A 71786-nucleotide genomic window follows, 5' to 3' on the forward strand; every position below is an offset into this window, starting at 1 on the left:
AAAGAAACACTGTGGAATATTGGAAGGGAATTTAAAGACATGTACTAAATAGACAAAATGAAGGGTCTACATTGATAAAACTTTTTAAGTGTTAAACATGAATCGATCTAGTCGATTAAAATTTGTTTAATTTTGCTTTTACTATACCTAATTATTTTTAAGAATTAAAAAAAAAACTTATCAAAAAAACCTTAATAAAGTTTCATGGTTGGTCAAAGCTTTTTGGAAGAGGATTGAAACTTATTCATCTTATTAAAATTGTGAATAAGATTATTGTTGTAGAAATTTTATAAAAAAAATAAAAATAAAAATAATTCCTTTTAGATATTAAACAAAAACATCTTTCTTTAATGGATTTTTTTTAAAGAAATACTTTTGAGTCAAAGTTATAAAGTATAAAAACAAACTCCTAAGTATATTCTCAATAAAGAGAAACATGGAAAAATAAGAACCAAAATTAAATGTGATTTGTACATTTTGTACATACATACGCCTGTGTCATTTTCATCTTTTAAAAATGCATGTGAAAAAAACATGTTAAAGAAAACTGTTTTTTCATGTTTGGTTTTCACTATAAAAAAAAATGAAAAAAAATTAAATATAATAAAAAATTATGAATTTTAAAATTATTTAATCTTGAAAAAAATAAGTGAAATAAATTTAAAAAAACATGTAAAAATTTTTATTAATTTTGAATCTATTTTTTATTTTTTTTTTATTTTTTTTATTTCCCTCGTATTTTCTCAATAAACAAACATAACCTACGTGAATCCTTACTATTTCTTTTTAACATGTTATCCTAGTGACTATGATAAATGATGTTAAGTGTTCACGTGAATTATCATTGCATTTTTCTCTCTACTTTATATATATATATATATATCTAAAAAAAACCTAACTTGTAGCAAAAAAAAAAGGAAAAAAATAAAATTAAATTTGGGTGCATTTTTTTTATCTTCATGAAGTGCAGTGGCCAAGTTGTTGAGACAGAACAATAAACAATAATTTTAAAAGAAAAATACACTTGTTATTGAAAAGTGTTAAAAGCTTAAGAGACGAGAATTGAAAAGGTTGAGGTGTAAAACATTGACTGAGATAGGACAGCTTTACTATTTCTAATTTGCTTATTTATCATTTAAACATATAAATGTCATGGTCATCAAATTGAAGTTATTATTTTCCATGCAATTCCCTTTTTTTTTCTTTTTTTTTCTTTTTTTCTTTTTTATATCCAAATTATGCTTTATTGTACACATTACAATAAATTTTGTTAAAAAATATATTATAAATAAATAAATAAATAAATTATTTTCACATACTTCTTTAAAACTCATTTCATTTGTTTTTTCTTATATAAAATAATACATAAATTTTTAATTAATTTGAATTATATTTAATTTTCCACAATCATTTTCCTCGATTCTAGTTTTCTTGTCTTTAATCCTTTTACCAAGGACCAAACATCCCATTAGGGTCTCTGTTTATCAATTAGTTCTGAACCACTTTATTGTTGAATGGTGGACTCAACCACATTTCATTCCAACTGTAAACACAAATTTCAGTTTTGGTACCAAAGATTTGGTAGGTGGATTAGTTTCTGTAATGACGATTAGAGAGTTCAAAAATGAAATTGCATAGGAGTGATGAACTAAACGAACCCAAATCGGACTATCTTCTCAACATGTTGTATGCTGGTAAATCTCTCACACTGAAGACATCTTCAAGCTCAAGCTCCCGCTCTAGTTGTGTTCTGGTAGACTTTAGAACATCCTGCGGAAAACAACCAAAATGGAGAATAAAGCATCTATTCGACGATGTTTTTTTGACAACTCTAAAAATGGTTCTCAATTGCTGGCAAGAATAAAATTCTGCTTGAAAACTCAATCATGAAAAATTGTTTTCTCAATTTATTCTAAAAATCATGTTTTCAAAACAAATTTTCAAAAAACTGTTTTCTGAATAAAGTCTGTCAAACCTATTTTCTGAGTTTAAAAAATATTTTTTGTTCCAAACACAGTTCTCAATTTCAAACAAGTCTCAAATCGTTTTCTGCAATTCCAAAAGCATTAAACTGTTAGAAATCAGGGGATAAAATATGGTTTGTTGGGATGACTTACATTAAATTCCATATACGAAGCGTGCTTTGCAAGCCACTGAGCATCCATCATTTGAAAGGCAACACAGAAGAGGTTGTCAAATGCCATTTCATCTTCGCCAAGTAGCTGTAAAAACCGGACTGCCGCCTGAGAAGTTGGCTTTCCTGCAAGAACGATGACAACAACTAGCATGGAGAAAATTCCAGTGTGTTTTTACACAAAGAAAATCAATAGCCCGGTATTTCTTTTAAAAGAGATCAATATGAATTTCAGCTATGATCAAGAGCGGGCTTCAGGAAGCAAGCATCCAAAATATGAAGTTGGATGTGGCACAACCACAGAAATGTTCAATATTTTGATCGCGTATTTTCGATCATTGACCATAAAAAGAGAGCAAGTAGCATGATAAAACATCAAATAACTTTCAAATTTAGAAATTAATGTTACCTGATTGAAGATCTAACATTTGTATCAACATAAAAGAAATATTGATGCCAGCTACAGCAAAGGGATACTCCCAATCGGCCCTGTTTCCATCAAGTTTGTGTAACAACCTCTGGAATGTATCCTGTTGAAGAAAAAGGAGAGAAAGTATGTCTCCACGTTCAATGGAATAAAAAATGTCATTTGTAGTAATATATACTTGCGTGGTCTTCCTTGTTGCTTGGGAAGTGTAATTAAATGTAGGCAAACATTCACAAGGAGCCCACCTAGGGGACAGGGTTAAGCACCCAATTTATGGAGGTAAGCACACAACATAAAAGAAAATAGGTGTTAAGGACTTGATATATGGAGCCAAGTACATATCAATCAATTTATTAAAGCCATACAGAGTGCAACAGTGAGAGAGAGGGAGGCAACGAGCGAGCATACAAAGTGTTAATGGGGGAAAGAGAAAGCGGACAGAGTGTAACGGGAAAGGGAGAGAGAGAGAGAGAGAGAGAGAGAGAGAGAGAGTACAAAGTGTTAACGAGGGAACGGGAGAGAACAGAATGTTAATAAGGGACTGGGAGAGAACAGAATGTTAATGAGGGAATGAGAGAGAACAGAGTGTTAACAGGAGGGAGAGACAGAGAGAGAGAGTACAGAGTGTCACAAGGAGAGAGAGGAAATATGAAATGCAAACAAGTTTTCAATTAGAAGTTGTCTTCCCCTTCTGGAATCCTTTGGATTGACATGATTGTTTTATGCCTGTTTTTCTCCAACATTACAAGATGGCACAAGGTTTTTATCAAGCTAGGAAAAGGCTGACCCCAAAGAAGCACCAATGTCTGTGGTCGACCCTAAATCCTTATCATAGTAAATAATTTATCAAGCTCAGGGCACCAGCCAGCATGGTTATGCTCAAACTTGAAATATCTCCTACCATTAGTAATGTATACACATTTGCAATGTAATTCTAAGAAGCGTTCCCCAGCAAATGTGGATGAAGAACAACAGTACCAACTTGGATACATTGAAACAAACTCATATATGAAGAAGAAAGAGAATTATAACAAAAACAGATGAGTTGATCCAGATTACCGTTAGAACAGTGACAACACTTAGACACAAGGAGAATGTTACACCAGAAATTGAGATAAATCTGTTATATGATGCCCTATGAGGGAAAGTCATTCTAAAAGCAAGGTTTTTATCAAGCTCAGAGCACCAGCCAGCATGATTATGCTCAAACAATTTTTCATCCTTAACTTATAACTTTTTCATCTTAATGAATATATTTTGTTTCTGATCAAAAAAATATTGTAGAGAAAATCATCAAGGCATTTTTCTGTTTCAGATCTCTCTTGATTTTATCTTAGTTTGTAATTCTCCATGCTTTTATGACTTCTGTTGTCATTCATATTCAACATTAGGAAGTTAAAACGGCATCTAAAGATTTGAGAAAGGATCCGCAACTGAAGTATGCACATTTTGAAAACCTGAAAGATGTAGATTTTTTTCCATGCAATTTTTGTAGGCAAGTAACCATAAAAAAAAATAAAAAAATAAAAAAAGATGCATCAAAGCAAGAGATGTAATTTGGAGGCAATCAAAATGCAAAAGTGTGTATAAAATACCTGAAAAGGTCTATGAATGCATCCTCTACTCCTAATTCAGAGGTGGTAATCAAGATAGAAAGGATAGCAAGATAAAACAAATGACAATGAGTGATGACTAGTGACTACAAGAAAGAGGCGAGAGAATAAGCATGCATGCATATAGAGACAGGAATATGTGATGCTGCAATATCATTTCATATGGCTGCTAATCCGAGTTTCAAAGTCATAGTTGAATCCATTGGTCAATACAGGGCAAGCATGAAGCCACCAATTCCATTACCTTCTTTATTCTTTAGGATCCTCATTGATTGTTGAAGTTCACTACACTATATAAATTGTTTAACTGACCAATAATTATTAACAGCAGAATAACGAAGTACATAAGTATCCCTAAATACCAAATATGCAGTGATTCATTGAAGTTCTTAGCTTAACTCTTTTGGGCATCTAGTTGTGAACAAAACTAGAGCATCCAAAAATTTGAAGCTATGATATGATATGTCATGACATGGATGAAAGCATTGAGTGGTTGTTTCAGAAGGATAAAAATTTGTGCATCTAGTATTTGCTATTATTTTTCTATTAGTAGGATTCTTGTGCGACAATGGTAGTTTGATAGACTTATGAAACAGCTTTGTGCTCCACATGATACTCACTCCTGCCATAACACCTAGGAATGATTCTTGGAATGTTAGTCATCTCAAAGTACGCTCCAAAAGTTTTATATCATGCAAAACATAAAAGGAACCAAATCTATGTGCATTTTTATGCAATTTTGAATTTTAAAGCTCTCACTGATCTACTTTTGTAACAGTGACTAATTTATATTCAACCAGTCCATACTTGATTTTTCCAAGATCATAGCCACACCTTCTGGAACATGGACTAGGGCATTGCAACTGCTCAAAGAAACCTTATTCTACCTACTCAACTACTAAACCACTCAGACTGTTCTCCAAATACTCATGACTTAAAATGAGGGGGAAAAAATTCAAGTGATGTCATTGAAGGAAAAGGAAAGAAAGAACATGAAACAAACCGGATACTTCTTGGCAAAAAAGATAAGATTCTCCAATGATATAAATCCGCCACCCCTAAAATGTGTGTGACCAAATTCACATTAATACACATGAACATGAGAGAAGTCTGTAAATACCAGATGTTTATGTATAGTCCTCTACCCACCTAAAATCTGTCGAAGGATCAGTACCTTGCCAACCCATCTCCTTCCAGAGCTCTGACTTAAGAGAGGGGAGCTCCCTACCAGGATAAGCTAAGCTCCAGAGTTCTCTAAGTGCATCCTGCAAATCAATTGATAAATTCATTGAACTTTAGAATAGGGAAAAAGAATCCTGTTTTCTCTAACTAGTGCTTCTTTTCCCTCTGAACATCTATTATGCATTTCATCAATGAACCCATTTCTAGTGAGTATCACATGCATACATATAGATGAACCATGATATGGATATCTGGAAGTTCACTGATTAAAGAAAATGATAAGATCTATAGTAGTGTCTCTAAAATAAGTGACAGGTCCATGATTCTGGAACGTCCAATTGATGATCTTCTATCTGAAAACCACTCTTAGATACACCTATAGGCATCATGTACTCAACATGTATCTTTCTGAAACCAACGTTGGAGTCTAAATGTATTCCTATCACACCTGAGATGATTTTCTGCACATGCCTGACAAGCAGCACATAAATAAAGATCGTTCAAAAAATTCAAAGAAACAGCAAATGTCAGCATCTGGATTTTGTATGTCATGGAAAGCTCAGCACGATTCCAAGAATGCATTTATACAACACAGAAAAGGGATACAAAAGAACATGATAAAGGTCTGTATAATGTCCATCTTTTATGAACAGGTAAATATATCTATCACATTTTATGGCAGCACATGTAATTTAACTGGAACAAATTTGTATATTCTCTCTTTACAATTATGCTTTCACTATGCATTTTTAACTCTATTTGTACCTTCTTTTTATCAATATATTCCTTTGTCGTTTCCTATAAAAAAAAAATGCATTTTTAACTGGAACAAATCTCAATTTTAAGAACTAAAAAAATATAAACAATAGGTAGCTGAACAATCAGAAGGATTGGAAACATATATCAGATGGCAACTACCTGATGCTCCACGCAAGAACCATCAAAAGGAACTTCCAGTCTTTGCTGCATATTTCTGAGTCTTTCCTCCTAGTAAAAACTCAATTTACAGCATCACAGATAAATTAGAGTGCTGATAACGAGTGACCCTCAATTTTACAAAAACATACAATAAGATAAACCTATTAAAGAGAGAAATGACAACTGTGCATATCAATTGTAAAGTGTAACAAACAAAATGCAAATGAATTTAATAATGTCTGGAAAACAATCCAAAGATTAGACCCAAATAATTTATTTCCTTCCAGTTGCATGGTTAATTCTTGATTATGCAGTTACTTTTATTTATCATAGAAAAGCAAGCAACAAAAGCAATTCCACTTTAAGTTACAGCCCAGTTGTGCCTGAACCAAAAATTTTTATATGTTAAACAAAGAGGAACAGGTCATGAAATTCATCAAAGGTAGAGAAACCCATGCACACAGGGATATACATGGACCACCCACAGAAAGGGAATAAATGAAAAAGAAAACGAAAACAAATAGGATAATGTCAAAAATAAATAAATAAATAAATTTAAATCAAAAAACAAATTTATCAATTGAACTCAGAAAGAGTGTCTCCTATTTAAACCCGTTCTCCTACACATTTATTTCTAATATATAAAATACTAAGCTACCAACTTTCCTAAAAGTTTAAACTATTAGAATATAAGCCTACAATGTCAACCAGGCTAAGCATTTCTCTAACTGCAGCCCAATACCCACACATGGAGACAAATTAGCACTTAAAGACTACAGATGATAGATGGGCACATAAACAATAGAAGAGACTTGAACTTAGGCCTCTAGTTAACCATAGTTCTAATATCATATTAAGCTACCAACTTGCCTAAAAACTTAATTGTTAGGATGCGGACCCCCAATGTATGCCAAACAAACATAAAAAAATTGAATAAAAAGATACACATATTTTGATTTATACCAAACCTAACTGTTGACAATATTGAAATTAACCCCTGCTGGCCCAGGATTCTTTTGTAAACCTCTTACCATTCTGAGTTTCTCACTAAATCATTCCTCTTACCATTCCAAGTTCCACACACTAAATCATTTTTCAGGTTGTCCACTCACTCGTATATATCCAAGAAAACCCATTAAAAAACCATCCTCCAATTATCTGAATTTGCACAAGATGAAGAATGCCCCCACCTCCTCCAGTTTTCTAAGTCCCGCATGATCAGGAAGCCACCAGCAAGGCAATAGATGGTAAGAATGCCCAATTATGAAAACCTAGCAACTTTCTAGAAAACCTAGCAGCTGGAGAAGAACTTGCATTGAGGAGAGAACTTTTGAAGTAAGGTTTGTCAGAGAGAATGGATGGCCATGGGTGGTACTCACAGACCATCCTTAAGGAGCTATTTTTTCTGTGGGTTTTGAGGAAGAAGAGATTGGTTGGTTCTTGAACCATTTGAAGAAGGCCTCAGAGATGGACAGATCACTTTTAACTGCAAATACAGAGGTAAGACTAGAGAGCACCTCTTGGAGGCAATGATAAGTCCTAATGATAGATGTTTGTCACTCACAAAGTTCATAACAAGATGGAAAACAACTCTCGTGGTGATTTCAGGACATAAAAGCAGTGGTTGGGAAATAGTAAGAGAAACCATAGTGTCTTTGATTTCTTTTCCCTATCAGACAATGGATTCCAGAGGAATTCAGATATAGAAAATGGCAAGGAAAATATAGCTTTTGGTATGCCCAAGCACAGTTTTTCCACTGTGATTCTGAGGAAGGACCGAGCAAAGGAGGTTTTGAACCAATGAAGAAATGGGCAAGGGCTATGGTTTGTGAGCTTTTAGTAGCAGTTATGAGTAGGATTATAGCAGGCAGAACTTTAGCAAAAGATTTGGGGATGAAAGGGGTAGTTTTCTTTACTCCTATCTCTGAGTCATGAGGAATTTTCTTTGTTGAGTCTACAGATAAAGCCAAATATCTGCATGAGAAAAGGTTCATTCCAGTGAATGAAAAGAAAAAGGTTAAAGTGTATAGACCGAATCCAAGTGTAAATGTTGCAATTTTGGGATCACTTCAAAGGGGGTAGATTGAGGTGAGAGCAGTGCCTTTCCATTTGTGGACTGAGAAGCATTTGCTACAGATGCTGATAGGTGGGGAAGGGTTATTGAGATTGACACACACACAACAAAATTTGTTTACCTCTCCAGATTCGCTTAAGGGTTGAGGTGAGGGAGAATGCAGTGATCCCTATGATATTGAGAGTTACAGATGGTGCTTGGATCATTACAGCAACAATAACAGTGGTCGGAGAAGACATCATCTTACAAGAAGCAAATCCTGAGTTGACTCAGAGCAGAAATGAACTCAACTCAGAGGACATGTGAGCCATAAGGGGCATAAGGGGTATCAGAGGGCTGGGATGGAGCCAGGTTATAGACCACATGACTGCGGTAGGAGAGCTTTAGATCTTATTCAATTTATGGGTGGAAGATCTCATGATGGTCTAAATCAGAGAGAGGTCTTGGCAAATACAACATGTGTCTTCGTCAAATTCTAGATCTAGCTTGTAACTTGGCTTGTTCCTTCTCTTGGCCCTGTGTTTAGCTAACGATGTTGTAGATCAATTAGTAGAACATGGAATCAAAAAGATGAATTCTTTTGCAGGGGATTTTTTACCCTTGAGTTACACATTGTTTCTATATTTTGTCCATGCTCTTGTTTCATCCTTGGTATGTATCTCTACCTTGATGTTCTTGGTGGTTATTTCCCTCTTCCTTTTTTAGCATCCCTTGTGTTTTTGGAAAGATTTCTTGTCTTTCACTTGAACTTAAAAATTCATCTCAAAGAATGTGTCTAATAAATTTTTTATTTTAAAAAAACGAGCACAATAATTTTTTTTTGATTGGAAACGACACAAAGATATATTAATAGAAAAAAGAAGTACAAGAAGAAGGATGAGAAATCCTCCCACCAAAGACAACTAAATTACAGGAAAATACACATAAAACAAACGAACTCCCTCTAAGGACCAATCCTTATGGAGTACACAACGCTATCCAATCTAGTTGAATCACATTAAGGGGAGTCCCCTTAAATGCCTTGGAACAGAAAGCCCAAAGGGAAGCAAGGAAAACAATAGAGTCCCAAAGGAACTCTGAATTCCTTGCTTTATCCTCGAAAATCCTTGCGTTTCTTTCCCACCACACAACCCGAATTAGAGCGATGCTCGCAGCTTGCCACAACACTATCCCTCTCTTAGAATTACCGAAGCCTTTAAATTTGATGGACATCATGTCATATATGCTCCTTGGTTAGGAGCACAATAATTGCTGATTAGAATAAATTAGTTAGGTCAACCAACATGATACACATTTGACCCAAATTGACCCATTTAATAATTGTGTCAATTAACCTAATTACAACTTTAAACTGCTTAACCCAAATTTGACTCATTTTAAATTTGGTTTTAAATAAATAAGTAAATTGAATCATAAACATGTTTGGTTGAGATATTTTTTTTTTATAGGCAAGATAAACGTTTGGTTGAGATATTAATCATATAGACTAAAGCAAGACCTAACTCAACTTCATTACTAAATAGAAAGACCTAATTATTAAATGGGTTAAATGGATTACACAACGTGTCACCTGTTTAATAATTAGATGGTATTTGAGTTTATGTTTTTTACCTGAATATCATTTGTATTGGGATTGGGTTAACCTATGTAGTTGAATGATTAGACTTTGACACAATACAAACACGACCCACCAACGCGAATTGTCAATCCTAGTTAAGAGGACAAGCCTATCTTGTAGCATAACCTAGGTTGGTCGAAGCAATAAAGGGAAAGCTGAGGACAATAGTGTCATTATGACTATGGCACCAATCCAAGACATAGGTCACATTGCATGCATGAGACTCATCAGAGGTAACACAGGGCACTAAAGTCCTTTTAATTTTCTCCCATTTTCTGTTTTTGCATTTACATTCCAATACTTTAAAAATCCATCCTAGAGAAAAACACACATAAACATGTTTTCATGATTTTCTACATTCACTCCATGTACCACCTCCTTCCTTCATTGAAAATTGAGGTTGGTAAGCATAAACCATATGGAAAAATGACCACTAGGGATCTCTTACCAAGTGCCACAATAGAGGTCCTTGTGATTAGGGACCTAACCAACTGAAACCACCATTTTTCATATGGCAGTAGCATTGGAACACCTAGCCACCATCTAAGCACGCCCATTTCCTTCACATAACACAAGCAATTGTGTCTTAAGAAAGCAAAGAAAACAAATAAATTTGTTTTGCACAATCATTGTAAACATATAAAATGAGAAGCATTTGACAAAATAAAAAAGATTCATTTATGCATATATATGTTACAAATAAATTAAAATTTCCTTTTGTCTAGAAGATACAATAAATCATGGCAAAGTGCAAATATAAATTTAGACAATAGAATATACCTGTAAAGGATTTAGTGAAGGTGGCAATATCTTCTTGCTTTGACCATTTTGTGTTGTAGAATCAAAGGGCAAAAGACGTTTAAGGAGCGTTCCAGAACCTATAACAACATTAGCTACAATGACCAATATGACATTTATCAGCCAACCAAAGATCTAAAAGGGTAGTGAGATTTTCCAACTACTGCTACTAAAAAATGCTCAAATACTAAAAAGACACATGAGGAGAGCCTCTGCCTGGATCAGGCCAAGTGCATTTAAGCATACCTAGGAATTTACCTGAGATGCATGCATGTCACTCCTTTTCTTTATTATTCTTATACTTTTTTAACATTGGGTGGACCAGTAGTGGTTGCCCTGATGTCATCTTACACCATTAGTAATACCTCATTTTACAGACCAAACACTACATAGGTCTTCACACACACTCTGTTCCTTCACACTCTCTTCTCTACCACTTTACCTCTATTGAAGGAAGCAGGTAGTCTCTCTGTTCTCTTTTCTCCCAAAAAAATGAATCTTAGCACCACACTATATCTCATTCTTATTGGTCACATTCTCTCTTCTAAATGTAAATAATCCAGTATTCATCAAGTACAAACCAAGTTTTGAAGCAACCATATTGGGACTACCAGAAGATCTAGTACCAATTAAAGGACCTAGCATTATATTCTTTAGTCTTACAAATATTAAACCACATAAATGAAGACCAAGATTTTGTGTTTCCTTGAGTATGCTATTAGGTGTTAGGCACTCATAGTTTCTTTTCTTTCGTCCCTTTCATAAGAAATGAGGGGACAGCCACCTTTTCCCTTCATAAAATCTTGTTCCCTATAAATTAAAAAAGATACACACCTAACCATTGTGCCCATTCTGCAATCAAATGGGAAAATAATATCGTCCAGTGTTGGTGCTCCTTCCTTCGTTCATCATCCCAGAGGTCTTTAAGCACAGGCCCCTAAGATGTAGCAAAATATCAATCAAATAAAACAAAGAAAAATATTAAAACAAAGCTTCTAACCATATCAACCAACAGTGTTTCAAACAACCAAAAAAAGGGCTCACCTCTGAATCTTTATCATCATATTCATAATTGCCTAGTAAAGGTTCATTTAAACCATCCAAACCCGATGTCTCTAAATGCTCATGTCTTTTTCCATCAACATCTCCATGATGGAGCCTTCTCCTCAATGTTTTTGATGTCATGGGGTAGGCTTGATAGATCAGCCTGTAAGATAAACAACTTATTCATAAGAATCCAAACAGCATCAAAAGCATCATCATGAGGTGTTAACAATATTTTATCTAAAACAAAGGACAAGTTGATAAATTTTTTTTTTTTTTGGATAAATAAGCACAAAATAGATTAAAAAGGCAAAAAGTCACAAACATACAAGGCGTATACACAGCAGCCTAAACCTAAAAACGCAAAAAACAAGCAACCTCACCAGCCCTTAAGTGGACGCTAGCCACTCCAAAAAGCCTAAGAGCGAAGAGGACTCCTCTCCAATATACACCCTAACCCAACTCTACAAATTACATACAAAAGAATTTTTGAGCTTCTGTATGGCTAAGAACCACCCCCACCTAAAAATTAATCTATTCCTTTCCTTCCAGACCGTCCAAAAAATACACAACGGAATGGAAATCCAGATCTTTTTCCTTTTTTTCCCCACAAAAGGGCCCCTCCAACTGCATAACATCTCTTTAACTGTCTCTGGGAACACCCACTGAATCCCGAACAAGGCAAGGACGATCTCCCAGAGGACCTTGACCACTATACAGTGTAAAAGAATATGATTTACAATTTCTTCTTCACAACCACACAAAAAACGGCAATTAGGGAGCTGCCACCCCCGTTTTTTAAGCCTATCCAGGGTGAGAATCTTCCCCCACGTGGCCTCCCAAGCAAAAAAAACAGCTTTAATCGGAACCTTATCCACCCAAATGCACTTTTTCAAGAAAGCGAAATCGTTTGGAGCAACCAGCAGATTATAAGCATCCTTAACCCCAAAAATACCACTTCCCCCACCTTTCCAAAAAACCGAATCCTCCTCTAAAGATATCCTGAAGTCCCTCAACATATTAAGCAAATCTCCTATCAAATCCAGCTCTCAATCATTAAAATCTCTAGAGAATCTGAGACTCCAACCTCCTTGACAAAAACTAGGGTCCCACACTTCATTAACCGTTGCATTCCTATGGACCGCCAAGACGAATAACTGAGGGAAGTTTTGGGACAGCGCTGCATTGCCACACCAATGATCAGTCCAGAACTTGACTTTAGTCCCTTTACCCACTTTAAACTCTATGTTATCCCAACACTAGTTTGCCTCCTTCAGAATCTCCTTCCAAACCCCCACTCCAAACGTCCCACGAGCCTCATTAGTCCTCCATCCAAAACCCTCTTGGCCATACTTCACCAAAATCACCTTCTTCCAAAGATTGTCCTTTTCAAAGGCAAATCTCCAAATCCATTTTCCCAGCAGGGCCTTGTTCAAAAGGACAATCTTCCTTATGCCTAGACCATTCTTCTCCTTTTGAGCACACACGACCTCCCATTTGATTAAGTGGACTTTCCTTCCAGGCTTCCCCCTCCCCAAAGAAAGTCTCTTTGTAATTTTTCAAGCCTTCTTGCAACAATCTTGGGCATTTGAAAGAGGGACAATTGGTAAATCGGCATGCTAGCTAGCGTGCTCTTAATGAGGGTGATTCTCTTGCCTTTGGATATATATTGTCTTTTCCACAAAGCTAATCTTCTCTTCATTCTCTCTTCCACCCCATCCTACATAGAAGGAGCCTTGTGATGAGCTCCTAAGGGCAACCCCAAGTAGACATTGGGCAGAGACCCCACCCTACACCCTAACTTCACTACCATTTCCTCAATCTCTTCCACCTTACCAACTGGAATTAATTCATTTTTGGCCAGGTTGATCCTTAAGTCGAACGCAGCCTCAAACCAAGCCAAAATCCAGCTTAAAAAGGTTAGATTCTCTTTCCTTGCTTCGCAGAATATGATTGTATCGTCAGCAAAGAGTAAGTGGGAGACATTTATCTCCATCCTTCCTCTCCCCTGAAATCTACAGCCTGAGATGAAACCCCCATCAGCAATCCTTCTTATAAGTGCACTTAGCACTTCCATTCCCAAGACAAAAAGGTAAGGAGAAAGAGGATCTCCTTGACGCAGCCCCTTGGTGCTCAAGAAGAAGCCTACTAGCACCCCATTGACCAGAACAAAGAATTTGGCAGTTGAAATGCACTGCCACATCCACTCCATCCACCGAGACCCAAAGTCCATCTTATTCAATACCTTCATAAGAAATTTCCAATTTATGCTGTCATAGGCTTTTTCAATGTCCAGTTTACATATCAGCCCTTTCTCTTTTCGTTTTTGCCAGGATTCAATCACCTTATTAGCTATAAGCGAAGCATCCAAAATCTGTCTGCCCCTCACAAACGTATTTTGATCCACAGGAACCACCCTTCCTAAAACCTTCTTCAGCCTATTTTCCAGCACCTTGGCCAAAAGCTTATACAGTCCCCCTAAAAGGCTGATGGGCCGGAAGTCTTCCAGGTCCTCAGCACCCCCTTTCTTTGGAATAAGGACCAGGAAAGTGGTATTAAGGCTTTTGGCAAAGGAGCTTTGATCATAAAACTCCTTAAACAACTCCAAAATCTCCTCCTTCACAAAGTCCCAACAAGCTTGCCAAAAAGCCACTATAAATCCATCCGGGCCTGGAGCTTTATCACCATTCATCTCCAACAGGGCAGAATGGATTTCTTCCTCAGAGAAAGGCAATTCCAAATTTTCAACTTCTTGGAAACTTAGACGATAAAGATGTAACCCCTCAATGTCAGCTCTCCAACCTAGCTCTTCTAAGAGCAACTGCTGAAAAGCATTGACAATCCCCTCCCTCACCTCCTGTTCCTCAGTCAACCATACCCCGTTAATCTTGATTCTGTCCAAGGAATTATTTCTTCAGTGGGCATTTGCCATCCGGTGAAAGAAGCCTGTGTTTCTATCCCCTTCCTTTAACCAAAGCTCCCTAGACAATTGTCTCCAATAGATTTCTTCCAGTAAAACCCACTTCTTATAGGTTTTCTTAGCTTCTTTTTTCAACTCTGTTTCCCCTTCTGATAGAATTCTCACACTTTCCACCCCATCCCAATACTCAACTTGTTGAAGAGCTGAATTTTTATTGACTTCCAACCTACCAAACACGCCCCTGTTCCAAACTTTGATTTTTTGCTTCATCTCCTTCAACTTAGTAGCCAGTCTGAAGCTGGCACTCCCTCTCACCACAGTCCCCTGCCACCAACCCCGAAGCAGGTCCTTAAAGCCATCAACTTTAAGCTACATATTCTCAAACCTAAACGGGGAGGGGCCCCTCCTTAACCCACCACCCTCCAGCAAAATGGGAAAGTGGTCTGAAGTGGGTTTAGGCAGCCTGCTTTGGAACACCCCACTGAATTGGTTAAGCCAATTTTGGGTCACTAGGAATCTATCCAGTCTAGCCCACGACTGATTATTCCTACCCCCATTCCAAGTAAGAAACCCCCCTTGCATAGGAAGGTCAAGTAGCTCTAGCTCATCAACAATCTGGGCAAACCTTCTCATTGCACCAATTAGCCTTCCCTACCTACTCCTTTCCCTTTGGGAGAGGATGACATTGAAGTCACCCCCTAGACACCAGGGATCATCCCAAATGCCTCTAATCACCCCTAACTCCTCCCACAAACATTCCCTTTCCTCTCTAGAGAAAGGCCCGTACACTCCTGTGAAAATCCAAATGAGCCCATCTTCTACATTCCTGAATCTACAGGAAATAGAGAATTGACCCACCTCCAATTCAAGCACATCCAGTGTCCTTTTATCCCAACAAATCAAGATCCCTCCTGCAGAGCCAGAAGCATCCAAGGCACCCCAGTCTAGAAACCTTCCAGTGCCCAAACTCCTCACCACACCCTCCGACATTGCCTGAATTTTTGTCTCCTGGAGGCAGAACAAATCCACCCTCTGACTTCTATTCAGGGCCTTAATCACCTTTCTTTCAGAACTATCATTAGCTCCACGAACATTCCAACTCAGAAGCTTTAACTTCATTGGACTTCCATGATTTGGCACCCTCTTCCTTGCATACCACATTTCTGCTTCCCCCCACCCCCTCGTAGTTAATGGAACACTCTAGTCTTTTTAATTCATTTTCGAATTTAGATTTCTCCAAAAGAGTTTTGCTGTGAATTCTTTCCCTTCTCTTTCTGATTTTAACCAAAAAATCCAGAATATCTTTCTCTACTCCCTCTGTCAGAAACCCCAGGAAATTGCTGAACCTAGCCGGATCACTTTCCTCCCAACTAACCTCCTCCCAGCCTCTTACTTCTTGTGGCTTAGTTTGAACTGAGTTCAACTCCGCTCTTCTTACTTCATTGCAGTCGTTATTTACCTCCAGCAACTCCCAGCGAGTGACGATCTTCCCCCTGGATGGTCTCACAAATGGCCCCAGAATAGTCGTAATACTCCCCCTCTAGAGTCCAACCGGGAAAAAAAGAGAAGGAAGAAGAGAACCCGGAAACCAGAATTCCTTTAGGATCAAGGACATTCCCATACCTCAAGGCTAGAATGATTGAAGTTAATTTAAACGCTAGGAAATATAGGTTTGAAACTCAAACACACTTCCAAAATTCGCATGAAGAAAGAGTCAGGTAAGGACTAATTAGCCTTTAGATACAATCGAAAAGACAAGAACGGTAGAATCTTTGAAAGGATCCAATGGTCCATTTTGATGATGAAAAATATGTTTCTAAATATTGTTCTTTTGGTCTAACAAGGAGTTAGAAGTCATTGACCTTTCCTTCTTCATCTTGGTTGATAAATCAAGAGTTGGTTAATTTGGTAAAGGAACTTAATTCTTTGTTCTTCAATTTTTTTTCTTTTGCCTTTGCATAGCTTGTGTATGTCACTTGTACTTGGGTTGTTCCTTTTTTGTTCAAGTGCCCTAAATGATATATTTAACCCTATTTTTCCTATGAGAGAGAGAGATAGAGAATAGCAAATCGATCTTTTCAATGGGTGCAGACAGGATGCTTCAAGATAATATCAAGATTATAAGAATCGCTAAGAAACATATTGAAGAAATATTATATAAGTTTTTTTCGATAAGTAAACACATATATTAGCAAAAGGCAAAACGCCGAATAGCATACAGGGAGTATATGAGGCGAGGAGGGCCTCTCAACAACAGACAAAAGGAACAAAAAAAAACCCACCGACCCTTAATTGGAGGCTAGCCACTCCAAGAAACCTATAAGGGAGCGGGACTCCGCACCACTATACAATTTTGCCCACCCCCACACATTACAAACAAAAGAATTCTTAATTTTCTGAATAGCTAACTCCCCCCCTGAATGCTAATCTATTCCTCTCCTTCCAAACCGTTCAAAAAATAAATAACGGAATGGATCTCCAAATTTTCTCCTTCTTTTTACCCACAAAAGAACCCTTCCAGCTAAGAACCACCTCCTTTACAGATTCTTGAAAGACCCACTGGGCACCAAACAAACCAAGGACAATCTCCCACAACACTCTAGCCATTGTACAATGAATAAGAAGATGATTTACATTTTCCTCATCACTACCACATAAATAACAACGATTAGGAAGCTGACATCCTCTCTTTTGAAGCCTATCAAGGGTAAGAACCCTCCCCCAAGTAGCTTCCCACGCAAAGAACGCTAACTTAGAAGGAACGTTTTCCACCCAAATGCCATTTTTGGAAAACATGAGGACACTAGGGCTGATCATCAATCCATACGCTTCCTTAACGCCAAACTTCCCATTTTTTTCCTCCCTTCCAAAAAACCGAGTCCTCCTCCAAGGTGATTCTTTGACTCCTTAAGATTTGGAGTAATTCACCTACCATGTCCAGCTCCCAATCGTTAAAGCCTCTAATAAACCTAAGATTCCACCCTCCTTGACCAGAATTCTGGTCCCACATATCCCCCACTGTGGCGTTCCTTTAGGCAGCCGCAGCAAAGATTTGAGGGAACCTCAAAGACAGCTCCACATCCCCACACCAAGGATCAGTCCAAAACCTAATTCTTGTGCCTTTTCCCACCTTAAAAGTCATATTTTCCCAACACCAATCAGCTTCCTTCAGGATCTCCTTCCAAACCCCAACACCAAACGCCCCATTTGCCTTTTTAGTCCTCCACCCAAATTCCTCTTGCCCATATTTTGCCACAAGAACTTGCTTCCACATCTCGTCCTTGGCCCGAGCGAATCTCCACACCCATTTTCCAAGCAAAGCTTTGTTCAAGGGAACTAACTTCCTCAAACCAAGCCCCCCCTTCTCCTTACCCACACACACCCTCTCCCAATTGACTAGGTGGGCTTTTCTTTCCGTACTTCCCCCTCCCCACAAAAAATCTCTTTGCAGCTTTTCTAACCTTCTTGCAACTGTCCTAGGCATACGGAAGAGAGACAATTGATATAAAGGCATGCTAGCCAAAGTGCTCTTTATGAGGGTGATTCTTCCGCCCTTGGAGATGTATTGCCGTTTCCAAAGGGCCAATTTCCACCTCATCCTTTCTTCCACACCATCCCACATACAAGAGGCTTTATTAGACGCACCCAAGGGCAGCCCCAAGTAAGTTGATGGCAGCTGACCTATCTTACATCCCAACTCCACAGCCATCTCAAGGATCTCTTCCACCTCCCCTACTGGAATGATTTCGCTTTTAGCCAGATTCATCCTCAACCCTAAGGCGGCTTCAAACCAACATAAAATCCAGCTCAAGTAGGTCATGTCTTCTTTCCTAGCCTCACAGAAAACTATTGTGTCATCCGCAAAGAGAAGATGAGAAATATTAACAACCTGCCCACTGCCCCTCCGTATTTTGCACCCAGAAATGAAGCCCCCTTCCACAGCCCTCCGAATAAGGGCACTCAGAACCTCCATTCCCATACTCTTTTTAACAACCAACTTATATAATAATATAAGAAATATTATATAAGTTGGTTGTTAAAAAGAGACAAGCACCTAGAGTTGAATGGATCAAATGGAAGAAAAAAGAAATAGATTATTAAATACCATGAGAATTGGAAAGGCCATTGAGAGCAAGGATCAATTTATGGAAATATTTACCCATTAAAAAAGGGGATCAAATTGTGGAAATCTTTTAGTTATTTTCTAGGCCGTATACAGCCAAAGAGTCAATGATGCCTAGGGAGTAAGATGTTAATTGGTATCCTCTCTCTGAGCAGAATGCCACACTGTTTGAGAAATCTTCCAAGCAAGAGGAGATCATAGAATTTGTGACATGGAGATGGATAAGGCAACCAGACCTGACCACTTCATTACAATCCTTTAACATGATTTGAAAGTCCCTATAAGGTCATGGAAGGAGTTTTAGTCTGAACACATGTTTGCAATGCATGAAACTAAAGCTAAAACAATGCTAAAGGTGGACAGATTCTTGATGCAGTATCAGTAATAACAAATTTATGTAGGGTAAAAAAATATTATAGAGAGAACAATGTCTAACATAGACTTTGAAAAAGCTTATAATCATACTAACTGGGGTGTCTTGGATCATGTGAAGTGCCAAAAAGGGTTTGGTACTGAGTTAAGAAGAGGGCTTAAGCGATTCTTAGACTCCATTATCTTTGTTAAGATGGCAAAGCCAAGGGTTTGTGATATAGAGAATTGAGGCACAGGAAACATATCTTCTTGCCATTTATTTTGGCAGTAGATGTGCCTGGCCCAGCTATTCCAGAGGCAGTTTAACAAGGGTTGATCAAAGGTTTTTAGTATTGGTAGCTTTATTTCAACAATATTTTTGTTTCTCCATTCAATACACTTCACATTTTGTAGCTAAAATCTCATCTAACCATCTTTTTACTTCACTCAACGAGGCCATCTCCATATCAAGAGCTAGTGCCAAACTCACCATGTTCCATTACAGCTTATGTTATAATTTCAACAAATACCAAAATAATCACTCAAAATTCTCTCTAAATTACCTACCATCTATAGCTGAACTCAATTCGAGCCCAACTCAATAATCAACTCATCCTTTCATATTCGATTGCCTGAACCAACACATCAGCACAACATCAAATACCGAAATTAATCACATAAAATTCAAAACTTTGAATACTGAAACAATGGTCCGAATTTCCACTGAACTTAATTCAACGCCCAACTCATTAATTACCTAAATCTACCATTTTTTTTTTCCTATTTGATCAGCCAAACCAACATATTAGCAAAACACCGCACTCTGAAATCAATCACCTGAATTTCAAAACATCAAATACTGAAACAACCATTTGAATTCTCTCTAAATTAGCTACCACCTCTACTCGAACTCAATTTCAGCACAACTTAATAATCAGCTAAATTCACCACCGTTTCCATATTTGATTGCCCAAAAAACAACACGACAGCAAAACAATTCAGTAAGATCAGCACTACTTCAACACAACCTTCACCGCACCAGAAATCACAAAAGAGAAACAACATGGGCCAATTAATAATAAGCAGATCAAAAAACCAGATCGATTAGGGTTCAGATCCGGATCGTACTCAGGCCGGTGAGAGTCATTACCTTGGGGTCGAGTCTCAAGCGTCGCAGACGCAGTGCTGTAGTCGACGGCGGCAACGACGGCGACGGTGGCGGTGAGGTTCTGCAAAAGACGAGGGAGATTTTTGTTTCTTTTTTTCCTTTTGGTTTGTTTTTTAATTGGATTTTTTCCTTTTTTTTTCTCTCTCTCTCTCTCTTTTGCTTGCTTGTTTGTTAAGGAAAAGAGGACAAAAGATAGGAAGGTTCAATTTTACGTGGCCTAACTCCTAAGAGTGACCGGGAAGAATCTTTATGGCGTTAATTGTTTAATTGAAGCTAAATTTGAATTTTATCGAATCAACATCGATTGGCTTAAAAATCATGATTTGATATGATGTTATTTTAAACAAATGATGTTCACTAAACATCAAATGACATGTGTCTTATCAAATAGTTCATCTCTATCCATATCCAACCCTCTATTCATTGACTTGAGGATTTCGATTAAATCATGACTGACTTAGTCATTCAATATTTCCAATGTATGTGTATCTTAATGAGAATTGAAATGACAATGTTTTTAAGGTTATATCCTCTAAAATAATTCTTCACTTTCCATATTCAACCCCTCTAATCATTAAACCAAGGTCTCCAAACTAACATAGCAAGGTTAAAAACGGGGTAGGTTGAACTTAATTTCATGTTTAAGCAAATTCAAAAGATCTATGTGTGTTATGTCAGGGGAGAAACTCGAGGAAACCATAATAAACTCATTTAGTGGGATGAAATCATGTTATACGATCCTCTTTTTTACAATGAGTTGGTAATAGTAAGGAGAGGTTTTCTTTTGATAAATAAGCGATACAAGGAAATGATTATTTTGTCATATTAAGACATTGATAATATTTTCATTCAAATTTAAGCTTTATGTAATGATTAATTAGATATCATCTATCATTGATGTTATGATAGACATGTGAATGTCATAAGCTCGTGAATAACTAATATGTTGATTATGTTAGCTTTTTTTGCCATATATAATTACATTTGTGTAAATATTATTTAAGGGTATCAATTGATAGATAGGTGAATCAATTGATTGGGCATCCAAGAATCTTATATATAGAAGACTCAAATTATAAATAGGGAGTTAGAAAATTTAACTTATATGAATGTGGTGTTACAACTTTTATAACCCTATCATTATGAAATTTATTTGGTACATTATATTTATGAGTAATTGGGGAAAATGGAAAAGTATAACTTATTCAATTATAGAGATGCATTCAAGTTCATAACCCACCATTACCCATTAATTTGTACATAATGGGTGTAAATAATGACTATAACTCTCATATAGTCTTTGATGGGAAGACTAAGAGATGTACAATTTTTTATTAGTTGAGATCTCAAGCCACACTCTCATTCTTATGTCTTTTTGTTGTTTTATTTTTAACAACATACACCACACAAGTAATACATCCACTATATGAGAGTAGTGAGTTAAAGACCTTGACAATTCAATTCACAAGATGACTCAATCTCACTTCAAAAGTGTTATTGGTATCATGGATCAATGTAAGAATATAATCATTATTTTAGTACTTATATTTATTTTGTTTTATGCATTCAAAATTATTTTTTAAAATAATTATTTCCTCATAAAGTTTATAAAAGTTTGGTTAACAAATTAAACCTCTTATAGCTTGATATTCAAATTGTTTTTCGCATCGCAATAAGTACTTTCAAGGCATGTTTTCATTTGTTATTATTTACTTTGTATAATTGCTATATCTTACTCTCTTTTTTTCATCTTTTTTGGTGAAGGAAATCTAATATAGATATAAACGCTACTCTTTATAGAATTGAAGTTTAATTTAGGATTTAATTTACAACTTTAGATATTGTAAGTAGTTTTGTTTGTTGAAGGGTACTTGGTAACCAATCACCATTTCTTTTCATACATCTTAAAAGATCTTTTAACTTGAATTTGCGATAACGTTAACTTGGTTGATTGATGACGTGTTATTCAAGGAAACTTTCATATACTAGGTCACCATCCATAAAATTTTTGAGAATAACAAAATTATATGTTTTGTCTCATAAGTCTGTTCTTGGTGAAGTTGGATTATCTAGTTTAACTTTTTAATTTTATTTCAAACATTATTAAATCCATTATATGTAGTTCCTTTGGAGTATATCGGTAATTGAAGATTCGAGTTCATAAATTTAAACATATGGCTATTCAAGTAAGCATGATTGAGTGTCGTTGGTAAGGGTAATGACAATGATATAAGCATGATTTGGTTGTATGAAACAAGTCAAAAAGGGTTGGAAAATATTGATTTTTATATGATGTGTTGAGACGTCTATTTTTGCAAATTTTGTTTTACTTTATAAAATATGCAATTTAAAATTGTTGTTATTGGATCCGACCCACTAAGGTTTTCATTATATAAATATAGCTTATAAAGTTGAAATATACAGACCTTAATTCAAGATTGCCAACATCTTGCTACACATTTCTAAAACTCTTAAGAGTCGAATCTATATTTGAGGTAAGGTTAGAGGTGGCCCACTATAACTCCTCAAGGAAGTGAGACGTTCATTAAAAAGCAGAGAGTATTACATTACAAACGTAAAAGCATGTGTAGGTCTTAGCTAATATAATTTCTAAAGTATCATTTGATTTAAATAAAATTGTGTACTTATTTCCTATTATTAATGGATTTGTTTGTTATCGATTAAAATAATGATTTTGCCATTTGAAAATTAAGTTTATGAGAGGTCGTATAAGTAGTTTTCCATGCACATTTCATATGGCATGTGTGATTAAATTTTTATTCATATTCTTGAATATCCCAAATTAATCAAGATAACTCATATTTGTTTAAAAAAAAAATTAAATTTTAGGTTTAAAAACTAAAATTACCTATTTACCCCTCTAACTGAAATTGTTTCTTTAACTCTTTTAAGAGAGTAGTCAATTTGAAGGCACCTCCCCATTCATGGGTCAAAACTAATGACTTAAATGCTTTTCACATTGCTTAAATAAACTATTTTTAATTTAAGATAATTGTCATACTCAAGAGCACGAAACAAAAAAAGAGGAGTATAATGGTGAATCTCTCTCTCTCTCCTCACAATTATAGAATACACTCTAAAAAAAATAAAACTCTAAATCATAAAAATATAAATATATAATAAGAGTAAAACCGTGTTGCTCAAATAAATAAACAAACAAAAAATTCAAAAGGCACTACCCTTCAACCTTTGTGAGCTGTTTGGACAACTTATTCCTCACAAGTTCAACGAAAAAAGCTCCACCCGTGATATTCCTTACAAAGCACAACTAAATTAATTTAAACTTCACAATTCAATGTAAGTTTATAAAATCTATAAGAAGAATATGCTTTCATATCATCTCTCTCTCTCTAAAAGATAACATTCATAGAAAAGTAAAAATAGTCATATAACTTATAAGAACCACATTCCATTAACTTGGATCTTACTTTAAAACTATTATTTCATTTTTCCTAATTTTGGTAAAATTCCTCATAAACAAGACTTATCCATCCCATAATTAAAATTTTCGGTGCTTTCTTTGCTTTCTAACCCCACCACTCTTTCTTTGTTTTAATTTTTTTTTTCTTTTATAGCAAATTTAAGGAAAAGTGAAAATTTGATTGTTCTTACATGGAATTGCTTTTCTTCAAAACTAAGAACAAAAATTGAAAGTTAAAATATATATATCATGAGTGATAATGGAATCCAAAGCTATAAATAATAAGAAATATGAGAAAATGTTTATTTTAAAAAAGGACTTTTTTTTTTTTTTAATGATACCTCTATAAATGTGTGAAAAAGTTTGGTAAGACACCTCTATAAATACAACATAGCTCTAAAATTTAATATTAAGATGTTTTAAAATTAAAATTCTCAATATCTATTGCTAGGATTAATTTTAAGTTTCTTACAATGAGATCATAGAATAATTCAAGGGAAAAAAAAAAAACTAAAGTTTTGAGTAAGAGACAAATTAATTTTTTCATAGCATAGATTCATAGTAGTTAATTAAGTACTTGAGTCTTATTTTCAGATATTTCTTTTGAACACAAAAAAGTAAAAAAAAAAAAAAAGAAGATTTCATCTAGTAATTAATAATATTTTTATACATGTATTTCTATTTTAATTTCTAACAAATCTGAACCTATTCAGACTTCAAATAAAAAAACAATCTCCGCCTTATAAGTCACGTGGTCCAATATTTATCATAAGATAGTACTCTCATGCTTAGATATTTCATCTGAATACAAAAAAGTCAAAAATTTTAACTTGATTTTTATTTAAATTTCAAACAAACCCTGACCCATTCATACTTCGAATAAACAATAAATAAAAGAAAATTTTTCATATTTGATGAAACCAAATTTGATGCATGAGATTTCAATGTGTGACCTGATCATCTCAATCTTCTTCCAAATTAACTAAATTAAAATATATATATATATATATATATAAAGAGAATATAAAATGTTGTGTCCATGAAATGATAAATAGCATGGCTTAAATGCATGGTGTCAACCCACCTAAACCCATTACTCAAAATAAGAGGCTTAGAAGAAGTGAAATAAATACGATGACTATGAAGTTTCCTATTAGCTTTGTTGGTGAAGTGCTGTGGCATGTGAGTGTACAACAGAAAAGAGACTCACAGAAGAAATTCAACTCCATACTTCTGACTTTGGTTCTCTCCGTGGATATCAACCAAGCTATATTTATAATAAAGTTGAGAAAAAGGCAAGATAGATCAATGGAAATGGGTGAAAAAAAGAGAGGTTTTATGAGTCACTCTTAGTATATAAACACCCTCACATGGTGATATAATACTATTTGAAAGGCACGAAGAGATAGATAGAGAGAGAGAGAGAGAAAGACAGACAGACAGAGAGAGAGAGAGAGAGAGAGAGTTTGGGATGAAAACAAGCCATGGGAAGGCCTCCTTGCTGTGATAAAGTTGGTATCAAGAAGGGTCCTTGGACCCCAGAAGAGGACATCATCTTGGTCTCCTATATCCAAGAGCATGGCCCCGGAAATTGGAGATCAGTGCCTACAAACACCGGTAAATAACCGATGATTCCAAGCTTTTCTTTCCCTTTTTTTTTTTTTCTTTTTCTTTTTGATGATGGACCCCCATCTGGGTTTGGCTTGTTTAATGGAAATTCCATGGTTTCTATTGTTTTTTTTGGCCTTTTTTGGATGAATCCCCATCTGGGTTTGGCTTGTTTAATGATAATTATTCCATGGTTTCTACTGTTTTTCTGTCTTTTCTGGATGAATCCCCATCTGGGATTGGTTTGTTTACCGACAATTCCATGGTTCTCTTTGACTTTTGCTGATGCATCCCCACCTGGGTTTGGCTTGTTTCCATCTCAAATGGTCTAAGTTTATAGTTTTCTTGTATGGAAGGGCTGCTGAGGTGTAGCAAGAGTTGCAGGCTTAGATGGACTAATTACCTTAGACCGGGGATTAAGCGCGGTAACTTCACTCCCCATGAAGAAGGAATGATCATCCATCTACAAGCCCTATTGGGTAACAAGTAATTCCCAAAATCTTCATTGTACTAATTCACATCCATGGATGAAAACTTCCCAGTTTGTCCCAAATTTTTTGGCTATGTTCCCTTATTTCTACTTGGATTTTTTTTCCACAGATGGGCTGCCATAGCTTCATACCTCCCTCAAAGAACTGATAATGATATAAAGAATTATTGGAACACTCACTTGAAGAAGAAGATCAAGAAGTTTCAGTCAGCTTTGAGCCCCCATATGGCCTCAGATTCAACCACAAGCACCTGTACTAATCATCAATTTGTACCAAGGAGCTATGCTGGTGATGATCATCACAGAAGGGGTAGTTCTTTTGAGGTCATCAATGGCCATTCCTCGGCTCACCCGAGCCTAAACAGCCCGATCTCGACGTATGCCTCCAGCACTGAGAACATCTCAAGGCTACTAGAAGGTTGGATGAGGTCCTCCCCAAAGGCCACCAAGGAGAAACTGTACCAAAACAGCAGCTTGGAAGAAGGTAGTATCGATATGACCGGAAACTCCATGGCGGTGGCGGCGGTGACTTCTGTCCAGTGTTACAGGCCTAAGTTGGAGCAAGGAGGGGGCGAGTTGGTCGCCAACGACGAGTTTGAGTCCATTCTTGAGTACGAAAACCTGAATGATGATCATCATCAGACTACTGATACTACTATTCCAAGTGATGGTCATGATCATGATCATGATCATGAGATGAAGATGGATCATGATCAGAAGAAGCACAACCCTCCTCTATCATTTCTTGAGAAATGGCTCTTGGATGAATCAGCAGCTCAAGGAGAGGAGATGATGGATCAACTCTCTCCAATATTCTGATAAATTAAAGAAAGAAAACCATTGTATATCTTTCTCTTTTTCTTTATGCTTGAGATATAAAATGATAAAAAGAAGAAGAAGAAGAAAAAAGGAAAAAACAAAAAAAAAGAAAAAAAAAAGAGAGTTTAATCTTCTTAGGTTTAAAGGTGATCTTGTTGGGGTTCTGAAAAGTTGGGATCTCTTTGCAAAATGTAACCTTGAATGTAATTCTGAGTGAATTATCATCCTGAGTGAACTCAGTTTTCATGTGCTTTTAATTATTTGCTCTAAAATAGGGGGTAACTTAGTGATAATTCTAATGAAAATTATATTCCAACAATTACTGCTCATGTCGGGTCAATATTGGTTAGTTTGTGGCCAAAACTAGGATAAATCGGTATTGATCAAGCCCTCATGATAATGTATAACAACTATGACTCGAATTAATAAATAGTAAATTAAAGAATATCGATAGATTTTTCTAGTAAACCTAACAAAAGTTCATTGCAATGAAAATTATATACCTTATATTAATTATTGTTCATACCGTATCGATATAGTTTAGCTTGAGACCAAAAGTAGGATAAATTGATATCAAACAACCATATATAATAAATATCAGAATTTTGGCTCTAGCTAGAGAAAAGAGACCGTCCATAGTATCAAACCCTAAATTGAAAGTCATACTACGTTTTTAATCAAATTTGGTCAAAAAACTCTTTTATAAAAGAGAATGTATAAAGTATTTTATGATTAATATAAAATTACGTAACTCGAGGATATATATCAATCATAAAAAACAAAGCTTAGTTAGGTTATAACAATTTTTCAAACTATTATTTTTAGAATTTAATATTGCAAAGTTGATTTATAAGAAGGTTGGTGATCGATGTAAATATTAGTTAGAAGCCTATTAGGTAAACTAGCTTTAAAAAATTGTATATTCTTTTCAAAAAGTAATATTTATACGACCATCCATGCTCGATATAAACATTAGTTGGTATACTAGATCTTAATCGATTTAGGGTTAGACTAGAACAACAAATGCACTCAACCTTTTTCTTAAGCGGGTAATTAAGTTTGCTAAACACATAAAGCAATCAAAGGATAGGACTTGTGGTAGGAATGATAGCCAAATAAGTGAAAAAGAAAAAAACTTAAATGGGTATGGTGTCACGAAAGTCTTGCAAGCAAATGAGGCAAATGGGTCACCTATGAGGCTCTCTTTTTGGGAATTCATATTGGAAAAAGGGTGTCCTCGTGACCTTTTATTTCTTTTTTTAGCTTTCGGTGTGTAGAAGAAGGTGGAGTGATGATTTCATGGCTACCATGCAAAGCCTTTCACAGGTTGCAAAAGGGTAGAAAAGGGGTTGGCTTCTTTTGAATTTTGAGGGCATGTGGCATGCGGCCATTGATATTGTGCCATTTTGCCTTTAGGTGGCTTCATCGAAGACATCAAATATATGGATTTGATTTATGGGAATTTGGTTGGAAAATAATTAGTAAAGAATAATTATTGGGATAATAGATTTTTTTTTCCTCACATTTAATCAATTTTAAAATAAAAATTCATAAATATAGTTTTTTTTTTTTTTTTACAAGCATCATTAAATAATGACGCTTTTTGAAAGTGTCAAATAATAAAATACCAGTATTTTGATTTTATTAATATAAGTATTAGATCTTTCAGAATAATTTTATTAATATGACTTATCAAGGATGTTGAGAACTCAAATTGATATGTATTTTTAAAATGAACATGTATAAAGAAATTTTTAATATGTGAAGAAGTTGTTAATTCTAAAATATGAAATCTCACTTTTAAGTGTTTTTTAAATGTTTTTAAATCTCAATTTTTTTATTTTAAAAATTTTAAGGCATGATATTCAAATTTATGTTAGTAAGGCTTTACAATAATCACAAAAATATTTGGAAAAATTAAAAATATATATATATAAGAAGAAGATATTTTGTCCCCTATATGTTCTAGTGTCACTTCTTTTTAATTTTGTATAAAACATATTTGATTGAGCCAATTATTAGTCAAACAAGTGAATAAAATATTTTAAAAGATTATCATTTTTTTTTAACCAAATGAAAAGCAAAAATCCAAGTCAATCTTGAACCCAACTCCACCATTCCACTGGCTAGACATTATTCCAATTAAATTCAGTGATATTCACAAAGAGTTTTGTCTCTCAGACCCCATCCCAATATATAAAAAAATATGTATACAATTAATACCATTAATATAGGGTAGTAATTTTGGATTCAATTTCATCAACTACCACATATAATACTTTCAATAACCTTTCAAAACTATATATTAATTTCATAAACTCTACCAATATAATAACAATAACATTTTTTTAAGTCTAATGTATTTATTAGATTTTTTATTTTATTTTATTTTTAATTATTTTCCCTTTTGTTGGCTCATAAATATTGTGTAAAGAAGGCATGTGAGCGTACTCAAAAAGTGAAAAAGAAGCCAAATTGAATGGAAATAATGCCTGTCAAAGAGGGTGTTGGACACATTTATTTTGTAGTGAAGTTGCCTCATTTTTAGTTTCTTTTCCTTCATTTTGGGTAATTAAAAAAATGGGTTTTCTCCTAAATTTAGAAAAAACCCCATCAAAGTCTTCTTCATGATCCTTTATTTTGTCCAACAAAAATTAATTCTAACCCATTCACCAACCACATTAAATTGCTAAATCTATGTTATTAGCTTCTGTGTATATATATATTCATGTGATACTTTATTTGGCCTTTTTATTATCTATTTATATTTTTCGTCTTTTTCACCCATTTACAAATGGTGTTGTGTCGGAAAAACTTTGTTTGATTTATTTTTTTCTTCAATTATTAGAAATGATTAATTTTGTTTACTTCTCCCGAAGTTTTAGCTAAATACACCAAATCCGATTTATTTTAATTTTATTAATATTTTATCATTTTTATTTATTATTTTCACTTATTTCCCATCTTATTCAAAATAAAAGAGATAATTAATAATATTTCAAATCAATGTCAGACATATTTAATCAAAACTTGAGGGAAGGTAGGTGAAATCAGCATTATTATAAATATATTATTGTTTGTAATATTCTTTTTTAGTAGGTCCATTTGATATGGATTATCGAGTATTTAGGATTTTTTTAATTTATTTATACTTTTTATCATTTCAATTAATTTTCTAAATGTTGCTTTGTATAAAAAACTTTGTTTAATTTATTTCTATTTTTTAAATTATAATTTAATAATTAAAATTATGCAATTTCTTGTAATTATATTTTTCTATTATATATTAAGCCTTTAATGAACTATTACTTAATCATTAAATATTTAAATTAATAATTTAATATGATATCAGAATCTCAGTTTTAATTATTCAAAATTTTTAACATCTACTTTAAAATATTAAATCAAAAACATAATTTTGCTTTTTATAAAAATAATTATATGATTTACTACTAAATTCATTTAAGAATTAATTCAAAAAAAATTAAATATCATAGCCTAAACCATAACATATCTAGGAATTAATTTGGATCATATTGGACCCATACCACCACCCTAACTAGTGACAATGCTTAATCAATTATCTCCTTGATGCCATATGTATGAGAACCCCACAATGTTATATCTACACATTTTTTTTTTGTCTTAATTTTATAATTAAGAAGGTATTGCAATGGATTTATTTTTTAATTTTTTTAATATCATATCTTGGCTTCATATTTTATTATGATCCTATGCATCTAATTGACTCATTAATCTTACCATAATGAAATACTAAAAAGAGAAATTAATGTTCAAGAAATTAATATTTATAAATTCATTTAGTGATTTCACATCAATCAAACTTTAAATTGGTTGCTTAATTCATTGATCAATAATATTTCACCCAAAAAAAAAAATTGAAATGCCTACTTTTGTACACATTAAATATGATTGTTATATTACCTTTCAAATTCAAATCCCAATTTATCACAATAAAATAATTTGATTATATTATTCTTTAAATTTTTTGTTGTTTAAAAGTTCATTTTAATATTTAAAATTTTAGGGCGTGCTTGGTTTTGTGCCCATTATCAATTTATTTTTTAAATGGTAAATGAAAAATTGATTTAAAGTGTATGTTTTTTTAAGATAGTTTTATATTTTTTTAATATAAGTTAGGCTAATTTTTTATTGAAAATGATTTTTTTGAGAATTTATTTTGAAAACACATTGTTTTTTTTAGAACGAATTAATTTTAGGTACTCTAATGTATTTTTTAATATAAAATATTAAGAACTAATTTAAAAAATATGAAGAATACTTAAAAACTTGACATCATACACATGTATATAGTACCTTTACATAGAATAAATCGAAAAAATTATATTTATATTTGAATTCCTAAATAAAATTTTATTTTTAAAAATAATTAACAACCATTTTCAAAATTGTTAGCAAGCAAACCCTAAACTATTAATTCTATTAGATACCAAAAAATCCATCCCACATAATAATAATAATAATAAAATAAAATAAAACAAAATTGTAGATTCTAAAATTAGATTTTTCCATTGATTAGATGGAAGCCCTCAAATTAATTAACATCCTTTATGAGTGAATTAAATCAGGACCTAGTGTTAGATGAAACCCATCATGTCACTTTCATACATAACTATCATTCCCACCTAAAAAATTTGCATGGTTGGCATGTGAGATAAGAGGCCAACCCTAATGGTTTTATGATCCTCATGAATGGCCCCTTCCAAATTCCAAATCAATAAACAATGGGCTTGGGACCACCCAAAACCCTGCAAGCTTAGACACCAATGGTACACTTATTAATGTGAACAAGGGCACATGTCACTCATTTATTGGACCACATTGGGTGCAATTTTAATGAATCTCTAAATTAGGAATAAGTCAAGGATAAATAAAAGATTCACCCATTTGACATTTAAGTCCTTTTATGATGTGTACATCATGACTATTGTCCTATTACTATTTCATCCACTTTGAGTGCAATTTTAATTGTTGTACTTAATTTTTAAGCTTATTTTCCATTCTTCACTCTTGCTCCTTGGTGTTTTGAGTCTAAATCTAGTATCTAGAATTGTTTTAGTTTGATACCGATTTTACGATCCACATTGAAATAATACCTTACCTTGAATAATATGTAGCGTATTTTTGAAAGGACCATTTAGTGTTGATTTTTCAACAACGATCCACATTGAAATAATACTTTACCTAGAATAACATGTAACGTATTTTTGAAAGGACCCTTTAGTGTTGATTTTTCAACATTAGTAGACTGAGACATGCACTTAATTTCATCATAACTTTATTACAATCATTGGTAGATCACCCTAGATATTAAAAATAATTCATTATTGAATTTTAATGATACAAAATGAATTTTTAAATATTTGATAATCAAAATTTTAAAAGTACAAAACATTTGCAAATAGTATACGAAACCTATTTTAAAACAAAATATAAAAGATAATGTTTCAATGATCACTAAAAATGCAATATTGTAACCTATCTTTTATATCACTTTTTACTTTTTCCTTTCTCATTTAGACATCTATCGTGTACTTAATCATCTCTCATTAAAAAACATTCATTATAGTTTAATACAAAATATAAAAAATAATGTTTCAACGATAGCTAAAAATGCATTATCGTAACCTATTTTTTTTTTGTTATTTTCTCATTTAGACATCTATCGTGTACTTACTCATCTCTTATTAGAAAACCTTAATTACTATGATAACATTAACATCCAAAAGAACTAAAACAAAACAAATGGGTTACTTAAAACAAGTCCATTGCATTAAGTGTTCTCCATTATAGCCCTCAAATTTTGGGTGATATATGGGCCATCATAGGCATTAGATCACCATCTTTTATGTGCTAAACAACATCTACCCTCCCTCCCCCCACCCCCTCCTCTCTCTCTCTCTCAATACTAATCAACATCAATTCTAAGACATTATGTGGACTAAGAAGTGGGTTGCTTACTATTAGTCCAAGGCATTAAGTGACCTCCTTTATAGCCTTCAAATTGAACCATATGGACCATTTAATCTTTCATAAGCATGAGATCACCATAAGAAAAAAAAATGCCAACATAAACAAGTATCATTGTCAACAATAATACCACCTCATTTTAATTGGGAAAAGAAAAATATTATTTATTAGGAAAAAATTTCCCTTATATTGAAAATGATTTATCATATATTTTGATTTTGATGACTCTGATAATGTTGATTAACACCATGTGGCTGACGTTTCCCATAATAAAGGAGCACTTAATGTGGGTGACATATTGTAAACTTATTTACATTTGTTGTATCTGTTGTCAAACAATTATGTGGACTTTTGGTTATTTATTTATTTATTATTTGTTTTTAGTGTCCAAGTCATTGAAATGGTCAACCTTGGGCTCCACTCGTGTAGGCCTATGAAACAACTTTGTCAAAGCCCAATAAAGGCTCATGAGTTGCCTTGGGCTTTCTAGGTTACCCATTTTGATTCTGATGAACCAAAGGAGAGAATATGTTATTAACCATCGATATTAAATAGATATTGTTCGCTTTAAGCTCATAACTTTCCAATTTAGAATCATCACCACTTATACATAAATAAGATTACAACATTTAAAATATGTCCAATCAATTTGAAGGCATCGCCCCTAATTTATAGGATTGATATTGGGTCACTTTCACGAGTGTTCAACCATTTTAAAGGTATCATCTCTTACTCATAAGATTGATATATAATCAATTTGAATGTATCACTCCTAATATATAGAACTGATGTTGGGTCGGTGCTTATGAACTTTTAATCACTTTAGAGGTATTATATCTTATTTATAAGATTGATGTTGAGCCATTACTTATGAGGTGCAATTGACTCTACATACTCCATATACTTTTTGGATAAAAATTGACTTTAATATCATCTGTTGGCACTAAAATGGATATTGTACGATTTTAAATCTACAATTTTTATATTTTTAAAATTGTGAATTTCTCATCCCTAGGCAATTTTAATATTATGAAAATGAAAATTTTCATTTTCATGATGTTGTCTCATGCATTTTTTTTAATTTCTATTTGATATTTTAAAAAAATTTCATAATATCCAACCATCAATATTTTGCCATTTTTTGATATTTTGATAGTTGTATAAAACAAATTTGCTAGATATAGCTTATTCCTTATAATAACGAAACATATCACGTGGGTGACATTTGTTGCATTAGTTGTGGATGTGGACTAATTTTTTTGGGTTATTTATTTATTATTCATTTGTCTTTAAGTGTCCAAGTCATTGAAATGGTCAACCCTAGGTTCCAACTCATGTAGGCCCATGAACAATCCAATTTGTCAAAGCCCAATAAATTTATTACACCATTAAAAACAAATATTATTGTTTATTTTTTTATTTAATTCTGAATAAAACTTAAATATGTTAAATATTAGATAATTTATTTTTTTAATATTTATTTTTATTAAATATTAAAAAATTAAGAAAACTTAACCAATGAAAAACCTAAATATTTTAGCTTTTACAATTTAATAAAAAATTTATAATAAATCATAAATAAAAAACATAAACGATTTAAAGTTTAAAAATAAATTACTTTCAACAAAAAATATAAAATGATACTTATTTTTTTTACTTAATTCTAAATAAAATCTTAATACTTAATAATATTAAATATTAAGTTGTTTGTTTTTATAATATTTTATTTCTATTAAGTATTAAAAAATAAAAAAATTAATATGTTATTTTTTCTATTTAAAAAAAACTAAATATTTTAAATTTTTCTATTCAGTAAAAAATTTATAATAAGTCGTAAAAAAGTAAAAAATACAAACATCTTAAATTCTGAAAATAAATTACTTTCAATAAAAAACCAAAAAAACAAACACCCTCTTAAATCTAATTTAAATTTGCTTGTACTCCCTTTGCCAACCCACTTCATTAAGATACCCATTTAAAAAGTTTCAAATCTAAATTGATGTAAATATGTCTAAAACCACCTTCCAATATAATTTTTTCTGAATCCAATGTCCCGGACTTAGGTGTTTCTTAAGCAACCGGCACCTAGACAATGCAAATGTCCAACTAATGTTCCTCCCATTTTTCCCAAAGCACCCATGCTGGCAAGTACAACTCATTTCTTCCATTCCTCCACACCATCAACCAAGACAAATAAATAGTTCATATTTTCATCCCATAGGGCCAAAACACCCAAATGACTCCTGAATTGTAGTAGTAAGATACCTGCTGCTTTTACAAAACTTCAATCTAGAATTGAGGGTTTAATCTTCAACCAGACTCTCCTTCTGGGGTGCCCTCCACACTGGTTTCGGTTTCAGTCACCCTTACTGCTTCTTCTTCTGATGACCCAACTGCTTCGACTTTGGCAGGCCCTGGACCTGCTGATACTTTCACCATTGATGGGCGCAAGAGTCTGTCCCCAAGCTTGAACCCCTTGCGGAACTCCTGAATTATCACATCTTCTTCAAACTCTGTGGAATCCTCCCGCATAATTGCTTCATGGAACTTTTACAAGAACAGAGAATCATGTCAGATAACCAAGAAACCCTTCTCTCCAAAATGAAAAGAATCCAGAAAAACATACCTGTAGGAGCACTAAACTGTACAAAATGAAAAGAAAAAGACAGATTTTGGATATAACCAACTATCCCTCAAGATGATGTCTAAGGGCCATTATCCTGTGTATGGATTTTATGTCACAAGTACAAACTGAAGCATATGCATATGTATTATTGTTACTCATGTGAACTCACCAAGCCGACTCGAATCAATCAAGACTTGAATTGGGTTAAAAGCGTGTCCAGGTCTTCATAAAACCTGAACAAACTTGATAGAGCATTCGAGAAAGTTCATCAAGTACTAGACTGAATTTCGAGCCAGCTCGGAAGCTCACCTGCATTAAGCCAATGATCAACATAGAAACAATCATTATGTCAATTAACAAAAAAGGGGAGCAATAATTTCACATTCACTTTATTGATCATCAACCCAGATTTTTCACTTCAGCATTATTCTAATGGAAGTTTGTATCTGCCCAGAGGGTAATACTAATCAAAGTTCATCTGAAGCTCCGGATGATAGGTAGACACATATACTAATAGCCTCAAAAAGCTGGGTAACTCACCAATGGATCGAAGGGGTTCCCGATTGTCTCCACAGGAGTAACGCCAAGTGAGCCTAGAATCTCTACAAACTGCTTGTATATACTCTGATAGCTGTTATTGATCTTCTCCTCTCCTTCAGTCTCCACCTTAATTTGGGCTTTAGCTCTCTCAAAGTTATCCAAAACAGGCAACAGATTCTCCAAGACTTCCCCTTGTGCATTTGTTACAAGTGAAAGTCGCTCTCTATCTGTCCTCTTCCGGAAATTGTCAAAGTCCGCACTAATTCTGAGAATCCGTTCCTTATCTGATGAGAGCTCCTCAGACAAGGCTCCCACCTTTTTTTCAAGATCAATTTTCTCATCTTCAATGGACTTAATAAAAGCTTCTATCTCAGCTGCTTTGGATTCATCATTGCTCACTAAAGCTTCTTTGTATGATCGTAGAGCCACTATAATGCCTGAAGCAGGTTCTTCCTCTGCATCGGGAGCATCTGAATCTGGAGCATCTGAATCGCTTGTGGCATCTTCTGCACCGCCAATGTAGCCATCTGAATTTTCCTGCCACAAAAATCTATTAGCAAAACAAAATGCAGAAAAATACTAAGAAAAAGCACTGATATGATGAAAGAACACTAAAAGTAATTATGCCTTCATAGTATCATAAATGTTGATGAATGTTCATAAAAACCGTGTTGTCAAACCAAGTCCAAATCTCAACCAATCTAAAGGGATGCCTGAACAAATAATGCTCACTCCAAATTGTTACACAAATTATTCCCATAAAATATTACAAATGCAAATACTTTTGAAACTAGGAAATAAGTGTTAAAGCCTTTGATTTGGAACCTATCCATGAGGGGTAACTGTTGAAATGTGTATGAACTGCTATAACATTGATGGCAGTTTTCCAGTACATTGATGGCAGTTTTCCAGTGCTGGCTGAGGATTTCTGTTGTTTGGCACCAAATGCCGGTATTCATTGTTGGGAAAAGGGAGAGTGCATCATCCAGTACAAAAGAGGAGTGTTTGTGTAATCCATGTGGCTGAATGGTGTGACTGATCAGAGTTTTCATATCATGAACTCTTTCATTATGCTTGACCATACTAACCCCAACATGCACATGGTTTCCAACTGGGCTGTTGAGCATACGCCCTTCACAGCCTCTTCAGATTATGGCGAGTTCATAGCCGAAAAACTAGGAGCTGGTTCAGTCTAATTTCTGAGCCTACGTTTAAGAGCAGCTATGACTCTAGCCTAGGTTTCAATTGTGCTCCTCTGTTCTGATTTGGATAACTGTAATACTCGTTATATTTGATGATGTTTGACTGTTAGAAGTTTCAGCACTGTTGATTCAGATTTGTTGATTTTTCTCTCTTTCATTAGAAATGGTTCAGTATGACCACTTGAGAATCTCAGCTAAGTAGTGACATATTCTCTTTTTGCGAGATTATTAATAGTTGATTTCAAATGTCATACTCGTGTTGCAGAGGCCAAATATGGGCCAAGGAAAGTCGTAGACCTGGATCCTAGATTCTAGATTTAATTCATGACAAATACTTATCAAAAACTTCATCTCATCACTCAAGGTCTCTAATTCTTTTTTCCTTTTGTAATCATGAACATGAAGCTAAAGAAGCAGACACATAAATAGTCTGACCGACACTTCTCATATAATTAATATTAAGAGCCATGGCAAACAAACATCTAAGAGGCTAAAAAGCCAGCAAAGCTTGATCCTTTTTTGAGTTGATCAAAAACAAAGCTTGACCTGTTCTCTGTGAAGCAAAAGCTTGCCACACCTAATGTCAAACTTCTTCTAAGCCATTTTCTCAATACAAAAATAACATTAAATGCATCTCCAATAAATGACACAGCATCCTAGTGCCTTCTAACTTTGGACAATATGGCCCTTTATGATTATTTAATTTACAGATATATGTAGTTGTATTTCTATTTTAAGTGACCAATATAAATATAAAACAAAAACAAAAAAATAAATATAAAACAAAAACTTGGTCACACAAACACTCTCATTAGTATCCTTATAAACATGGCCCTAGAACCCATATCACTTGGTATATAAAAGGTGGTGACTGCTCACCTATTTCCAGTATTTTGTGGGCTCTCCATGGAGTTCTATGTTTTCTCTTTGTGATTATGAAAAATGGGGCTATCATTGAATAGCATACAGAAAAACATGTAAAGAGTATCAAGATGATGCTGTGCCCATTAACAAGGTTCAGGGCTAATGTGTTCAAGAGTCTTAATATGATTCTTTAGCTGCTGTGCTATGAACTTGTTTTGTACATTTGCTGATGTCTGAGCAATATTTCTCCTCCCAACAGCCTTAGAAGAGAAGGGAAATAAAAGAAGGGGAAGGAGGCTTGTAGTTATTGGGGTGGCGGTTGGGACAATCACAGATCTTTCGCATCAGTTTGTAGTCTTTTTCCAGGATTAACCTTACAGGCTATAAGAGCAAAAGGCCAACTCTAATATTCACAACATGTTTAAAGTTGTTGTCTTTTTGTTCTTTGACAACAATTTCACTAGCTTCTCTCCAATTGATAGGAGGATAGGACATTTTCTATCTCATTTGCAAGGTAAAGACACGTGAAAGATGTGCACGTCTACAGTTTGTAGCTATGCCATAGCAATGAACTAGTAAGGAGTTATTTATCCTTTTATGATCCTTTTAGGTTTTAATGGATGCCTAGAATTACTTTATACAAGGATTAGGATTAATTGTTATTAGGGATTAAAAGACTACTAAAATCATAGTAATCATCTCTTTTAAAGTTAATGAACACTCACTTGAGAATTTGAAGCCTGAAGTATGGTATAAGAAAGGCTTAGGCTCTGTTTGGGAAGCGCTTTCAAAAACAATTTTAAAAAACAAATTTTGATGTTTATAGAATAAAAGTTTGTTTGAGAATCTGAAATGTTTTTAATTTGTTTTTTTATATTTTTAAATATGTTTTAAAAATAACTTTTATATGTAGTGCTTTATTTTTAATCATTCTCCATATTTGTATAATTATTTTTTAAAACAACTCTTAGAAAACAAGTGAAAGCAACTAAAAAATGTTTTCTGAAAACACCGTGTTTTCCTTTTTCTAGTTGACAAATGTGTTTTCATGATTTTTTTTTTTTGGTTTTGAAGAATAAAAAACTATTTTAAAAAACAGTTACCAAACAAGGCCTTATTTTTGTTCTTATTTTTTGATAGGCAAAATAAACTTTGTTTAGGCACAATGGCAATGCAACTCATGTACTAGGATGTGCATAAAAAGCACCAAAGGTGTTTAGAAAGAAAACGAAGGAAGCCTATAGAATCAATGAAATCTAATAAAAATGGATTAGAAACCACTAAGGTATCCTAGAACACTCAAAAAAGAGATTTGGGAAAGGAACCCTTACAAAGCTTGATGCAAACTCTCCAAATTTATGAAGGTTATCTTGTTCTATTGTTTCTAATATTCAAGACAAGCACAAAGGGGTCTTTTTTTAACAGTTTCTTACACCTCTTCCCCATGAAGCCACCCCTCATGTGTGCATGTGGAAGAAGGCAATCTTTGAGGGAGCCTTCAATCCCACACCTCCTTTGCAGGGAAAAAGGTAAAAAAAAAATAATAAAAAAATCACAAGCAACCAAGTCTAAGGATCTATAGAAGGATTTGATAGAAAACTTCCCACAAAGGCTACCTTCTTTTCTGAGTGTGTTGCTCAGATACCTTAGGCTGATTGTCTAGGGTTCTGTCTCCTCCTTCCTCCTTTTCTTCCTCATATTTCTCTCTTAACGGGTACTGGATATTGCCCAACAAGTGTACTCTTGGAAACATAATACTTGAGAAAAAAAAGGAAAAAAAGCATGTTCTTAGCATGCTAGAAGTTCAGTAGATATCTTCTTGATCTGTTCACATATTTCATTGCCTTTGTTGCACAAATCCAAACATTGTAAATGGTTTCCCTAAGACTTGTCTTCAATTGAAGTAACCTCTAGTCTCCCCATGAATGCATACATTTCTTACCATCTTTCATAGTTTTGCCCCTCATCGGCCGTAGCATCCACATTTCAGCTATGCTCATTTTTTTTTTAATGTGTTGTTTCTTGTGTGCCCAATAAACATATCTTATAAAGGTCTTGTAAATTTCACCTTTAATTAGATAGGTATTTGATGATTGCAAAACATTCCAGAAACATTTCTCCGAATTAACCATCCTGCTCCAACCCTGTGATATCCATTGCAATCTGAAAGCTGTGGTGTGTTATATCCTAGAGGACAGAAACATTCATTCATGGTTATCTACCTTAACAACTTCAATTATCCCTATCTTCGGCTAATTTACTAGAGTTAGATTTCATCTACTTTGTTGTAGTCCCTTTTTTTAATAGGCTACTTTGTTGTAGTCCTACTTATTATAAACCCTTAAATTCTGAAGCCTCTCTCCTTAGTTCTAAAAACAAGTGAAAAAAAAGGTAGCTTCCCAAGAAAATATCTAGGCCCACAAAAAGAGAGAGAAAGGAGGACAAGAAAGGTACAGTTTTTACATGTATGGATATGTGCATGCTTTTCAAGTTCTGCAAGAAGGGAGGCCCATATACTCCTATTCCATAAGGCATTATAAATATTCACATTTAAATAATAAAAACCAAAGAAGAACAGATATCATCTAACAAATTGAATGCGTGTGTGAATGAAGAGAATGGAGACACTCACACATGAGTTCATAGAGAAAGAAGAGGGGGGGGGGGGGGGCGCAGTGGGCCTGGGCAGCAGCTGTGATTCAATAATGCAACTTATGACCTTATGTTTTGAGGCAAATAAGACACAAAAGGCTCACATTTTTCAATGGAACACCAGAGACTTTCTGTATACCTTAGATATAATGTGTCATTTTTTTCTTTTGGAGAAATTTTTGAAAATTTTCTATGATGCCCTCTACACATAACACACACGCATGTGCAACAAGTAGCACACAGCAACTACAGCTGAACATAGCTAGTCCAAGAACACAATTTAGGAGCTCATGTTGTAGGGCAAATAAAGCAAAAGAAGCTCAAAAATTTCAATTGAGCACAAGAGGTTTCTGGATGCCCTAGACATGATATGGTCTTTTTCCTTTCTCTACTCATAATGCTAACTTATATTGCAAGAAAAACAAACTTATGTATTAGTTCAAATTGAGAAAAAAATTAATATACAAATATCTCTATCCACGAATAAATTGTTTCTCTCAAACAATAATTAGTTCTCATAATCATGGAACCATAATAAGGGGAAAGGGGATTAAAAAGCATTCAACAAACAAAACAATAAATCTCAGCTTGTCCTTCAAGAATTAAGATCTACATCAAGTAGGTGCCAACCCATTTTTTCTTTTTTCACTTTTTGGCAGGCATGGAGACCAAGACAGTGTTGTGAAACCTAAAGCCATGGACCTTGTTAATTTAACAAATAATGAGTATTGAGAATTATTCTCAATAAATAAATGGCTCGGGGAAGAGGCTGAAGCAAGATCCAGGAGGCATATTACCAAACATGATGTAACAGATTATTTTACATGGATGGGTCACTCAAAGGGAAAACTATATTGATAAAAACAGTTTGTTTACATATAAATTATTCTTTTTCAGATGAAACAACCATTTCAATTTTCAGCTCACGCAACCCAAATTAGTCAAGGTACAGCTCAAAAATCAAAATTCTAATTCTAATTTTAGCTCAAAAGGCTTAGATTTTAATTCTAATTTCAGCTCCAAAAAACCCAAATTTTATCTCTAGTTTCAGCTCAAAATCCCAAAATCACAGATTGCAACTATAATTTTTCAATGCAACTCCACTTTCAGCACGAAATCCCAATTAGTAAATCTAATTTCAACACAACACAAATCACAATTCTAATTTCAGCACAGAAACCCAATCGTAACCTTTCAGCTCCAAATCCCAAATCATAACTTTAATTTCAATTCATGAAACCCAAATCACAACTCTAGTTGTAACTTCTAAAACCCGAGTGGTAACTCTAGTTTCAGCTCATAAAAACAAATTATAACTCTAGTCCCAAATGACAACTACTATCAGTTAAAAACAGAATATTAATACGTATACTAGATGGAAAAGAATCCATTTACCATGTGTTTGGATGGTGAGAAAACTGAAGAAAAAACAGACAAAATAGAAATCTAGTTTTCCATTAAAAAAATCCTCCCTACATTTTCCCATTTCCCACAAACCAAAGAGCCACAAATACAAAATTCTATAAATAATTTACCTAAAAAAAAAAACAAAAAAAAAACAAAAAAATCGAACTATTTAATTCTCAGATTCAAAGTTCTGAAGTTTAACTCTAACTCAAATTCTTACCCTAAGCCTAATCAAGCAAAAATTGTCCATATTCAAAATCCCCTCGTTTCTAATTTCCAACAATTTCCCACCAACCAAACAGCCCAAAAACCAAAAACCCCAACTAATAATTTGAGGGGGGAAGACTCGTTTCCTTGAACGTCAGATTCTTCAACTTTTTCGATCACAACTGTTATGTTAATCCCAGACAAGAGAACCATTTTATTTGCCGACACTTCCCTACCAAGCAAACAGCCCAAAAACCCAAATCCCAACTAACACTTCAAAATTTTTTTTTTTCTTTATAAAGAAAAGAGTGAAAAAATGAAACCCATTTACCTCAATCCCCAAAATTTTGAACCACTTGAGTCAAAGACTCAGAAAGCTACGCTAATCCCAGTCAAGTGAACTTTCTCATTTCCTTACACTTACCCACCAACCAAACATCCCAAAAACCCAAACCCCAACCAAAAAATCCCCCAAAAAAGGCTTCAAGAGATAAAAAAGATTAAACCCATTTACCTCGATCTCCGAGTCTTGAACCTCTTGAGTCTCGGTGGCTTCGCCGTTAGAAGCGAAGGGATCGAACCGCAGGAAGCGGATGTGCAATATGGGGGAGAAGCGGAGAGAAGAGGTCAAGCGAGAAGGATTAAGAGCGCATCTGCGAGTGAGAGAGAGGTGAAAGGCTTTAGGGGATTGCGTGCAGATAGCGGTGAGGCTTTGTGGTGGCGGTGCTGTGAATGGAGCTCTCAGGAGAGTTGCCATTTGGAAAAGTGAGGAGAGGGGGGGGATAAGGGCCCAAGTCAGTATATATAGGCTACCACTGACAAATAAATTCATTTTTTCTTAATTTCCCTGAAAAAAAAAGAAAAAGAAATTATTTGACCATATTTGAAAAAAATAAATAAATAAATATTTTTGACAATGAAAAAATAATTTCCAATTTTGCGTTAATATGATCTTTTATTTTGTTTCTTACTTGATTTCTAATAATGATTTAAAAAATAATAATAATATAAATATGGATAAAATATTAAATATACAAATTATTTTTTAAAATATACAAGACATGTTAAATACATTTCAGATTTTTAAATAAATTGTATTTTATAAAATGTTAGAAAATAAATTTCATAAATTGCTTTAAAAATTTGTTTAGGGTTTGAGAAAACAATCATTATTTTTTATTCTTTTTTAGTGTTTGAGATTTTTTTTTTAAATAATAATTTATTCCATCGTATCCTTCCTAAAGACATTCTAACACAATATTATTTTTTACATTGAGCAAGCTACTAATTGTCCATTTCAATAATTTTTGAATTTTTCTTTTAATAAGTTTGAATTCCGTCAAATTTCACTATAAACAAAGACATGAAGTTCATCACAAGGTAGAGATGAACAAGCAAGGGTAAAATATAGTTAGAATGTTCTAAAAAAAATTTGTGGGCTTTTTATAATCCCTTTCATTTCAAATCCTTTTTATTTTTATTTTTTATTTTATAATCAAATCATTATGTTATCAACGAGCTTATAGTAAATTATTCAATATCTGTGTAATCAAAATATAATTTTCAATACAAAGTTTTATTTGTGATTCAATATCTGTGTTTTTGTGTTTAATTTTTATTTGTCATTGCTTTTATGTTAATTTTTTTTTTTAAGAAAAAAGACATTTTAATAAAATGGATTGATGATTAAGTTTTAAAATAATTATTTAAATAAAAATAAAAATAAAATATTAATTCATATTATGAAAAAGAAGCTTTCAAATTTTATTTATATAATGAGAAGTCTTCTATATTTTTTATAATAATTATTCAAATAATATTTATAAAATTTAGATTATTATATATTAATAAATATTAAATAAGAAAGTAAATAAATTGCAAATTATTATGTTTATAACATATCATAAATTTATATTTATTAATAATTTTTAAAATTATATATTGATTTATGCATTAAATAAATATTTGAATAATGAATAACATTTTAAACAAATTATGTAAATTCAATTAATTATATAATCATACAATAAACTATTTATTTATTTATTTTATTTTTTAAAACAAAGAGGATAAATGGAGGGTTTTTGCCTCCAGTCCCAAAACCTCTCAAAAACCTCTCTTCTCCTCCAATGGCGGTTTCTGGTCTCCTCCCTCACATTCACTCATTCCCAAGCACCTACCAACCTCTTCGCGTTGCATTTAGGTCTCCCAAATCCCCATTTTCCAATGGTGGATTTGCCACCAGACTCGCGGTAAAGGCCGAGGCCAAAGCCAAAGCCAAAGCCAAAGCCGAAGCCAAAGCCAAAGCCAAAACCAAAACCAAAACCACATCCACAGCCACAGCTACCTCCGTGTTCGAAGACACTCACACCGTCAACATTGCCGACGACGTCACTCAGGTTCTTAATTTAACCTTTTTTCTGCTTTTTTTTTTTTTTTTTTTTTCCGTCTTGATGTTGATTTTCCTGCATTTTCTTGCAAACCAAAGGGGGGCTTTTTTAGCGTTTTGAGTGTGGAAGATGGGATTTTGGAGAACGGTGATGGCTACCTATTATCCGTTTTCCTGCATTTTCTGGCAAACCAGACGAAGGGGTTTTGCGTTTTGGGTGTTAGAGATGGTTTTGGTAGCTGGGTGTTGAAATCATAGGGGGATAGATGGAGAGTTTTTTTTTTTTGTTTCTGAAAGAAGAAGAAATGAAAATAACGCTGAAAACTTGTTTGGTGATATGTTTTCAGAAAACTGTTTTTGAAAATATTTTCTGAAAATTGGCCATTTTTAGGAAGCTTGCCTAGAACTGAAATTTATTCAAAGACCATTGCTCGATGGAAACGTTTTTCAGAACAAGTGATTTAGAAGGGCTAATATGATTGTGGGGTTTTCGGAAACGTTTTCATTTTTTAAAAGGAAAAAGAAAGGGGATTTTTTTTCTTTATTATTATTGATTTCTATTTTGAAATGTCTGCATATTTAAAAGAACTATTCTAAAATTCACTAAGATGACCCATTTTCAAGAAAAATAGGCTTTTGAGAATGTGTTGTTGAACATGTTTTGGAGCCTTGTATTGAAAAGGTAATGATTTTAAAGTGTTTAAAAATTTAGATATAAAAAAATATAACTACCACAAGTTTTAAAGTTTTTGAAAGTGTTTTTTAAAAGCATGTTTTGTCTAATAGATTCTATTTATTCTATAGGATTTATTATTATTTTAGATTTTTTTTAAATAGAAAATATTACTAACTTCTATATAAAATGCAAATGCTCATAGAGGCTTACATTAAAAAGGCAATGATTTTTAAAACTATTAAAAAAAAAATAAGGTATTGAAAGATTTTTACTACCTCAATTTTTAAAATTTTTGGAAGGAAATTTTTAAGGACATAAGGTAAGTCTATACTTTTTATACAAGAGTTTCTATTTTTTTTTTTTTTTTATAGAAGTTATTACTATATATATATATATTTTTTTTTTTTTTAAAGGGGAAAGACCTAAGGTGGTGTTTGTTTTTTGGTTGAATAGAAAAAGCCAAAATATTTGGTTTTTTCTATTCAGCTAAAAGTAACCTGTTGACATTGTCCAACATAACTAAAGTAAACTTGTTATATTTGGCTTTTTCTATTCAGCCAAAACACAAACACCACCTAAATCAAACTATTTTTTAAAATGCCCTTGGTTTGGTTGCCTTGGCAATACTTGTTTTGTTTAAAGTTAGAGTCATGTGATGAAATTGTAACTTTAGTGTATTATACGAAGTCGTGGAATAAAAATATGGCTCCCTCTAAAATTCAAACTCTATATAGAAGCTATATCTTCATTATGCGGCTTCATATAAAACACTAAAGCTATTAGTATCATCATACCACTCTAACTAGGTTAAAAATATATATTGCCAACATGGCTAAAAATTACCCTTTTGAAAAAAAAAAGTCAATATTTCTTTTTTGGGTCAAACAACTCATTTTGAGTTTAAACATCATGGTTTAAGTGTCATTTTTCGTTTTTTCGTTTCTGAAAAAGAGAGTTTTCGTTTTTCATTTTTGTAACCAAACATGCACTTTAATTCTTGAAATTTGATGTATTTAGAAGGTTTTTAATTTTATTTGGATAAGTTTTTTTAGACTTTGTAAACAAGGTCCATTGTGACAAATGAATTAAGATGTTTGACTAATAAATTTTAAAGTATTTGTTTGATATTTAGTTACGATTGCTTGCTTTAATAGATTGTTCTCCTTGCTTTTCTTTTTCTTCTATTTTTTCTCCTAATAATTTGTGCTTCTATACTCATGGTTCAATTTGAGAATCAATCTCTATTTTCTTTGTTTTCTAACCCAGAACCCAAATTCACATTCGTAAATCATTTTCCACATTAATCGATGACTTAAATGCTCAAAAGCGTAAGTTATATAATAGTAACAATTTTTATGGATATACTTGGTGACTTTGGAATGGATGACTTTTAAACCAATAGATATTTAGAGATGCATCAGATGAAAAATTAGGAAAGATTAGGACCTATACATTTAAGGGGCAGAGAATCAGATTTAGCAAGTTGTATAATAAAAGAGACTACACATTTGGATAGGTTTTGTTCAATAAAGGTCATTAATGGCATCTCTGTAACAAAACACTTCATTTAGGTTGGAAAGTTCCAACAAAGTCGTGAATGTGTCAAACATGCGCACTATATGTGGTGCATGTGTATTGTGGTAGTATTTGAAAAAGCCATATGATGCAACCTTGAACTAGTTATGATGATGAAAATGGTTTTACATGGTTCTTTATATACTAGTATCCATTTTATGTTTTTAGGGTAGAAGTATATAACCATTTTTGAATGTAAGGTCAAATGTTGTCATATGGTTTCCATCCGACTGCCATGCCTTGTAGTGCACAACTTTCCTGGAAATCAATTTCTTTTACTCCACCAATAAGATTCTGATTCCTATATAATGTCTGGATTTGGGAACTATGGTACATGGTGAGGAGAATTAATGCACCTGATCACCACTTGGCACAATTGGCATCCTTTTTTTTTTTTTTTTTTTTTGATAGGTAAAAAGAGTGATTGAATTAAAAGTGTTTGAAAGAGGCGCATCAAAGTACACATGGAGTATGCCACTTGGCACGATTGGCATCTTCTAAAGCCCAAATCCACTGTTTAGAGTTAAAGGCAACTGACAGAAAATCCTTCTTTGTCGTAGGGCACCTCCTGAATCAAACTAGTCCTCTTTAATGCTTCTCTCTCTTTTGTCAATTCCCCACTAGAAAATAATGGGAAAGTGTTTTTTATTATTTTGAATCATTTCAGTCAGGATTTTGCCTTTTTTTTTTTCTTTTTTTTTTTTTTTTTAAAGGAAAAAAAAAACATACAGATTCTCTCTTTAACTTTGACCTTTTCTTTGATTGGATGTGATTCTTTTTATCTATCATATTTCAGTTTCCAGGGAAAACTAATCCTGATAAGAATGTTGCAATCAAGAAAGAAGTTAAAATGAAGTTTAAGCAAATTTCTTAGTTTCATGAGGTTTGATTTTTTTTATGATTCTTTTTGAAATTTTAGTATTATAAGTCTCAACTGATCTGAATCTGATTTGATTAACATTTTTAAGTATCATGAAGATTCAATTTGTCAAATTTTCTATGATGAGAAGTGTAGTAAACCTCTAGTTACAAAACTCAACTATTTTCCTTAATTATTTTGAGGAAATCTGATGAAAATTGTGCTTAGTCCTTTAAGGAGTCATTCTCAAGTTTAACTTGATCCAAGAGAGCTGAATCTTTTAGGATTTTTTCCAACACACTCATTTTATGGTGAGTGATGGGGCAAGAATCTTTTTTTTTTTTTGGAAGATTTGTGATGACGGCGGGGGTGGTCGTCAACCCTTGTACTCATAATATCCAAGTGTATTAAGAATTGTCACAATTAAAAATTTTCCCATCTCATCAATTCTTGGCGTTTTTTCCCTTTTCTCTTGGGACCTTAATTTCTGTTGTAACCTTGTTGACTTGGAGATAGGAGACCTTGAAAAACTCATGTCCTTTGTTACTTTGTGCGCATTTATCTCTATTTTCCTAGATGCGAGAGCTTAATCATTATCTTTTTTAAGATTATTTATAGTAAAGTCTTTCTTTTGAGCTTTGTCTAATCCATTAGATTTAGTTCCTTTCTATCCAACTAATTTTTTTTTTTGGAAATCTAAAGCCCTATCTACGGTCAAGGCATTCACTTGGCTAGTGGCGCATAAGAAGGTAAACACCAATGATATGCTACAGTTAAGAAGATTCTACAAAGCTCTTAGTCTCAATTGTTTCATTTTGTGTATGGAGAGTAGAGAAACGGTTGATCATCTTTTCTTACGTTGTTCATTGACTTAGGGGCTATGACAATGACTATTCAAACTAGCGAACTTGGATTGGGTTCCTCCTAGGATTCTATGTAATATGATAACCATCTAATATAGGGGATTAGGGAGCTTCATTAGAGGCAAAGTTCTTTGGCAAATTGCTTGTCTCATGTTGATTTAGGTAGTTTGGTGGGAAAGAAATGTTAGGATTTTTTAGGACAAGACATGGACTTCCATGACTCTTTAGGTTTTCATTCATTTTTGTTCCTCCTTTTGGGCCTCATGCACCACATCATTTAAGGGCATTCCTATCATTGTGGTTTATATTGATTGAAATTTGATGTTGTAAATTGAAAGGGTTGAGTTAGTAGGAGAGGAGCATTGATTAGGCCTCTTATTGGAAGGAGGAATTTATCTAATATTAGAGCGTTGAGATATATCTACTAAGCATATTGGGGGTTTCAATAATACTTTTTTTTATCAATTCATTGTATTTTAGGGAGGATTCCTCATCCTTCTTGTCTATTTCTTTATCCATATTTAATACATTTTTGAAAAAGAGAGCTGAATCTTGGAGATAATATTATGCACTCATGAGAATCTTCAATTAGTGTTTGATGCTCCTGTTTAGATGTGTGTTATTATTCAGTCTATCATTTTTCAAAATGAAAATTTTTTATTGGTGGGACTGGTCAAATAAGTTTCAGTAGTCTTGGGAAAATCTTCTTGTGTTCTACCGGAATATGAAAGATCTTTTTTATACAGAAAACTGTTACCTATGAGAAAATTAATTCAGTGATTTTGTATACAAGTTTCATTTTCTTAGATCATAATTACTGTAAATTGAAGTTTAAAAGTTTTTCTTTCAATAGTTTTTTATTTTTATTTTTATGTTTGAAAACATTGACTGATTTGAGCGGCTAAAATGATATAGTTGATCGGGAGAACACCAATGATTTATCTCAACAAGGTTACACAAGGCTGTGTGGCAAATATTGCTGCTAAACTCGAATCTATGGAACCTTGCCGAAGTGTCAAAGACAGGTACCTCTGCCCCTTTAATTGTAATATCTTGCTATGAGTTGATGTTACATCATGATAAAATGATTGGGTTCATTTGTTTAAGCTTTTTTTTTTTTTTTTTTTTGCTTTTTGTAGATGATCCATATTCGGTTGTATTCTTTTATTGCAATAAATTGTCTGTTGGGAAACAAATCATAGAGCTGAATGTTATTATTTGACGAGGAATGTATGATAAGTGACAATAGATAGCCATGTCCTGTTGCATTAATTGGGTCATCATTGGTCCCTTCTGTTTTTGCCTATCCAAAAAAAAAAAGAAAGAAAAAGAGTGCCTTCCGTCCGATGCTTTAGATTTGAACTGATGTTATCTTTTTGTTAATGATTGACATTTCAGAATTGGTTATAGTATGATATCAGATGCTGAAGAAACTGGAGCAATTTCTCCAGGGAGGGTAAGCTTCTTCTCTTGAACTTACGGAAATGGCACTCTTTAGATCAATATCTATTGTTATTACTGAAAACCCCTTTTCTCTATTAATTGGGATTGATCACTGAAGCCTGGTGAAAGCATGTCTTTAGTACCATTGTATATCTCGTTTTCTGTCTTTATGCAGAGTATATTAGTTGAACCAACAAGTGGTAATACAGGACTTGGTATTGCATTTGTTGCGGCCACTAAGGGATACAAACTTATAGTCACCATGCCTGCATCCATAGACATTGAAAGGCGGATTCTCTTACGTGCATTTGGAGCAGAGATTGTTTTGACGGATCCCATGAAAGGTATAAAAGGGGCTGTTGATAAAGCTGAAGAAATTGTTCAGAGTACGCCAAACGCATACATGTTTCAACAGTTTGATAATATGGCCAATGCAAAGGTTGTTTCTGTCATCTCATGCCAGACATAAAGCCTTTTTCTTTATATTCTAAATATATGATTTTGTGGATTTCAGATACACTTTGAAACTACAGGTCCAGAAATATGGGAGGATACTGTGGGTAGTGTTGACATATTTGTTGCTGGAATTGGGACTGGTGGTACTGTTACAGGCACTGGACGCTACTTGAAAATGATGAAAAGAGATATCAAGGTTAAGATCATTTATTGGACTAGAAACGTGAGAATATTGTGCTTCAATATATTGATAAGTTATGGCATTATAGCACACTTCATCTCCTAAGTTTTTGAGTTGTTAAAAGATACATCAGACATACTGGAAATATGAATGGAAGCACATCCAGAAATGTCTAATTTAAATACTGCGGTTTCAATGTATTCATTCTTTCAGTAGTCATTTTTTCAGTGGTCCAGGGATTCTTTAGGTGAGGGAAGTACATTTTTTTTATATTGTTTTTTTGAATTTCTTGTATGGGCACGTTGGTGACTTAACTCCATGTATGTGGGGTTGGCAAACAGGGCTCTTCTTTGCCCTGTTTTTATTGAATAAACTATCAAATGAAAAAAAAACCTATTCATTAATGGGTATCGTTAGAAGCAGTGAAAATAAACCTTGTTAGCCTAGTATACATTGTGGGTCAATGTATTAGTAGCTTAAGTTTTAAGAAAGTTAATAGTCTATAATGGAATTAGAGGCTTGTTTTACAGGAGGTTATGAGTCCAAACCTCACTGATGTTTATTTCATGTAATTGTTTTAAGCGTCTATGCAAGTCCTAAAAAGCAAGATACCCAAATATGCTTGTAAGCTTGATATCCATTGTTGGTGTTGTATATAATATTAGCCAACTATCTAATGATTTAGAGTTAATTGATAGCTTAATATGACATTAGAGTTATTTAGAGGTCTCAATATTAGAGTTGTGCTTAACTAGAGGTCTTGCACCCGATCTCTCATACCATTTATTTTCTATCTATTCCTCATCCATTTAACTGTAACTATAACTTCTATTTTGTCTCTCCATGGGTGTTATGCAGGTATGAGGGCACCCGTAAGAGAGGGGTTAGCTTGGTATATATCGTGGACTTATATTTTAGCAAGTTAAGCTTTTAGGAAAGTTGGTATCCTAACCTCTTTCAACATGTTCCACCAAATTCCTACGACATTGTTGGCCCATTGCCTAACAACTTAAGCTTTTGAGTCAATTAGTAGTTTAACATGAATTCTAGTTAACTCGACTTCTTACCATCAAAAGGGTTAACTACTAATTTGTCTCTTAATGTGCAACATAAGGGTATAAAGTTGCACATGAGGAAGGATGTTTGTTTGTCATACATGGTGTGCCCATATTTTAATAGCTTATGCTTTTAGGGAAATTGATTGCCTAACAAGCCGATTTTGTCATGTCCCATCAAATGCCTAAAACCTTAAGGACCACTTCAATATTTTTTTGTGCTCTTGTAGCTTTACAACACTTATGGTCTACTCTATCCAATCTTGGTAGCAATTGTGTATGTTACTTTCCTTGCTATTTTCTGATAGTTACTCATATCAATGAAATGCTCCTTAATTGAGCAGGTTGTTTGTAACCCAATCCAATCTTGTATTGGTTGGGGTTGCTTAACTGCAGTTTGAGTTTGATTGCTTAGGTGAGGCTGGAGTTGGATGATTTTTTTCTGCACCATATGCTGAGGAAACATACTCTAAAGCATGTCCAGTGAATAAAATTTTAACAGAACCCAAAAGGGCTAAAACAACAAAGAAACTACTGTAATGTTCATCTGATCCATGAGGCACATCACATGATTCCAATAGTCATTAAGCATGGAGGGAACCTGTTGGGTTGGTATCATATGAGGACCATCACATGCATTCTTTGGTTAGAGGGAACTTGTTGGGTTGACATGACTCTTTCATGGATAAAAAACGGAAAAAAGCATGGAGGGCTGCTCCATTGTGCTTACTACTTGGAAGGAAATGGACAAAAGGATTTTTAATGATGTTGAGCAGTCCAATTAAGCAATTAAGTCTGCTTTAATGTATACTTTTGTGAATTGGATTAGGGTGTATATAGAGGACCACACGTCGTCTATGTTAGATTTTTTAGATTGGTTGAACTTGAAAGTAAGGAGAAGGTTTCTCGTTCCTTACCTTTGTGCCTATGCTGGACTTCGTTTGTGTACTTTGTGTGTACTTGCTATGCATCCATGGTTCCACCTAGGCACTTTTGATATAAACTCTCTCTTTTGCCAATCCAAAAAAAAAAAAAGAAAAAAAGAAAAAAAAAATCCAATGGATATAAAGAAGCACTTTCTAGCAAGTACAGTGGCTATAGGACGCTTCTCTTTTGATGTGCCTCATTTTGTCAATGTTTGTGCAAGTTGAGATATTTACCTATCATTAGCATTCTTAAACATATTGTTACAATTGGTGCCTATAAAAAAAATGTCATTGTTACTTAAATATTTAGATTCTACAATGAGATGTTTAGATTATATCATAATTGTTGTCTGATTATCTATATTTGACATATGTTGCTTTGATGGGACCCTTGTAACTGCATTCTTTTGATGACTCTCCTTGGTGGGTATGACTGTCATTGCTGCATTATTTTTTAGATTAACTCTTGGTACATGACAATGTCTTCATTTTAAGCTTATAGTACCTTTCTTTACTTAGGTAGTTGGAGTAGAACCTGCAGATAGGAGTGTAATATCTGGAGATAACCCAGGTGAGGAATTGCATCCTATCAGTATTTTTTACCGTTCACATTCTTTCTGTTCATTTCTTCAGGATGATGCTTGTTGCTTTACCTCCTCATCACCTGTAAAAAACATTAATACAGGTTATGTTCCAAGCATTTTGGATGTTAAATTGCTTGATGAGGTTCTAAAGGTAAAGAAAAATATCTTCTTCTCCCCTTAAGCTTCATTTAGTTTTTCTAAGAGTTCCATGTTTTTAATTTTGCATACAACTAGTTCTACACACGAGATTGTGGAGGTTGTGGCCATTTGGTATTGACATCTACCAATTTATCAATAATACAACAAAGAATACAGTAAATGGAGAGGAGAAAGAGACCTCAGCTCCATGAAAGGTGAAGAAAACTTCCAGATGATACATAATTCAAAACTTCAGACTATAAGGAGCAATATCAGAAAATTCGGGAATCTTGCCAAATCCGGCTGAAATAAGAGGCTTGATCTCTGTAAAAGGAAAACTGCTATTTTATTTATCTCTATTAAACCACATGCCTGATGGAACAGTTAGTCTTCCTAAGATCATCTTGAAATGAACCAAAATGACAGGCTAAGGAGGAGTAGCCATTTTTTAAAACTAACTACACTTATTCACCAATCACTAATAAGCTCAAAAACCCATCTGCAATTGGATCCCACACTCATTAAGTGGCAAACTAAAACATGAGATTACCAGATTCATCTCTTAGCATTCTTCCAGTAGACATCATTTCAAAAGGGCAAGTACTTCTATCTTCCATGGCAAAAGCTATCCTATTTTGAAATGTTCGATCCCCTTTAATAATTCCTTTCAGATCCCCACACTACAGGATCCTCTCATCCCTTTAGTAAACCTATTGTTTTTGTGTGAGGCATCCCACTTATTAATAATTTTCAAAAGCCTTTTCACATTACAATGTCTCCTTCCTCTTAAATGGAACACTCCTGTCTTTGAAGCTTAAACTCCTTCTAGTCCTCCTTGTTAGGACTCTTTGAAGTTTCTCTTGCCCATTAGCCACCAAATTTGGAATTATGAAGAACAGCTCGCGATACCATTAGGATGCTTCTAGAAGCAGATTTTCAATCTTTTGTTGATAAGCACAGCTTCATGCAACCCTTAAATCTTGGTTGAAAATCCTCTGTCCGAATCATACCCGGCTAGAAGAGTAAGAGCTAGTTAAACGCCTTGTAAGGTTAAACATTACCCAACCCAGATTAGACGGATTAATCTCATCAGCCTCACCCACTGGCACCATCTAGCTTTTCTTCTATATTATGGTTCTAAACCCTTTCAAAACAAAGAAGCTCACATGTCAAACTCAGAATTTGGCTGAATGCGTGATAAGTGAGAAAACCAGCAAAGTTCCACCTCATTCCATGTTAAAACCTTTGATCACCTCTCTATTAACCAGCTACCAAAATGATTTACCCATTGCCACTTTAATTGAAATAAAGTGGAAAGATGATATGCGTCTTTGTGCCTTTGTCTGAGTACCTAAGTGAAGCACCTTGAATGAAAATCTTACAAAAATATTTATAAAAAAAACTTTGAATTGAAACCATCAACAAGGTAACTTCAACTACAAAATTGAAAATCGCATACCTTCATGGATCTATTCAGACTTGTTTTATTATTTATTTCCTCAAGAGTTGCCATCCGTCTTTCATTCTAAGCATTTGGTGACGTAAAAATGTAGGTTACAAATGATGAAGCTGTTGAAATGGCAAGAAAATTGGCATTGGAGGAAGGCTTGCTGGTAACTTACGAATATTTTTTCGGCATCTAGCATTAAGAAGTCTTCAATGTTTAGTTATTTGTTTAGTTGTAGCACGTTCCTTACAGTGATGCCAATCTATATGAAATCCAGGGGTTGGCTTTTTATCTTCTTTTTTACTTGCTAACTACAGCAATATCTCTTTAAAATCCTGGAAGGCACATTTTCATGATGCTGGTCTTGATGATTCATATTTCATATTTGTTCCTAGGTTGGTATTTCTTCAGGAGCTGCTGCCGCCGCTGCCATAAGCATAGCCAAAAGGCCAGAAAATGCAGGAAAACTCATTGTGGTAAAGAGAATTTACTTTAATTTCGAATTTAATACCAGACTTTTATGTTAGCACTTTTAGCAAAGTAAAGGAAGAAACTTGTAGCTACATGCATGCTACACTTAAATTGAACTTCAATTTTGACTCATCTTATTTGGGTATAAGCCGGTGTTTGAAGGATGATTAGGAACAGAGAATCAAAGTTAAAAATAAAGAACAGAATAAACCAATGTTGTAGGATCTGTTCTTGAGGAGATATGAAGCTTATCACCCAAGTGTTTCAAGTACATGCTGAGGCACAGTAAATTATCCACATTCATCTGTCATGCCTTGTTCTTGAGTGAAAGTTCGTAAGTGGTCAGATTCAAGTCAAAAAAAGGTTATATTCGAGTTTATTCCAGTAGGAGTTGGTTTTCATTCTAATCCCATGTGTGGGAGATTCCAAGAAAGAGCTTCCAATTTTATTTTGGTTAGTAATAGATACCAATGCTGCCTGATTGTAGCACTAAATTAATAAGAATTTGCGTTTACCATTAGTTGTAGGAATATTTTTTATTAGGTGATGCTCCTGCTCTTCAACCATGATTCTTTGTTTTTATAGAGCCTTGAACTAGTGTAAACTTGAATGGTTTCATTTTCATACTGCCTTTAATTTTCAGCAAGTCCTTACAAGGGTTAATTCTAATGATTTATTATAGATTACAAGGCCTAATAAAGCAGTTTATGTGAGCATTGTGTTCCAACACTCTTATGTTTAGACTGTGGAGACATGGCTGATTATCATTTTATCCATTGCCCTATTGTACTGAGGTTGTGGCCAGTGTTGTCAAAAGCAAAAGGCGATAAAACTCCTTTTAGCCTAAGGCGAAAGGCGAAAAACAAGGCGATAGTCTAACTATAGTAACGTGATAAAAAATATACATATATTTACCTATTCAATATTCAACCAATATAAGTGTTGACTTCAACAATCAACACTATTAATTTTTCATCACTCATGATATCTTATAAAATTAACAAAATAATAATAATTATTGAAAGTGTTAAATATTATACCCCATATTATAAAAAACATCATATTGTTTAAAGATATTCATCCTATCTAAATCTATATTCTAATTTTTCAAACATCTAAAAAGCAAAATAAAAAATAAAATAAGAGATTGAACATTCTAAAAAAGCTTTAGGCACCATCATCATAATCATTATTGAAATTAAAATTGTTATTACTTCTATCAAGACTAGATTGATAACCCTCTATCTTATTATCTCTATGATTGATAATATAATATTTTATCTTATGCTTTGTTTAATCCAATATTAGATTGAATGAAATTATAATCTAAGTATATTTAATCTTAATTCATGGTCAAAGGCGATTGCCTCTATGCCTTGTGCCTTATCCCAAGACGATTGCCTAGGCGTTGCCTCTTTGAAGTCGCCTTGCCTAGGTCTTCAAAAGGCGACTTTTATCTACCTTGCCTCGCCTAATGGCCTAGGCGATTCAGGCGATCACCTTTGATAACACTGGTTGTGGCACAGATTGTTTGAATTGGCCGATGTTTGGCATTAGAGCATGATATACATCTTTTAGGGAACTTAGTAGTTTGACATGATTCATCCATTCTTATAGTCACTCTGAACTCTCCTTATATCGTCACAAGAATGTATATTGGTTTATAAGGCTCACCATCAGCAACAGATCTACACCTGTGTTATCATATTTATTGTCATCGATATTGAATTAACTTGAATATGAAAGAGTTTTTAAGCTGCTAAAATCACAATTTGAGTTTGTTTCATTTAGCATATTGCACCCATCTGAATCATTATTTCTCACTACTTTTTTCCTGATCTCCAATGCCATAGGTTGTATTTCCAAGTTTTGGTGAAAGGTATATCCCCACCATTCTTTTCCATTCTATCCATGAAGAGGTCCGAAAAATGGAACATAGATAGCATGAACTATTCCAGAAGTATAAGCATTCTCGACATCACCCCCACATCCCCAAATGAAAGAGCAGCCACCATTTACGTTTGTCTGGTAAAGAGCTTAGCTGATAGTTTTTGTGAAGTTATTCTCAGTTCAATGTTGATGCATTTTGTTCCCTTTCAAGCAGAGTTTCAGGAATTAGGGTATTAAGAGAAGCGATTCAAGTTCAGAAGAAGACTTCACCAGTGCTTCAGGGCCTTGATGAGAATGGAACTGCGGTTGAGATTGAGATTGTGTTCTCAATGTGCCGCTTCTCCATTTCTTCGTGGATTGTGTTTGGTTCTTTTCTCCAGGAAATATGATCAAATTTGATTGTTTATCCAGATGCAAGCTGCTAATAAAGCCGGTATCTGATATTGGAAGATGTATGAATCGGTCTGAGTTGAAGAGGCAGCTTTTATATAACAGGGCTGTTTGATATTCAGATTTTGTAATTTTTATCGATCATCTGACAGATTGCAGCATTTTGCATACAAAATTTCAGTGGCATTTCATAATATATGGAAAAGTGAACTTGTAAAATCAGTCAAGAGTGTTCTTCTTTAAGATAAAAAGAATCATGGGAATTATCCAAAATCTATTTACCTATCCATCTAGACATATGATCTGGCCCTCATCCATGCTATTGATTAAGGTTATTCTATATGGACTGATTATGGGTGTTGGAACAGGTTGCTCTCAAGCTTCAAGGGTGTGGAAATGGGACCTGGAATTGAATTGGGTTGGGTGAACCTGCAACGAACCTTCTAGAACATGTGGTGGTCCGTTGGAGGATTAAGTTAGGTTCAGAATTTTGAGAGGGATGCTAGGGTTTCTGGGTTATGCATATCCTGGAGTTGTTCAATAAACTTGGAAACTAACCTTACCAAAACCATAGGAATACCAAGCATCCTCAGGACACGGCAAGAACTTATAAAATAGAAAAAAAAATGGTATAAGGCACCTTCCATTTGAGCATATCTTCAGATCAAATATTGCTTCCTCTCGCCTACGACCCTGAAATTAGCTGCTTTCTTGATTGCTGAAAGATTTACCTTAAAAGTGAAAATAAACACAAATACTTTCCCTAGCGACATTGAACAATCTATCAGGTCAAATTTTCTTAGTGAAGAATTAAGTTGAACAGCATTTATCCACCTCAACTGAGAAAGCTCCTGATTAACCTGATGGCGGTTTTTTCCTACTGCAGATTCCTAACAAGAGATAATCTGGCCAGAAAACAGCGTGAGTGACCTTTTACCTGGGAAAGGAAAAAAAAAAAAGGCTGATATGCCCCCTCACAAACTCAGGATTGCTAGTTAACAGTGTTCGAGGCAACGGTCTATAGCCAACCAACCCAGTGCCCAGTGCCCCCCTTGATCTCTAGCAGAGCACTTATAGTCAGGATATCAGGAGAGCAGTTTATATTATTCTGCAACAAGATTTTTTTCACATTTCCTTCAGTAATAACAAGAGTCTAGCATACAAAAACCGGGCTCTTACCTTAAGCACTCTGTCCCAATGGCCTGAGCTTTGCACTGAGAAAGGAGAAGTGGGTGTCACCTAGGCATCACCAAGACCACACCTCAAATGAGGAGGGTAAGGTTAACCAACACTGTACTAGATGCACGAGGGAATTGCCAAACGAATGTATAAGCATGGGTGACAGAAACCAGGAACTATACAAGGATAGCATGAAGCAGTATGCTCAAGGAAGAGCATATTAAAAAATACACCCAGGTGATTAGCCAGGGGCCATATTATGATACATTTCTAATGAGTCAAGAAGTCTTCTAATGAGCCTTGGCTCATTAGAAATAAGTGTCAGTATCTGTCATACTGACCTTTTCATTTCTGATTCTAAACAAGACTCTAATTTGGACTGAAGTTCCAATCATCCAAACAATACTTAATAACAGTTAAAGAAACAATCAACCACTTAGCAGCCACACATATAAAATGCAAGAAGCCTAATGAATAAAGTAAATCATTCATAGACTATGAACTCCAGTCATGAAAGAGTTATTAATGGATCTTCCATCACCTCTCTACAAATACAAATTTGACTCATAATTCCCTTCTACAAATGGGGGAACACAGCAAGCGATACAAGCCCTGCTAGGATTGAGTTGGATTAGGAAATGGAACAGTATTATCATATTGAGGTGGATTTGGCAAATGGAATGATATTAGCATATCAAATTTGCCTACAAAAAGGCTACTTGCATAAATTGCCCAAGATGGCAGGAAAATAAGGGCTTTCATAAGGTTTAACCCTCATGCTGGTCCTTCAAGTATGAATATATTGAAGATTAGTCTCATTCACAAGCATCCAAATAGAGGTTGATTCCTCCACATCACTAACAATTTCTGTTACTTGCATTAAAAGTATTTGGCCATCATGCAGTTCCTAAAACTCTACTCCAAGGTTCAGTATATACGCTCACACCTGCTCTTCATAATTAGTTTTGACAAGATGCACACTTTTAATTCAGATCCTCATGGGAATATTCACTAGCTTGTGGTCTTTTCTGGTATTAACAAATAAAAGTTCCATCCCATGTTCGGGGGTTTCTTATCAGTCTTTAAAAGGTAACTACAAAGATCATCTATTTTTTTCAAGAGGCAAATATTCATTATATTAGCAATGCCTAACAAAAAGACCCATTAAAGTACACCCAGTGTATATAAAGGTGCCAAAAGGCCACACAAAGTGGAGGGATACACAAAATAATTCCCACAGAGCTTAGCCAATCAATAAAGTCCACTATGGACAAAGAGTAAATCTCCCATGTACACTCCAACCCACTCAAAAAAATTATACATAAATGATTGTTTGATTGTTTTATCCGCTCGTATGGTATCTCAAATGATCTCTTATTTCTCTTCTATATAGTCCATAATAGACATAAGGGGACAGCTCTCCAATCTTTCTTACTCTTCTTCCTGAAGAAGGCATTCCTTGCTGAGGAGTGCATTTTCAACTCTATTCCAAACAGAGTTGTAAGGTAACAAATAAATGGTCTCTCTAGATGGTCTTTCCACAAAGACCATCCATTTGTCACCTCTCAACTCATTTATGGGCATAAATTTCCAACTTTGACAGGAAGAAGAAGACATATGAGACTTCTTTAGTAATGGAAATTAGGACAACCGCAATTAAATCAAACTGTCATAAGCAAGAATGTATGCTCTGTTCAAAGAAATCACACCTTCATAAAGAAACAACCAGAAAGAAGCTGCCAAATTTATTGTTTCTTATATATATATATATATATATATATATATATATATATATATATATATATATATAAATCTAGCATATTTCATTATTTAATTCCAAATAATGTTCTAAAAGGTGACAGCTACACCTCAGTTCATTGTCTAAGCTTTAGATGCCTGTCACAGTACAGACAACATGAGCTTATTAATTGGAAAAGACATCAAGAATTAAGCAAGTTGCTTTCAAATAGAAAGACAAAAAATTAATTAGATGAATTGATTTCTCCCAACTAGGGAAATAACGCATTTCAAATGTAACATATGTCCATTACAAATTAAAGCTAGATGCTTTCTTCTCCAATACGGAGAATGATGAAGCTGATGGAGTTGAAGTTCAAAATAAAGAAAAAGAATAGATGAAGGTGTATCAAGTGGCATGAATTAAAATTACGAAACCTGCATTTTGACCATATACCTTAAAATTGTGTTGATGTTTGATTTCACTCTAATACATGGGCCTATTGCATGAGTTATGATTTCATTTGAAGCCCTGGACTCAGCACACAAGGATGCATCAACTCTTAAGTGATGTACTATGGTCACACTGTTATCAACTATGTTGGATGGTTTGAAAATCTTGACCCATGACTAGATCTATAAGCTTGTCATGGTGGGAATAACATGGACATTAACTAACCTGCTATGATATAATTGAGAGTACAAGGGGTATATAACTTATCGAACCATTTAAGGTCTCCTAAAGAAGTGAATCATTTGTTTGACTCTTGCATTAGTTTCTAAACAAAAAAACTCATATCCTCAATGCTCCAAACTTATTATTTTTTTCCTTTCTGTTTTCGATAGGTGTACTTGATCATTTCTTCTTGTTTCTAGCCCAGTTCCCAAATTCTAGTCACTGCTACTTATGAAAGCAATTCTAATATAAAACTTTATTTCGTCATTAAGATTTATTTGACTTCCAAACATGATGTACATTATCAAGTTTTAATTCTGTAGTGGCAACTGGTTTCAAAGAATCTTCTGTAATTAAGCCCAATTATGGAGTATAGAGATGCTAAAAATCCACTGTGGAAACCTACACAACCACTTCCTATCAACATATTGAACACTAAAGGCACCATTTTAGCAATCACTCTTGTCTTTATTAACATTATTTCAATAACTGAGACAGGATTACATGCTATGATAGTACTAATTCAATTATGGCGCACTTCTTGTTCTCCTCATCCAGTTATGAATGAAATTATTTCATATTTCCAGTAAGCTAAAAGCTGAATGAAGAGGAGATCTCAACAGGAGTTTAATATGATAAATCTAGAATTGATATAAAAAAGACACGAGAAAGTCAAGTGATAACTCAAATACAACACCAGATGACCTTCAAGTTGCTCCATTGCATGATCCAAAATTTGAACTGTGAGAAAGTTACAATCTGTAAAGGATATGATTCATGGAATAATGCATTTAACGGCCTATAAAAAAAGGTTTTCAAAAACAACAGGAAGTTCTGTTAATGGTGTAGTTCCCTCTGATGAATGATATAAAGTTAAAACATCATTAGATTTGAGGATGTCCCAACAACAAAAGGTTCCATCAGTAACCGAGTTAAGAAATAAAATACCACACCCAATGTGATGGATATAGGGAGGGCAGGCAGAGCTCGGTGGCATACAGACAACAAAATAAGAGTGCATCCAAGTCCTGATATAATTGCAAGGTAACAAGCATACACGGTCATGAGATCATACATTGCAGCTCTACCCACAAGAACACTATAGAAAACAAAATCTCCGAGACCAAGTTTTATTCCTCGACTTGTTCCCATAGATGCTTCAGGAATTTCCCCCCTTGTTTGTTCTCTATCGCCCCCAAACTCCAACATATCAACAAGAGGAGACATTTCCTCATCAACAACAATCTCTGATTCCCCATTGCCAAACTGGGCTCCTCGGTTCAATCTAACATTCACCACTGAGTACTCAGAGCTTCCACTGCTTGATGTTGGCCTATCCCGCAAATTAGACACCAAAGGCGATGTCTCCCCTTCCTCATTTGCTAAATTTCCAACGTCCTCATCACTCTTATTCCGATTGTCCTGAGACACCGCCTGCAGCTCAACACTCCCTGACTCTGAAACTCCACCCACCAAAAGCCCCAAATTCGAACCCCGGGTCCCCGAACCCCGAGTCCCCGGACCCCGCGAAACCACAGGCCGAGCCTCGTACACCAGCGCGGGAAGCTCTTCATCTCGGGTCGACGCCAACTCAACCAGCAGCTTCAGCGGCCCCCCGGGCGCCAAAACCGCCACTAAATCATACACGGCCAAAGCCACAAGCAGAACCCAAGTGGTCCATTCGGGCAACTTGGTGAACCAAGCTGCAACAATAATCCCCAAAACAACCATATACGCTTGCCTCACAAAAATCGGTATACCATTCGAAAAAACCGATAAAACCCCAACGACAGTGAAGTTAAACAGCAACAAGAAACAAGTAATTGAATCAATCGGCACTGAGAAATGCTGAATTACCGACAAAAAGATGGATCCGCCCATGGTGCCGAGCACGAAAAACGCGGAGAACCGCATGTAATTCTTCAAGAAATTGGTGAAATTGTAGTAGTAGAGGAGGACGAGGACGAACGTGACGATAGCGATGAGGACGATGAAGACCAGAGCGTTGAGCAATGCGCCCTCGAGCTTCTGGGTGGTGGAGTCGGAGGGGGATTCGAGGTAGACGAGGTTGGCGGCGGTCCTGATGGTGTCGGAGGCGGCCGAGGAGGTGGCGGAGGAGAGGGTGTAAACGAGGAGAACCACCAGGAGCATGCAGACTGAGACCGGCGACATCACGCCAATGATTTCGACTCCGAGAGAATCGAGAATGCTCGAATCCATGGGGAATTTAGGGTTACGGTTAGGTTTTACAGGAAGATGAGGGAGAAACTTTAGGGATTTCTGATTTTTACGTTGTTTGAAACTGCAGAGACGGTGACCGAAGAAAGAGGCTTCTGCTTAGCTTGACCAAATGGCGTGCTTCAATATGTGTGTGTATTATATACATATAGGTTTCATTACTTTTTCTTAGACAATTTACATTTTGGTCAAAGAAAAGACATTTGGGCGATAATTTATTAATTTTGCCCCAAAATCGATTAATTTGGATTTTTTTAGGGCTTTTTTGATACCTATTTTTTTAGAATAGTTTTTTTTTTTTTAGAACAAAAAAATTAGAAAAACAAGTTTGATAATCGAAAACTATTTTCTATTTTTTGCTCTTAAGAACAGAAAACAAGATGTTTTTAGAAAATATTTTTTAGATATTTTATGTTGTTTTTATTTATTTTATAAAGATTGTTTTAAAAAATAATTATATTAAAAACAAATATTAAACATAAAAAATATTTTTAAAATATTAAAAATATTTTACATTTCTAAATAAACTTTTATTCTACAAAACATTATATGAAATTTTTCAAAAATTGTTTTTTAAAACTGATTTTGAAAATAATTACTAAACTGACCCTAAGCCTATGTTTTAGAAAATAGTTAGAAAAAATAGTTTTTTTGAAATTGTTTTATGATATTTTGTCAAAAAAAAATTTATTTGAGAACTTGAAATGTTTTTAATATGTTTTCTACAATTTTAAATATGTTTTAAAAATAACTTTTATGTAGTATTTTATTTTTAATCATTTTTCATATTTATATAACTATTTTTTAAAATAGTTATTAAAAAACAAGTAAAAACAATTTAAAACGATTAAAAATTCTAAAAAAAAACATAATATTTTTTGTTTTTAAGAACAAAATACTGTTTTCTGATTTTAAGTTATTAAACGTGTTTTTCAATTTTTTGTTTTGAGGAAAAAAAAAAAACTATTTGCTTTAATTTCTAATAAGACTTGTATGCCTCGAAACCGAATTAGAAGTCTTTATAGTTGAATACTCATGTAACTAAGTTACATGTTTGAATTTGGGTTAAAGTAATGAAGGGAATTTAATTTTAGTTCTAAAAAGATAGGTAAAAAGACACTTGAAAGCAAGCAAGAACAATCGAGCAATCTTTTGGTACAAAAGTAGGGAAACTTGGTTGGATGCTTGAATGTCCAAATGGGGAAGTTCAAGCGATCCCCTCAAGGATGCTCAAGTGTCTCGTGATTTTTCTAAAAAAAGATTTTTAAAAAAATTCTAAAAATTATGATATTTAAAAATTATGAGATTTCTTAAGTGTTCTAGAATAAAATCATAAAGTTATGTGTGATTCCTAAAAAGTAAAAAAGGAAAAAAATTATGAAAAATGATTTTATTATGTTTTGTACTACTATGAAGATAATAAAATCAAATATAGATAAAATTAATTAAAAATTTATACATTTTCAAATTATCTAATATTTCTATAAAGGAGTTAAAGTAAACAAAATGAATTTAAAATAGTATATTAAAATAATTTATTAACTTTAAATATGTTTTTTTTTTCTTTATTCTTTTTATTTTATTTATATTTTCTAAATTTTAAAAATTATGATTTTTAAAAATTATAAAATTTCTTAAGTGTTTTGAAATAAAATTTTAAACTATGTTTGGTTTTTGAAAAGTAATAAGAAAAAAAAAATTAAGAAAAATGATTTTCTTATATTTAATGAAAAACTGAAAATTGAATAGGGAACACCTAGAAAGGATGAATGAGTGATTTAAAAATTTTTAATAAAGATTTATATGTTATACCAAATTCTTTTACTTGTGAAATGTTAGGGATAATTTATTTTATTAATTATAAACAATTCAAACAAAATATCAAATATGAAATATATAAACAATGAGAACAAGATTTTTACATGGAAAACCCTCATACTAACTTTGGAGATAAACCACGAGGTCTATGATATATTAATTTAAATCTATTATACGAAATCAAGTTATATAGATTTATCTAGTCGCTTTACCCTATAGACTTACTCTTTAGTACCTAGAACTTGATTCATGTCCATGTTGCAACAATCTTCAATTACTCCAGTAGATCACTTTAGCCTCATTGAAGGGGTGAATGTTTTCAAACCAATATCCATATATCTAATCCTTGAATGAGAGATCGAGAATGATGTGACAATTTAGGCGTTCTCTCTAGGAAACCCTCTTTAGAGAACATGTGATCTCTTATTAATCACTTTTTGATCCCTTCTTACCCTTAAGGGGTAATAATGAGATATTTATAGGGAACTAAACCTAAGAGATTCGATTTTGGAAGAGTTTTAAATTCAATTCACTTGAAAAATTCTTAGTAGAACAAGTATGATTGCTCAAGTAGACTTATGCTACTTGAGCGATTTGATCATTTGAACCGTGCTAATCTCTTAAGCGATCCTTTTCTCTTTAAAAAATCAATAAAAATTATTTTAACTTGAGAAAAAGGTACCTAATCTCTTTATACTTCGTAGAAGCTAAATATGTCATATGCCAAACCTTTTTAGATGTACTTGTGACTTCTTGGTTGGACGAATAACAACCCTTGATTTTCAATGGAGAGCAAGTCACTATCTAAAAAGACTTCTATGACTAAATATTACAAGGAATAAAATTGCCAATATGTAAACAAAACTTAATTTCCTAACACTAACTTTATTATTTTACTACTTTTATGTTGATGACATGTTAATAGCTGATGTAGATTTAGATAAATCAACTAGTTGAAGAAACAATTGTTTAGGGAGTTTGAGATGAAGGACTTGAGTGCAATACAGTGGATACTTGGGATGAGGATAACATAGACAAACAAACAAATAACTTATTATTATCTTAGGCTAAGTATGTTTATAAGGTCTTGTAGAGGTTCGACATGAGTGATGTTAAGGTAATTGGAACACCTTTGCTAGCAAATCACTTTAGGTTGTCTAAGGAGCATTGTCCATAGAAAAATGAGGAAAAAAACTTCATGGCTAAGGTCCCATTTTCCTTAGCTATTGAAAGTTTGATGTATACCATGGTGTGTGCTCTACCAGATGTTGCCTATTTAGTTGGAGTAGTGAGCAGATTTATGTCAAATCTAAGCAAACAATATTAGGAAGTAGTGAAATGGATACTTAGATACTTGTAGGGTACTATAAAAAAGTGTTCATACTTTAGAAGGGGCAAGTTGAAACTGTAGGGATATGTGGATGTTGATTTTTGGGTGAAATAGATCATAGGAAGAACACTACAAGGTATGAGTTTACTTTAGATATTAGTGCTATTAGTTGAATTTTTCAATTGCAAAAGATTATTGTTTTATCAACAATTGAAGTACAATATGTGGTTGTGATAGAAGCTAGTAAAGAGATGATTTGGTTGCAAAGTTTTATGCTCGAGTTGGGAACTGGGTAATAAATGTATTTTCATAGTGATAGCCAAAGAACAATACATCTAACTTCGAATTCAGTATTTCATTCACGAAGTAAATATATAGAACTTCGTTATCACTTCATTGAGTCTGTACTTGAAAATGGGGTATCAATACTTGTGAAGATACAAGGTACTAAGAATCCAACTGACATGTTGACCAAAGTAAATATAATAGTGAAATAATTGAAGTTGTGCCCAACTTCAATGGGCCAAAGTTGAAGATATGTTGTTAGAGTGCACCATATTCATTAATCATTGAAGGAGAATGTTTACTTGTGTTTAAGTCTTCAAGTGGGAGATTGTTGGATTATGAAACCTGAATCAATCTTGTTACATTTTGTAGAGGATGTTGGAGGTCAAGCTACCTGGTAAACTCTCAATGGTTTAAATGGCCAACGTCCCTTGGATTTGTTTGTTTATTTGTTTTTTTTTTTAAATTTATTGAATGATGAGTTTACCCCTATTTTGTTTCAATCCTCTTATAATTTATGGTTTTGTATTTTTAGAGAAAAAAAAAATACAACCACAATTGAGATAAGAGTAAGAGTTCTACCATTGTACTTTTTTTTTTCATTTGATTAGTGTATTCTTGATGTTGGTGCACTTTGTGGACGTAAGGATCATATTGATAATTGAACTATGTAAACATCTCATGTTTTTATTTATTTTTGCTCATGTGTGTGAGTCGTTTGATTAACAATAATGCTTATTAGTTTTAATAATTTAAAAAATAGAATATTATTAAAAAAAAAAGTTCAAATTGTTTTAAAATAATTCTTACAGGAAATATGATTTTATTGAAAATTTTGAAGGTTTTAAGGAAAATATAAAATAGAATAAAAATAAAGGATTTTTTTGTGAAAGCTTTAAGAAAAATATAAACTAGAAAAAATGAAGATTTTTAAGTTTAGGTAAGTATTGTTAGAAATAAAATGAACAGTGAAGAAGAAGAAATAGAGTTATGAATTAACTATGATGAATTTATTTTATTGATCCAACTCTCCTATTTATAAGAGTTGGAAAAAGCCAAAATTAAATACAATATTCAATTCTCTAATAAAAAAGAGTAAAGGTTATCATAGGGAACTATATGATTACTCATAATTACTCGTATACATTTATAACACTCACCTTGAATGACTATCACCACTTAAGATAAAATTAGATACACATTAGTTGTTAGAAATACCTTGTTAAAAACCTTACTAATAAAATCCAAAGGGACAAAACTTGGACAAAGGAAAAAAAGAGTATAATATGTTACTTCCCCCTTATGATAGCATGATTATGTTGTCTTTAATGGTTCGTGTTAGCCCAAGGGTTCTCCTAATTGGGTTTTGATGATAACAAACCATGGTTAAGTGACTAATTGGTTTAATGATTAAGAATCTTAGGTATAAACTCGAAAATTCATCAAAGGACCAAATGGATACAAGATCGAGACGCTTGGAAGACTTGTGATCATAAGAAACTAATATGAATGCATGAGTGCACTTAGGATTTTCACACTTTTCATGCAACTTAGAAAACTCGGTTTATTCTTTAAAACTTCGATTTCATTAAAAACCCGAGTTTTTAACTATTGTACCTTAGGCAAAATGTTTTATAACTGGCTTAATAATTCACCTAAAGACCTTGCCTAAGTGTTAGAAAAGAAAGGAATAAAAAAAAAATAGGTTTTCGGGGCCAAAATTGCTCAACCGTCGAGGCTATGGCCAACCGGCTCAACCGATTGAGGAACCGGTCGACCGGTTGACCTCGTCCTGTCAAGGATGCACAAAAAGTTTCTCTCTATCCCAGTAGCCTTCTCTTCCCGATCGAGGTGATTCTCTTACAGGTTGAGGTCCGGTTGAGACAACGGTAACCTGTCATGCATTAAATGCTCCAACGACAAGTGAACCGGTTGACCCCTAGCTCAACCGGACGAGGTTACCTTTTGCTATTTTTGACTCTCGAGCTTAGAAACCTATAAATTGAGAGCTCTACTTCATTTATTGACAAGAGAACACTTGCATTCAATAGCCTACCTACCTGTTCTTGATAAAAAAACTCTCATTTCTTTCATAGTGCATTAAATCACCACTTGCATATTCTTTAGTGCACTCTTGTGTGTCATCCTAGCTTGGTCTTGTATTTGAGCTATCCTTAAGCTAGGTTGAGGGATCATTTCTTGTAAAAATCTGAGTGTCAAAGCCTTCAAGAGGTTTGAATCTTGAAGAGATTGTGTAAGAGCCTATTTGAGCCGGAATCCAAGTGCAAGAAGATTGGAAGTTTGGTTGAAGCTTTAAGTTAGTGGAACCCTCACTCGGTTAGGAGAATGAGGAGAGTGGACGTAGGCAAGGAAGTGTCGAACCACTATAAACCCGAGTTTGAATTCTCTAAACTCTATTTCTTTATTTTGCTTACATTGTGTTTGAATTTGTTGTGATTGAAAAGATTTTAAAAACCCAATTCATACCCCCCCCCCCCCCTTTGGGTGTTTTTCTTAACTAAGCATAACCTTTGTTTTCTCAGTTCAATATTAAGATCTTTGAGTTGATACATTTTGATTTGATGTATGAACTTCTTGAATGTTTTAGTAGGTAAGACTTTTATGAATAAATCTGCTAAAATATCATTGATTGTTGTAGACCCTCAATTTTGTTTTTTTAGCACATATGACACTTGGTGTTTTCTTGTTCTTTTCTCTTGACTCGTAGTCATCCTATGGTGGCCCATTGACACTTATACAACTTTTTTCGAGACATTTTCAAGGACGCTTCGTTGAGAGGCTTATCTAGCCTCATTGTGACCTTTGGTAGCCCTAAATTAGACTTAAGATTTTTCTTCCTTTTTAGGATAGCTCATTGAGGTACACCTTTAGGATAACATACTTAGGCATGTTTAGATACGCTTTTTAGGTCACTTAGATGCATCCTAATCACTTAGGTACACTTAGATACTTCTCAAGCACACCTAGACACCTTCTAGCTTGCATACACTCACCTAAGGTCACCTAGGCACCTTCTGGATTACACACACTCACCTTAGGTCATTTAGGTACCTTATTGATCACCGTAGGACACTTAGGACCACTAAGTCACACCTTAGGTCACTTAGGCTAGCCCTAGGTCACCTATACACATTACACTTCACCTAGATTCACCTAGGCATATTACACTTCACCTAGATTCACCTAGGGCATATTTAGGTACACCTTAGGTCACTTAGGCACCTTTCTGATCACCTTAGACACATTTAGACATTTTTCATATCACTTTAGGCCACTTAGGCACTTTTCAGGCTTACCTAGGCCCACCTAAGTTCACCTTGGCCCACTTAGGTTCACTTAGGCCCACTCAGATTCACATAGGCCTGTTTAGGTTTACTTAGGCCCACCTATGCACACTTAGCCCACTAAGGTTTCCCTTGTCCCACTTAGATTCACCTAGGCCCATTTAGGCCCACTTAGGTTCGCTAGGTACACTTAGGCATATCCTGACCCACCTAGGTTACCTTTTAGGTAATTCTTGCATGACTTACATAGTTAGCATGATTTGCATTTTTAACACTTGCATGTGCTTTATTATATTTAATTATTTATTTACTTATTTATTAATTATTATTTGTTTATGTTTATTTATTTATTTTCAAAAAATTGTATGTGATTGGTGATCTTATCTTATTATTATTATTATTATTATTATTATTATTAAATTTACATGAATTAATAATTTAGTTTTTCTTATATATACATGTTTTGATAAATAATTTGCATATTGCCTTATTTTATTTAATCATTTTCTTTTCTAATTTCAATATTTATTAGATAACTTGTAATTAAATTAAGAGTATAAATATATTTTCATGAGTGAGGTGAAATTTTGGCATTGATAGGACAATTCTTTGCTTAGTTACAAAGTTAACAAAGTTAGACTTTGTACTTCAAAGAATTATTATATTTAAGGCTATATTTGGTTTTTAGTAAGTAACGAAAATGTTAAGAAAAATGATTTTATCATATTTGGTTTTACTATAAAAATATAAAAGAAAATTAAATATAATTAAAATTGGTTAGAAACTTATATATGCATTTTAAAATTATTTAATCTTTATATATAAGAGTTAAAATAATTGAAAGGGGTTTCAAGTAATATTAAAAAATAATTTATTAACTTTAACTCTAGGTTTTTTATTTTTATTTTATTATAATCTTACTTCATTTTTTATTTTCTTTTATTTTTCCTCATTTCCCCTCCTCATATTTCAATTAAATTTTCAGAGAATCAAACATAGCCATAGTTTCAAAAGTTTGTATGTCATGATTTAGAGAGAGAGAGAGAGATGTATGTGTGTGGACCCCGCATTTCGGCTCAATGCGTTTCCCACTCGATAGCGAGCTCGATTTTCAATTTGAAAAAAAATGATTTTTTTATTGATTAGGAAAAATGACTTGGAGTCGCCACTTATTTTTGTTTTATTTTTAAAGGGTAAACAAAATAAGAAAGAAAAACCCTAAGTGTGACTCCTTATTTGGAAAAGGTGGTCTACGGAAAACCGGATCGAGTTCGGGGGTCAGGTTACTTATCGGGAAGGTACGGTAAGGACCGTAGCACCCTTCTAAGTCCCTAAAGTCGGGTCTCTACTAATAAAATGAAGCAATCATGACAATTGATGAGGGAATCAATGAATACTCAGAGTGATCATGCACATGCGAGAATCTAAACATGCATACAGAAAATGACCTGAGCGGATGTGGATGCGTACCTGGGCAACGAGCCACCATGCGCTATCAAGAAAGGAGGTTAGTGCATAATAACGATCACGAGATATATCACAGGGCATAATAAAATCTATCATTCATGGCAATTAAATCAATCAATTATAAATTCACTTATATGGAGCCCCCACCAAAGCCCGATTGATCTTGCAC

General features: G+C 33.8%; 5 protein-coding genes across 8 annotated transcripts; 2 read left to right on the plus strand and 3 right to left on the minus strand.

The window, feature by feature from the left end:
- Positions 1–1480: 1480 nt before the first annotated feature.
- On the minus strand, positions 1481–20514 carry LOC117920221 (ELMO domain-containing protein A). 3 transcript variants are annotated; one of them, XM_034837629.1, is made up of 10 exons: positions 20353–20514; positions 11809–11971; positions 11599–11701; positions 10747–10844; positions 6275–6343; positions 5324–5439; positions 5178–5232; positions 2544–2664; positions 2118–2260; positions 1481–1770 (listed from the first exon to the last, which is right to left on the minus strand). In XM_034837629.1, exons 2-10 carry the CDS (start codon positions 11947–11949, stop codon positions 1669–1671), a joined length of 948 nt encoding a protein of 315 aa, XP_034693520.1. In that variant the 5' UTR covers positions 11950–11971; positions 20353–20514; the 3' UTR covers positions 1481–1668. The 3 variants fall into 3 exon arrangements, with proteins under 3 accessions (XP_034693520.1, XP_034693519.1, XP_034693521.1); XM_034837628.1 differs by having other exon boundaries at positions 10747–10859; positions 20353–20513; XM_034837630.1 differs by lacking the exons at positions 5178–5232; positions 5324–5439 and having other exon boundaries at positions 10747–10859; positions 20353–20513.
- Positions 20515–25141: 4627 nt separating this feature from the next.
- On the plus strand, positions 25142–27048 carry LOC117919942 (transcription factor MYB60). The gene is made up of 3 exons (XM_034837254.1): positions 25142–25429; positions 25777–25906; positions 26021–27048. Exons 1-3 carry the CDS (start codon positions 25297–25299, stop codon positions 26727–26729), a joined length of 972 nt encoding a protein of 323 aa, XP_034693145.1. The 5' UTR covers positions 25142–25296; the 3' UTR covers positions 26730–27048.
- Positions 27049–34747: 7699 nt separating this feature from the next.
- Positions 34748–43010, minus strand: LOC117920836 (protein GrpE). Of its 2 annotated transcripts, XM_034838493.1 has the most exons (4): positions 42754–43010; positions 35908–36444; positions 35537–35676; positions 35197–35288 (listed from the first exon to the last, which is right to left on the minus strand). In XM_034838493.1, the coding sequence occupies exons 1-3, from the start codon at positions 42994–42996 to the stop codon at positions 35572–35574; spliced, it is 885 nt and encodes a 294-aa protein (XP_034694384.1). In that variant the 5' UTR covers positions 42997–43010; the 3' UTR covers positions 35197–35288; positions 35537–35571. The 2 variants fall into 2 exon arrangements, with proteins under 2 accessions (XP_034694383.1, XP_034694384.1); XM_034838492.1 differs by lacking the exon at positions 35537–35676 and having other exon boundaries at positions 34748–35288.
- Positions 43011–44348: 1338 nt separating this feature from the next.
- LOC117919679 (cysteine synthase) lies at positions 44349–57806 on the plus strand. The gene is made up of 11 exons (XM_034836902.1): positions 44349–44638; positions 49517–49626; positions 50000–50057; positions 50220–50483; positions 50559–50696; positions 53182–53233; positions 53348–53397; positions 54938–54997; positions 55227–55307; positions 57156–57330; positions 57407–57806. Exons 1-10 carry the CDS (start codon positions 44369–44371, stop codon positions 57243–57245), a joined length of 1173 nt encoding a protein of 390 aa, XP_034692793.1. The 5' UTR covers positions 44349–44368; the 3' UTR covers positions 57246–57330; positions 57407–57806.
- A 4045-nt stretch (positions 57807–61851) lies between these two features.
- Positions 61852–63506, minus strand: LOC117919782 (presenilin-like protein At1g08700). Its single transcript, XM_034837031.1, has one exon. It carries the CDS (start codon positions 63392–63394, stop codon positions 62048–62050), a length of 1347 nt encoding a protein of 448 aa, XP_034692922.1. The 5' UTR covers positions 63395–63506; the 3' UTR covers positions 61852–62047.
- Positions 63507–71786: the final 8280 nt, after the last annotated feature.

This window comes from Vitis riparia, chromosome 8 (genome assembly GCF_004353265.1).
Source record: "Vitis riparia cultivar Riparia Gloire de Montpellier isolate 1030 chromosome 8, EGFV_Vit.rip_1.0, whole genome shotgun sequence".
Taxonomy (NCBI): Eukaryota; Viridiplantae; Streptophyta; class Magnoliopsida; order Vitales; family Vitaceae; genus Vitis; species Vitis riparia.

What these genes read in the sequence shown, in the direction of transcription:
- LOC117919942 (XM_034837254.1), top strand. Translation starts at nt 25,297, where the DNA reads ATGGGAAGGCCTCCTTGCTGTGATAAAGTTGGTATCAAGAAGGGTCCT. An exon ending in ATCAGTGCCTACAAACACCG is followed by an intron (nt 25,430 to 25,776) that starts GTAAATAACCGA and finishes CTTGTATGGAAG; the next exon opens with GGCTGCTGAGGTGTAGCAAG. An exon ending in CAAGCCCTATTGGGTAACAA is followed by an intron (nt 25,907 to 26,020) that starts GTAATTCCCAAA and finishes TTTTTTCCACAG; the next exon opens with ATGGGCTGCCATAGCTTCAT.
- LOC117919679 (XM_034836902.1), top strand. Translation starts at nt 44,369, where the DNA reads ATGGCGGTTTCTGGTCTCCTCCCTCACATTCACTCATTCCCAAGCACC. An exon ending in GAGCAATTTCTCCAGGGAGG is followed by an intron (nt 50,058 to 50,219) that starts GTAAGCTTCTTC and finishes GTCTTTATGCAG; the next exon opens with AGTATATTAGTTGAACCAAC. An exon ending in ATAATATGGCCAATGCAAAG is followed by an intron (nt 50,484 to 50,558) that starts GTTGTTTCTGTC and finishes TGTGGATTTCAG; the next exon opens with ATACACTTTGAAACTACAGG.
- LOC117920221 (XM_034837628.1), bottom strand. Translation starts at nt 11,949, where the DNA reads ATGACATCAAAAACATTGAGGAGAAGGCTCCATCATGGAGATGTTGAT. An exon ending in ATGATGATAAAGATTCAGAG is followed by an intron (nt 11,702 to 11,808) that starts GTGAGCCCTTTT and finishes GCTACATCTTAG; the next exon opens with GGGCCTGTGCTTAAAGACCT. An exon ending in AGAATGGGCACAATGGTTAG is followed by an intron (nt 10,860 to 11,598) that starts GTGTGTATCTTT and finishes TGGTCATTGTAG; the next exon opens with CTAATGTTGTTATAGGTTCT.
- LOC117920836 (XM_034838492.1), bottom strand. Translation starts at nt 42,996, where the DNA reads ATGGCAACTCTCCTGAGAGCTCCATTCACAGCACCGCCACCACAAAGC. An exon ending in TTCAAGACTCGGAGATCGAG is followed by an intron (nt 36,445 to 42,753) that starts GTAAATGGGTTT and finishes TTTTTGTGGCAG; the next exon opens with GAAAATTCAGATGGCTACAT. An exon ending in GGAACCCCTTCGATCCATTG is followed by an intron (nt 35,289 to 35,907) that starts GTGAGTTACCCA and finishes TTCTTGTAAAAG; the next exon opens with TTCCATGAAGCAATTATGCG.
- LOC117919782 (XM_034837031.1), bottom strand. Translation starts at nt 63,394, where the DNA reads ATGGATTCGAGCATTCTCGATTCTCTCGGAGTCGAAATCATTGGCGTG.